The sequence below is a fragment of the Uloborus diversus genome, chromosome 2, assembly GCF_026930045.1.
Source record: "Uloborus diversus isolate 005 chromosome 2, Udiv.v.3.1, whole genome shotgun sequence".
NCBI classification, from domain to species: Eukaryota; Metazoa; Arthropoda; class Arachnida; order Araneae; family Uloboridae; genus Uloborus; species Uloborus diversus.
The window spans coordinates 124,606,947-124,675,876 of NC_072732.1; the positions used below are offsets into that span (position 1 = coordinate 124,606,947).

At 32.6% G+C, this 68,930-nt stretch overlaps 2 protein-coding genes across 5 annotated transcripts; both read right to left on the bottom strand.

Annotated features, from left to right (window-relative positions):
- Positions 1-304: 304 nt before the first annotated feature.
- On the bottom strand, positions 305-11,411 carry LOC129217312 (uncharacterized). 3 transcript variants are annotated; one of them, XM_054851589.1, is made up of 6 exons: positions 11,346-11,411; positions 11,026-11,226; positions 6,176-6,314; positions 3,945-4,090; positions 2,905-3,040; positions 305-634 (listed from the first exon to the last, which is right to left on the bottom strand). In XM_054851589.1, the coding sequence occupies exons 2-6, from the start codon at positions 11,063-11,065 to the stop codon at positions 388-390; spliced, it is 708 nt and encodes a 235-aa protein (XP_054707564.1). In that variant the 5' UTR covers positions 11,066-11,226; positions 11,346-11,411; the 3' UTR covers positions 305-387. The 3 variants fall into 3 exon arrangements, with proteins under 3 accessions (XP_054707564.1, XP_054707565.1, XP_054707566.1); XM_054851590.1 differs by lacking the exon at positions 11,346-11,411 and adding an exon at positions 11,306-11,335; XM_054851591.1 differs by lacking the exon at positions 2,905-3,040 and having other exon boundaries at positions 439-634; positions 11,026-11,374.
- Positions 11,412-19,991: 8,580 nt separating this feature from the next.
- LOC129216026 (uncharacterized) lies at positions 19,992-60,234 on the bottom strand. 2 transcript variants are annotated; one of them, XM_054850170.1, is made up of 6 exons: positions 60,130-60,234; positions 57,583-57,805; positions 33,543-33,684; positions 29,028-29,203; positions 26,010-26,142; positions 19,992-21,414 (listed from the first exon to the last, which is right to left on the bottom strand). In XM_054850170.1, exons 2-6 carry the CDS (start codon positions 57,614-57,616, stop codon positions 21,048-21,050), a joined length of 852 nt encoding a protein of 283 aa, XP_054706145.1. In that variant the 5' UTR covers positions 57,617-57,805; positions 60,130-60,234; the 3' UTR covers positions 19,992-21,047. The 2 variants fall into 2 exon arrangements, with proteins under 2 accessions (XP_054706145.1, XP_054706144.1); XM_054850169.1 differs by lacking the exons at positions 57,583-57,805; positions 60,130-60,234 and having other exon boundaries at positions 33,543-33,907.
- Positions 60,235-68,930: the final 8,696 nt, after the last annotated feature.

The following is a 68,930-nucleotide window of genomic DNA, read 5'->3' on the forward strand; positions in this document are numbered from 1 at the left end:
ACCCAAAAACTTACAAAATTGTAATATTTAAAGAAATTAAAATAAACCAAGATACGATTATTTTTGCCGCGTAGTCGGACAAAATTTCCCGAATAAGGAAATTTTTGGGAGTGCCTCTGCCTATGTCGTCACTTTAAGATACTACCTCGCACTAGTTTTAAAAATAATTTCGTCAATTGAATCCCAACCTTGATTGAAATTTTAATTTACCGCACAAAAATAATTCGCACAAAAAAATTACATAATTCCTGTTAGAAATATCAAGGACAACACAACTTTTATTAGAAGCAATTTTATTCAACAGAGTACGTAACAAAATGTAAATGGCCAACTAGATGCTACAGAATGAAATGATTAAACACATATTTCTAAGTTTAAGTTTTTGTGCTAATGTTGAAAACTCTTATGTGTCATAAGAAATAAAATTATCAACACTGTTTGATTAGGAACCAATACCACACTTTTCGAAATTAAAGAACAGCTACTGGAGTCGTAGTTGGAAAACAATGTGCAGCGCTCACTTAAGAATGTTCCACTAAGAAGTGTTAGAAGTTGCGTAACAAGATCAGCAGCTTCATTCCCACAGATCAAAGAAGATATATTTTCCGAACATCGAATGTTTTCAAAATAGATGCTGTAAAACAAAAGGAAAAATCACATAACCACTATCAAATAGAGATTTTTTAAAAGAAAAATGAGGATTTTGAGGTAGTTGTAAGCTTTGTTTTAAAATGTTTTATTAATGAATATATTCCCCTTTAATTTCAGCAAAAGGTAGCAATTACAAAATAATTTCATGTTTAAAAAAAATAAACAAAAATTTTTGTAGAAGCCTGAGCAGGAAACATAAACATTGTTTTTTAACTCTCCCATAGTTAGTGGCTAGGAAAGCTAATTTTCACCTATAGGCAACATGAGATCAATTCCTGATTTAAAGACCTTGCCGCTTATTTCACTTATTGTGCAATGCTGGGAGATCTTACACGCAAAATAGTGGGTAGTTTATTCATGCACAAATTTATTTATTTAGTTGCTGCTTATTTATATAAGATAAGTACATAATTGGTTGCTTGGTTGATTAATTTTTTTTTTTTTTTTTGGCGCAAGAGTCAGAATAGGTTATACCGCGCCAAACGATTGTTAAAAGTAGAAAAATGTGCCAGAAAAGAGTTTAAATAAAGTGTAAGGGACATAAAACTTCATGAATTTTAAAAAAATTGCCGAAATAAACACATGAAGTTTTAAATTTTGAGGCATAAAAACGTAGGTGGTGTTCTATTATTTATTTTGGCAGGTGAACATTTGTTTTAAAAAAACCGTGTTATATTTATTATTATTTACCTCTTCGTATGGCACTTTAAAATATTTTCAGGAAAGAAGCTGATTTGAAGCAAATAAAATATATTTTTTAAATTATTAACGACATTAATTTTCCCGTAGAATTTGAGCCAGGTGTTAAAAACTATAAATAGCGAGTATGAGAGTTGACGAAATATTTCACGTTGAAATGTCACATTAAAGTAGATGATTTGGGAAATGCCGTGCGAACAAAATTTGAGTTTTATTCGAAAATAACCTTAGTGCAACAAAGTAACTGTAGGAAATACAAAGTGCACAAAGCACAGATTAGAAATTATTGAAGACACATATTTCATGGTTTCAAGGAACCCCTTTTTAATTGCAGAAAGTTTGTGCTTTGGATTACGCGTCTGCAATCGATTGCTAATTTGCGCATAATGTAAGGTGTAATTCATACTGTTACTGAGGATTTTGTTACAAAACAATGAAGACCTCGGTTCAAGGAGGGAACAGCTCCATTTCAAAAACTTTCAAGAACAAAAAAAGAAAAGACAATAGCAAAAATTCTGTTTTACAACAGATTTTCTCCTTATATTCAGTATTTATATTAGACTTGATTTCTATGAAACTATTTTCAACGACGTTTTAATGAAATATTATACCGATGCATAATTCATTGTTACGTATTGGGGCTCTCTCGTCGTCAAAAAGTGCAGCTGTCTCGATCCTGCTCCCAAGTCATTAATTGTAAATAGTATACTTTTCATGTTCCTAGCTCTTACCGTTTTTCCGGGGGTTTTCCCCCTCGAATAAACATCTTCTTTTATTAAATGTACAGATAAATGTTTGTCACTTAGGGTATTGTTTCAGTAGTAATTAAGTAAATAAATACAAAATTATTGGAAATCCCCCCCCCCGCCCTTAGTGTGATAAATTTTGGGGGATGAACTAGAAACCTGTTTAGGGTTTACACACGCCTCCCCTCACCACTTAAGTTGCAAAATAATATCACCTCATCAGATAATGATTAAATTTGATATTGACTTTGTATAAATCAATGAGAAAAAAGTATTCAAAAACTACATACACGGATCCATAACATCTTGAGTAGTTTTTTGATAACATTCTGTATAAATATTAAACAAAAAAGAAAGAAAAAATGCATATGCAAACGATCTTATCACGAGAAAAGAGGAGGTTGAGAGATGAAATTTCATAAAACTTTAAATGCAAACCGTTTGACAGCTAAGGCATCTTTTGCAATTTGTGCTTTGATTACCTAACAGAACATTGCTTATTTGTAATTTCATCTATTTCTGCAGTTTTTATATTGAAGTTTTAAATAAAATTAATGTAATGTGTTTTCAAAAGTCTTCTTTAAGTATAATTTCAAATATACTACTGAGAAAAATCATTAACCCGTTTTAAGCTACTTCCGTACTCGAATTAACTCATATCCTTCACAGCACCGTCGACCAGTTTATTTCCGTTGAAGAAGGGTGGAGGTTGTTGCAAATATCACAATTTGCAATTACAATTAAAGTATCGTACGATTAAAATAATTGTGCTGTCAGAACAACGAAATTCGTTTCAAAAAAGACCTACCAGCAAGTCTTCTGAAGTAATAGGTCTCCTTCAAAGACTTCAGAATCGATCTTTTTCTGCATAGCTAGATACTTTTCTGTGCAGCTGTCCAATTCATTAGAGATGGATCTTAGACAAAGAGAGTGTTTCAGATATTCTGAAAATATATTACTTAAAAAATATTTTTTAAAAACAGTTTCACTTTTATCACATAAGTATTTTTAGCATTGTGAAACTACGACCACATATAACAGTTTCATGTTAAAGAAAAACAGACAAATAAATTTTTGCTATAAATCTTATATGCTTATTTTACCGCCACAATTCAAATTACAATATTATGTGCGAATGAGTGCGAGCCCTGGGTTTGACTATCAGTAAATTCATCTTGTAATTTCAAGTGTTTGCTCAAAGTTTCGAGAAAGTCAACCAAATATATAAATCATATGTAAATAATAATCTAATTAACATTCTAATATGTAACTCTAATATGTAACAATTCCCTACATGTTCTTAAAAGTTCTGTACAAAAAGCTACTTTTAAGCTGAGGAAGTCAGTTGCCAGTTTGATCGCTCCGCCTGGGTTAAATAAAACCTGTTTTCAGTTACTAAACGGTGCTCTCATTCTGCGTGACATTATCAACCCGAAATATCCATCTATAGTTTTAAGAAACCGATTTTTGATTGTATGGTTTTAAATTTGCAAAACAAATCTAGATGTTTGGTTGTTTTGGAAACTTTCGAGAACATGAACTTTCGATGCGTAATAACATTGAACATAACAACGGGCCCACATAAACCAACTTTGTGGACCACATTTGGGTCGTGGTTCGTAGGTTAGTAACCACTGCTTTAAACATTTAGAAACTATTTTCTTGATTTAACTTTTCGCTATTTTGATTGAAAAAAATCTTTTAGGTCACATTTCTCACTCTATACTATACAATTCCAAGTTATCCGATGCGGCCGAACAACTTTCAAGCAGGTTAATTTTCATTAAAAATGGTTTAGCAATTGCTATTTCGTAGATTCATAATTGTAAGTAAATTTCCTTCACTTACGTTTTCTCATCGAGCCGTTTTCAAAACAAAAATCATTGATAAATTTGTGTGCTCCTTGAATCATTAGTTCAAATTGGGCCCGTTCATCCTTCGGCAAGCATTCTTCAGCAAAGGAATTCACACATTTCACCGCAACAAATTGCTTCCTGGCAATGACGGAAAAAGTTCAGTTACGGCTTTTGAGATAACATAAAAGAAAAATAAAGAAAAAAATGTGTGTATATATATCCAATTCAAATTCTGACACTTTGAATTCAAATTATGTTTTTCGCAATCACGAATTGCGACAGACCGCACTCATTGGAGGCTATTGTTTCTAGAAACGGCTCATGTCCTCCCAAGCCTGCCACTCCTCCTGGGTGGTTACGTGTGTGTGTGTGTAAGGACTTGTTTGTGTGTAGACGTGTGCGTATGTAGGAGTGTGTGTATGCAGGACATGGATGCTACCGCCTAGGAGGAGGGGATTCCGGTTGACAGTGCTGCTAGAGGAGGCTAGGACCAGAGGAGCAGCTCCGTCCTCCGGTGGACGGCGGTGCTGCAGAGGCCCCTGGTTCATTCTGAAAAAGGGAAAAAAAAAAACCTGCTAAAACAAGGGTTGACTTATTTAAATCAAAACTAGAAAACAACTTCTAGAGATTTTAGCAACATTTTAATGCCTGTACTAATAACAACACCTTATGTACGCAAGCAGCACGGAGAACTGAAGTGCTTTGATGGAGAATATAGTTTAAAAATTACCCCTTCCTTTTGCAATTGAGAGTTTACAGCGCATATGATGTAGTTAAACGTCTAGAGCTTGCGGCATGAGCAAAATACTCACAACAAAAAAAATATGCGTCTTTCGTTAGTTTTGTTTCATCAAATGCTATCATTTTCTGTAACACATGGAGTTTAAAGTAAATAGTAGGGGATTGTGGAGCGAAGGGAAATAGTTAAGATGATAAATCTTTTTCAAAATTAACAAATTAGAAATTTGTTTTGAAAATTCATAAAAAAAGAACGATGCATTTTATAATAAAACTACCATTGGAACATTATTTTTAATTTTGGGCAGAAAATTTGAGTCTTCAAAAAAAGAGGAATGTTCCTTTTTTTTCAAAGGGCAAAGTGAAAAATAAAACGTTTTTCTAATGGAATATTTTCTGTTCGAATTTGACATTTTTTTAAAATCAAATGAATCAGTTAATAAAAGATTTAGTGAATAAATAAAAAGATAATTAAACAATTAGGGAATAATTAAATTAATTAAAAATTATGAAAATAATAATAATGAGTGAGTAAAAGATTTAAAAGAATAAGAAAATAAGTGATTGAATGGATAAAAATTGAATTACGCGATGAAAGAATGTAAATGAATGAATTAATTAATAAATGAATAAGTAAGTAACTTTGTAAATGATTGAGTGAGTAAACGAAATAAAATATTTCACCTGAGCACATCCACTTTGCAACGCATGTACTTGACCAATTGGAAAACAATATTTAAAATACAAATAAGCTTAATATTAACTAAAGAAATACTGCACTGATTATTGGGAGGCCTTAATTAGTATTTAAAAAGTTAACAACAAGAATTTTATCATTTTATAGTAACAAAAATAGTTTTTGATTTACAACAAAATATTACAATACAAGTATACATTTTTTAAAAATTACCTGTAATATCATTTGCTTTAATATTCGTAGTATTTTTTTTTTTCCTGACTGGAATAGACTTCATATGATACTACATAGTTAATATATTACCGAAATATAGGTGGCACTAAAAGCAGAGTAAATATTTGAACATTTCAATGTGTCCCGCTATTTCATTTTGCCCCAAGTTCCCCTAAACGAAATACTTAGAACTAAATAACACTTTGATTTTTGGGGGGGGGGGGGGGAAATGGTGTAAGAAATATTATAACGTGCGAGTTCTCAGAGTACTCATTTTACAGCGAGGGTTTATTTCTACCAGGATGTTTCAGAAAAATTGTTAGAAATGTAGATCAACGCTAGTAAAACAAAAAATGGATCATAACAGAAAGAGTTATAAAGTTCACAGCAAATATTGGCGAGAGAAAAAGCCGAAATAAAATTAAACTTTTGTATTTTCATTTTGTTTTTATTGGAGAAGAGTTAACTACTAGTGCAGTGACAGGTGTGGGAAGTTTTACCTCCTCAGATGGTACTAATTTTAATGTAATGCATCGATAGAAATAAAATACGGCAGATTTCAAAGATAATTATACCTGCACATCTCAGTAAGCGTTTCATCATCGCTTGCGTAGTGATAACGGTAACTCTCGGACTTAAGATCTTGAATTTCTTTACCACAAGCTATAGATTCACTGGAAGAACATTCGTAAGCTTTGGTGTTTTGTATCAAATCTAAAAATATTATTACAAAAAATTAGTTAAATTTACACAACTAGTTTTAATGTCAAACAAAATATATTATAACAATCTAAGTACGGTCCAAAATATCGAATCACTAATTTTCTAGTACAATCGGACCTCCATATATCGAAGTAGCAAATTGCCGGGAAAAAATTCGACACATAGAAATTTCGATATACAGAAACGATTTTATTTTATCCTAAAAATCTCCTAAAACATTAAAATTAAAGTTAATTTTCGTGTATGAAACCTAATTTCTAACTTATACGAGCATTGGATTAAATGAAAGTTAATAATTAAAAAAATAACATAAATTACATTTTTACGCCATCATACATCTTCATTCTTTGGCAATTCAACTTGATCCGCAACATTAGGGGATTTTCGTTTTGACAAATCAGGAGGAAAGATTAATCTACTTAACTTGAATGATTTTTACTGCAGCTAAAACGACTAGGAACAATAATCAACAGACAAAAGGGATGACTTGAAACTGATTTTACAATGTTACTGGTTACAACAAGGGCTGTGGAGTCGGAGTGATTTTGGAGTGAAGGAGTTGGATTCGGAGTCGTTGGAAAACATGCAGACTCCGACTCCGGGCTTCTTTTTTTCTTTCCTTGTTACTGACTCTCTTTGTATTTTTTTTAAACTGAATACCAATTGGTTCGATTACATGTATAAAAAGATACTAATGAGAAAATAATTGCCGTTATGGCAAACAGCTAGCTTGAGCGCTTACCGAACTTTCTGTAGCCGTCCCCTAGTTTGCTTGCTTTTTAACTTAACTAATAGCAACTGTCAGCAAACAGTTTTGTTGCCTAACATTTTCAAGTAATCACTTTCAAATAAAAATAAAAATATAGTGTTTTGTTCGATCTCAGTTATAAAATAGTTTAAAAAAACGTAACAAATTAGTAAGTCGAGGCCCGTAGCTAAGGTTGAAACTTTTAAGGGTGGACGGCAAATTCAAAGAAGTTCTGGCGCGAAAGCACGAATCCAAAAGATCCGATGAAATAATCTAATGTTTTTTTTTTCTTTATTAAGACTATTTCTATAAGCTTGATTCTCACTAAAAAGTATGGAACAAAATTATGTAAATGATTTCTTGATTACAACACTCAATTATTGCAGTTAATCTTAAAATCTTCATATTAAGGTTAATTCTAAAGCAGCCAATAAAATTTAAATTAAAAATTAGGCGAAGAAAAAATAAGGGTATAGTAAAAGCTATTCGTACAAATTTGTATACCGTCGCATTTTGTGTAAAAATAGCTCCTGACGTATATGTGCCCTATTTTCGTTGACATTTTATTGATGAAATATAATTTAAAATATATTCGCGAAAATTTTCAGGATTAAAATATTTATATTTTTTATAAACTCTGAAATTAACTTTGGGTGACATCTACCAGATAGGTGTCAACCGGAGTAAACCACCCCCTCTCAAGAATCTGGATTTAGAAAAAAAGCTTTTTTTTTTTTTCTCTCAAGTTACAGCTTTCAAAAATTGAAAACGCACGATTTGATCAATATCTATTTGTTAAACATTAAAAAGGGGCAAATTACAGGTAATCCTTTTCAATTTTTTAAAAGGGGTTTTTAAGTGATCTCACTTTTTAACTCGTAACTATTGGAAAATTTGATTTTTAAATTGAATTTCTAACGTTGTATACGTCTTGGGTTTACAATAAAAAGCAAAATGTGAAATTTTCATAAAAAGGAATTAAGATTTCAATCTCTGTTTAGAGGTTTTCCCCCTTCCCCTGAAGGGAGAGAGGGAGTTGAAAAAATACAATTAAAAAAAAATCCGGAGTCGGAGTCGAGCGTTTCAAAATACAGGAGTCGGAGTCGGGGTCGGCCATTTTCCTTCCGACTCCGCAGCCCTGGTTACAACTAAGATATTTGAAATAAACTTGAGGGAATTTAAGAATTCTAGAACGAAGCAACGACCTATCTACACATCCCTCAACCCCAGATTTCTTATGAGTTTCGTAGCAACCTTTAGTGAACATAATTTTCTCCCCTAACCTTTATTTTTCATGAGACAGTCTAAAGAGAAAAAAAAAAATCTACGAATGTCTCGAAAAAAAAATTCGATATATAGAGATTTTTTCGATACATAGAAACAATTTTTCTATGTAATGAACAAGGAAATTTGCTGTGATTTCGATATATAGAAAATTTTGATATGTGGAAGTTCGATTTATGGAGGTTCGACTGTAATTTATTAATTACATACATTTTCGAGTTTGTTTGCTTGCATGGGAACCTTTTATAAACATTGCATTGACACAATAAACTTATCTAACATTGCAGGTAGTACAGGATAAATTTGCAGCAGAAAGAAAAGATCTCTAACCCTCTTTCACTATCAATGATGTACTAGAGTAACCGTTACCAATTGATTAGAGACTCCTTCAAAGATTTATTAGTAAGAAACTTGAGGTTACTTTTATAAAGGAAGAACGTTTGGGATATATTTTAGGGAAAGAATAATAATATTTACTAATAATAAAGCAGGAAGTTTGTGTCTCTAGATCTCGGTCTGGATGTCTGTTACGCGCATAGCACCTAGACCGTTCGGCCGATTTTCATGAAATTTGGCCAAATTAGTTCGTAGCATTGGGGCGAGTACTTCGAAGTGATTTTTCAAAATTCAATTTTGTTCTTTTTCTATTCAATCTTTAAGAATATTTTACTGAGCAAATTATCATAACGTGGATGAGTAAATTACCATAATGTGGACGGAAAATGAACATAGCAAATTGGTGAGAAATTCATCATCTATTATTTGTAAATATACAGGCGAAGCAAATGACCTTTTAATTTTTTTACTACGGTCAAAGCCGTGCGGGTTTTGCTAGTAATAATAATAAAGCAATGAGGGAGCAAAATAGAATTAACTGTATCAAAATAAACTGTCGTTCAAGCAGTAAGGAAGTTTATGAGCGGGAAGGTTTATGGTTTGTTTTATAGAATATTGGTCCCTCCTTTGGAAAGTATTCTTCTGGGAGTGGTACGTGATTTTTGATTGGTTTGCAGGCCCGTCACTTCATTTTTTTCCAGGGGGGGGGGGTGTAAATACTCAATGCAAATATTATCACAAAACATTAATATTTCAAAGCCGGGAGGGAGGGACAAAGTGATCCCATTGACCCCTCTAGGTGACGGGTCTGGGGGTGTGCCGCAGATGTTGAAGGAGGATTAGAGAACCATGGGAACTAGGACCAAAGATAACCAAAGATAATAGAACCATGTACTACATCTGGTGAATTCCGAAAATCGAAATAAAATTAGAAAAGCATGTACATTTTGAAGCACTAACACTAGTTGACTAGCTTTAATAACTGAAAATTATAAAGAAGTATGCTAGAAAAATTAGACCGCAGCCAACGTTAATAATTCAAGACTTCGATAACTGCATAAAAACTGCATTTTACTCATCAAATATACAAGGGTTTATGGTACTTAGCAAGGTTTTGTGCATTAATTTCGTGATGAAACATTGATGATGTTTTTCTTACTTTGTTGAAGATTAATACACAATAGTACATGATGCGGGTCGCAGCAGCAAAAGCAGATCTTTCAAATTCCAATTTTTTCGTTAATGCGTTTTTTTTTTAAAGCTTTTCTTTGCAATATTTAAGTACGTCAACAACCTGAGACAGAGAGTTTCAAAAGTGTCCCCTAAATGGTTTAAACAAAACTGGAAAACATATTGTAACTTATCTTTTTGTAGCAACATAAATACAACTACAGTACGAATGTACTACTTTTGCAGCCATATTGATCTACTTATATGTTATTCTAAGATAAAAATTTCTAAAAAAATGCAATGAGGATCCTCACAAAAAACCCGACAAAAGTTTTCGTTGACTCTGCAACATTTGAAGTCCACGGTACAAACAAACTAAAGCCATTCTACATTCAAATATTTTGCATAAGATGCTCATAAAGCTAGTTTTTGTCTTGAAAACTAAAAAATAAGTCGTTTAAGGAAAAATCAAATTTACACTTGCTCAGAAAACTGATTGATGCAATTATACAAATATTCATTTGTGTGATATTATAACTATTTACTTTACGAATACAGATTTTGCATGTGACAAACGAAATATTAAAAAAAATATTATAAAAACACATATAAGGTACAAATGTAAATTTCCTCTTATTTAAAATAAGATCAATTGACGCAATTATATAATCATTTACCGCAACGACGTTTCTTTCAGTGATATTAAAATTTAACATTGTTAAGTACAAATACTTTGCGTGCAACGTAAAAGCAAATTTATTCTAAAAATAATTTTAAAAAATAAATAAGGTAAACAATCCGGTTTCCACTTATTTAGAATAAGACAAAAATAATTGAAAAAAAAAAGGTAAACAATCCGATTTCCACTTATTTAGAATAAGACCAATTGACGCAATTGTATAAACATTCATCTCAGTGAGATCTATTTCAGTGATATTTATTTCAGTGATATATAAACTTAATTTATAAGTGCAAATACTTTGCGTGTAACGTACAACAAATTTCTTCTAAAAATAGTTTAAAAAAAAGGAGGTAAAAAATTTAATTTCCACTTTTTTTGCAATTATGTGAACATTCACTTCAGTGATATTAAAAACACATATACAATAATATTTCAAAAAAAAAAAAAAACACATACAATGTAAAAAATAAATGTTAACTTACTGAGTATAAGACCAATTGACGTAATTATATAAACATTCATCTCAGTGACATTTATTTCAGCAAATAAACGTGTTTTCAAAGCCGGTTGACTGGCAGCACGAAAAATTTGGCTTCTCACTATTTTTACGTCATCTTAAATCACGTGGTTACAATCTCGCTGGAGTAGAATGCAGACATTCGCCTTTTTCTTTTAACTAAAGACTGGAACGAGAGCACCATTAAAATTCATTCTTTTTTTTATTTTTGTAAATTCAAAGTGGAATTTATGCAAAAATGCAACCTGATAGAAGAAATAAGTTTCCCACATTTGAATTTCTCACCTGCCATTTTCCCTTTTGTGTTTACAGCTGAACGAATAAAGCACCATCAGACAGCGTGGAGTTATTTTTAAAGGTGTATCGTACGATTGTTGGGTTGATCTTTTTATAAGACAAGTGCGCGTGTCCTAATTGGCAACATTTAAGCATTCATGTCACTGAAGATTTTCTTTTTTTTACTTTCAGTATCTTTTTTTAATGTGTAATTCATCACTTTCGATGAATGAAGACTGATCGGTTGTGAATTTCTCACTCATTTGTGTCATTAATAAATGAACATAGGAATGATATTAAATTTTCATTAACGGTAGTAAACAAGGAAGATAAAGCACAAATTGGCAATAGATTGCAACACTTTGCGAATTTGATGTTATAAATTTTTATTAATGTAATAAACAATGTAGATGAGGCACAAATTAGCAAATTGATTGCAGCAATTTGATCATCTGCATCATACAAATTAGCTAATTGGTCACAACAATTCGATAATTTGTGCAACCAATTTGCTAATTTGAGTATATCATTTTTTATTAACAGGAGTAAACAAGGTATAATAAATATGCAGCAATTTGATCATCTGCATCATACAAATTAGCTAATTGGTCACAACAATTCGATAATTTGTGCAACCAATTTGCTAGTTTGAGTATATCATTTTTTATTAACAGGAGTAAACAAGGTATAATAAAGCGCAAATTAGCAAATTTAATGCAACAATTTTCTAATTTGTGGAATCAGTTTGCTAATTTGATGATGTAAATCTTTATTAACGGTAACAAACAATGTGGCAAGTTGATTGAAACAAATTGTTAACTTGTGTAACCAACTTGCTTGTTTGATGGTATTTTTTAAACGATCAAGCAACGTAGTTAAAAGCACAAATTTGCAAAATTGATTGCAACAATTTGATCATTTGAATCATACAAATTAGCCAATTGATAGCAAAAATTTGATCATTTCTGTACTTCAGAGCCAGAAGCACGTAAGTCCAAAAATTGCAATTTTCTGTTTATTAGTGCAATGTACGTAGAAGCCTACCCAAACATCGAGCCATGTGAACCTAATTCTTTATAAAATAATTATTTTCATTTTTTTTTTGGCAAGGTTAAAAGAGCGCGTGCTCCATCCTTTGCATGCACTAGGAAAACGTTTTTCCACTCTACTATAAAATTATCATTAGGTGGCTTACTCTAGCTCTGAGGTACAGATTTGTGCAACCAATTAGTTAATTTCATGTTATCATTTTTTATTAACAGGAGTAAACAACGTAGATAAAGCACAAATTACCAAATTGATTGCAACAATTTACTAATTCGTGGAATCAATTTGCTAATTTGATGATATAACATTTTAGTAACGGAAGTAAAGCGTGAGGCGTAGGTAAAGCACAAATTAGCAAATTGATTGCAACAATGTGCTAATGTGTACGATCAATTTGCAAATTTCCTGATATGAATTTTGAATAACGGTAATAAACATTGTAGAAAAAGCGCAAAGTAGCAAATTGGTTGCCATAATTTACAAATTTGTACAACCAATTTGTTAATTTCATGTTATCATTTTTTATTAACAGGAGTAAACAACGTAGATAAAGCACAAATTACCAAATTGATTGCAACAATTTACTAATTCATGGAATAAATTTGCTAGTTTGATGATATAAAATTTTATTAATGGTTATAAACAACGTAGATAAAGCACAAACTAGCAAACTGATTGCAACAATTTGATAATTTGTGTACCAATTTGCAAACTTCCTGAAATAAATTTTTACTAATTAGTCAACAACATAGATAAAGAGCAAATTAGCAAATTGGTTGCTAATTTTAAAATCAGTGTCCTAATTTGAACTATTCCGACGTTGTTTGCTACTGTTGATTTGTTGCCACAGTGTAAAAAAATCATTTCGATATCAATCTTTTTTTGGTATTCTGTTTCAGTTTTATTATCATTTACAATAAAATAAAGGGTCACCTACAAATAATGTCACATTTTGAACAGGAGAGGGTTCGTGAAATTGTGCCAGTTTGTGACGAAGGGTGATGGAGGATGTATCACGAAGTGGTGACAAGAGACATTTTGGTTGAAATTAAAAATATATTTTCCTGTGAAATGTTTATGTAAAACACGTAAAAATGGGAAAAGAGAATGCAAATTGAAGTGTGAGTAAGAGGGTTAAATCAACGCCTCCTATAAATAACCACCAATAATCATACACGCCTCGCTACAGCCATCTATTTATATTCGGTTCGATCCTCCGGTCAGAGGGCGCTGCTCAGCATACGCATGCACTACCAGTCTGCAATTTTATTCATTTGCATATCATGCCCTACTTTACATTTCCTGCAATTTTTAGCTCACTCGCATAAGTCCTTCGTAGTGTTGCAATTTTCAGGAGTGTATTACTAAAGACTGATTTCTTTATTACTGACAGCATTTTGCATAATTTTTTGTACAGAAGCCTAAGTTAAACATTTGTCATTCGTATAGTTTGAGGGAAAAAATGTTTTGCTTCGTGTGATTTAGATATTTTAGATACGTGGTAATTAAAACCAGAAAGATACGCACAACAGATAGAGACGCTATGAAAAATATTTTATATTTTCTGTGCATAAATGTTGTATTGTATTCTAACTTTAACCCAAATGCATGAAAAATGGAACACAATACGAATTTGGTTGTTTTATAAACATTAATGCAAAACATTAATGCGCGTTAACCCTTACAGGCGCGGGTCATTAAAATTTTAGAAATATAATAAAAAAACACAATGGACGGGATAAATTGGTTATCTGGACATAGATTTTACAGTCAAAATTTTTTTAAATTCACCCCCTCCATCTTGGGGTGGTGTCCCCGTTTGTGACCACCGCCCGCCTAGAGCAGAAATTATTTTCTGAAGTGGTTATGCTTACCACGTATGACAATTGGAGTAATTTCAAATATTTTAAGCTCTTAAGCATTTTTACTAATTATTTCAATAATTTATGCCATTAAGAATATTTAGAACACAAAATTCAATATTCTTACTATAAAAATTCCAAGATAAAGATGAAGTAAAATTCAAGAAAGTTCATATAGATTATATAAAATTATCTCAGTAAGCAATTTAAAATGTTAAAAATATTTTTGGCACATTGTTCTTGCTTTATGTGCATTCCTTTTGTGCTATAAAATATTAAATGAAAAAATACGACTGTATAATACCATTTACAGAAAAAATAATATCAAAGCTGATAATAAAAAAAGTATACAACTTTCTGGTAGGAAAAGCAGATCTCAAATGTGTGCAGGCATGGACCTTCAAATTCACCTGTTCTGGGTCAAGAACCCAAAATAAATAAACAAAAGCCCATTGTAGACAATTCTTTTGGTCCCCCTTTTCTGAAATGTATCAAATTACATCTTTCACCCACAACAGTGAGATCAATGCTCTAGACGGGCGGTGTCCACATTTGGTTACACCTGGAAAGAAACTTTGTTTATGCATTCAAAAATGAACTCGAATCTTTTACAAAATTATGATTGATTAGCTCAGGATTCCTGAGGGAAAATGGTTGACTCATTTAGTTTATGGTGTAAATTTTAAAATCTTGAAAAAAATATTGTATTTGAGCTTGAAAATCGAGGTATTTTGAACAAGAAATTAAGACAACAAAAAGAGTCATATTTAATTGTGCTGCCATCTCTGTGCATTACAGAGAAATAAAAGCAACTAATGCAGCGATTTTTGGAGTTTTAAAGAAAAAACTTTTTTTAAAGAAATTTTTAAAATTGGTGTCCCTTTTTGTGACCACCGCGCCGGAAAGGGTTATGCAAATTGTATTTGGATTTTGATGTTAAGCATATTTTATAAAACAAAAATAATTGACACTTAATACTATTGAAGGAGAGGACGATGTTTGTTAGTTAATCGAGCAAATTTTCGGTAGGAATCATCCAATATTTAAATAACAAGCAATATACTTAGAAATTCGTAATTAATGATTATGTTCAATTTTTTTTTATTGAATTAAGAGTTTTTTATTTTTGATATTCAGTCTTACGGATAGGACACTTCTAAACGCAATAAGATGTAAACAGTTCCTATACCCTCTCTATGCTATTGATAATAGCGTTTGATTTCATAAGTTTTGAAAGGATGTGTAAACTATTACAATTTTTATTTTTCTTCAATCAATTTATAAATTTATTAATGACTAGTGGTACACGCACGGCTTTGCCCGTAATAGAAAAATTAAAAGGTCTTTTGGTTCGCCTGTATATTTACAAATAATGTATGGTGAATTTTCTCGCCAACTGGCTTGTACCCATGTTACGGTTCCACGTTATAATAATTTCGTATCTCACCAATTGGCATGTGCCCATGTTACGGTTCCACGTTATGGTAATTTCGTAATTTATTCATCCATCTTATGATAATTTTGTTCTTAAAATTGGAATAGAAAAAGAACCACATTGAATTTTCGAAAAATCGCTTCGAGATGCACACCCCATGCTACAAAACCGATTTAACGATATCCTCATTTTAATGATACATATCACAGCTCCGTATTGGACTGCATTGCATGTCTATGCTTTTCGATTTAACGATATCCCTGATTTAATGTAACTTTTTCCAATCCATCGCCAATCGCTAAATTGGGGTTATACTGTATTATTGCTTGTTTTTCAGTTATTTAAATAGTCGGTCATTAATTTAGAATTATACAGTTACTAAAAATAAAAAGGCACATTTTCCTTCAATTTAAGTAAAAACTGAAGTTTAAAACAATTTAAAAATACATTATCAGACCCTGTATGAATCTTAAAAGTAATATAGAATAAGAAATGTCCTTGTATAATAAATGTTCTTTGTACTGTGTAGTCTTCTGTTAAGTCTATCTACTCTGATAAGAATGTGCTACGAAACTTGAAAATTGAAGTGTGAGCAAGGTTTTATAGCATTTTTGGAAAAATATATTTTTTCATTTGGCAATTTAAATTGACACAGTATAAGATAAAAATCAGTAGAATTATAGTTTAAATATTGTAATTGGTATTTAAGTGAATGTTTCTCATTCAAGAGTTTTTCCTTATAACATGATTGAACTGTTTTTTTTTAAATCTTGTTCATAGGTGCCCCTGGCTTGTTTTTAACTTCAGCCCCCCCCCTTCAGGAGCGCTCGTGAACAACTGAAGAGATTAAAAAAACTATAAAATAAAGAAATAATTTTATGAAATTTTTTAAAAAATCTATGACACAAACAAAAGGTTAATCAAGGGGCTTTTTTTTTTCTCTTAGAAATCAATAACATTTTTTTGAAGACAAAAAAATAAAATTAAATAAGTTCACAAAATGTTCACGTATGCCCCTTTCCTTCTATTTTATTGCGAAAAGAAAATTTTTACTAACAAAAGGAAAAATATTTTATTAAAACTAACAATTAAAAACATCTGAATTGATATTTGTTTTAGGGAAAAACTGTGTTCAGAGGACAAATAATAATAATTATTTTTTTGGAAACATTCGTAATAGGCTCAATTGACCAATTAATGTTGTTTTACAAAATATAAGAATTGTTAAAAATTTAATATTGGAATGGTTAATGATAGAAGAAGAGTACAATAATTTAAAGACAATATTTCATATTTTTATTTATACTTATACATAAAACATATACATGTTTTACAATTGATACACAAAAAATACTTTTTTTTTTGGTTATTAAGTTTGTTACTCGTGTACAAAGCAGAATGATACGCATTTAAATATTTGTAATTACTTTAGAAAGAAAATACTTTAAACGTGTCAATATTGTACACCAAGAGGTATTTGGTTTTACCTAATACTCGCAATGGACTGTATCACATTAAGGAAAAAATATTGGTCTGAGTTAATTCTTAGAAGAACAGCCAATACAAGTAATTTAAATTTTTAATTTGAAACATTGAAATTCAAATAAGAAACTCACAGCTTTATTTTTATTCTGAAATATTGAAGTTAGTCTTTGAATCTTCTGTCTGTGCTTGGAAAACTTCCTTCGTTAACGTCCTTAAAGTGGAGCTGATTTTTTAAACAGCCGCATTTACTAAAGGTAAAACTAAAGAGCAATGGATTTATTAATTAATTCGAAGCTATTTAAAAATACCAGCTCTTATAAAAAAAATGTTTGGTGTATGAAATAATTTAGATTGCTTTATGCAGTGGAGACCAACTTTTTTTTACTCGAGAGCCGGACCTCAGATTTAACTGATTGTCGCGGGCCAGAACACACATAAGGTTTTAAAACTGTCCTAGGTAACATGGAAAAACAAAGAAAAGAAAATTACAAACCAAAAATTTTTGTTATTACAAGATGCCTTTTTTAATAAAGTGAAGTTTATATTTGATTTTCAGAGGCCAGTATTTGAGTATTTCTGTACAAATTTGTAATATGGTGATTAATTTTGATTTTCTTTTGGTAAAGTTGAACAAAACAACGGGCCACACTGGTCAGCTTCGCGAGCCAGATGTGGCCCGCGTAGGATGGGCACCACTGTTCTATCCAAAACAAAAAACAAATGTTACGTTAGTGTTCCGTGTATATTATAAGCATAACAGTGACAAAAATATTCGATATGACATGAACCGACTTCAAAGAATGTTATTCACTCATTGAAATCTTGAATTCAAAGCACTGATATCACAGTATTCACTTTTTATATTTAAAAAATGCAGTATAAATATTTTGTTGAATTAATTACAGTAGTACATCCTTTAAGAGACGCCTCTGAATAAGGGACACCTCTACTTAAGCGACACTTTTTCTGGTCCCAGTCCCTTTGAATAGGGACCTCCACGCCTTTGCCTCTCATTAAGGGACAGTCACAGAGTAAAAATATGTAAAAAATACATTAGAAACACCGAATTTATAAGTATTCAAGGGTCTCTTTTTGTCCGAAAAACAACTGGTAAAAGTTAAGCAAATAAACAAATAAATGTTCCGAAATTCTTCATGAGGCTTACAGTGGCTCCCAAAAGTGTTCGTACACTTTGAAATTTTTTAGTAAAACCAAAATAACTCGAAACTGAATTCGAATATAAAGTCCAATATTTTTTCACATCATTCCTATGTCATTCTAAATACAACCCATTGGTTTTTTCAAAATATTGACGGATCTTCTTTTTGAACTGGGTCAGAAAACGAAGAGACAGAGAAATAACACGCCACAAAAGTCATCGTACACTCAAATATTTTCGAATAAATTCATGATTAAAATTATCATATGCCGATTTTATGGATATTTTTGCATTATGTTGACATTTATAAGTCATTTGGCTTTAATTTTTTGTTTATTTATTCCTTAATATTGTGCTTATTACTGTAAAATGGCTGGTATTCGTACAAAACCGCAAATACCATTCAAATTTTGAATTTTTTTTCCCACAGTAGTTTTAAATTGGTTTGAAATGTCTCTAAATTAGTTAATTTATTTGTTTGTATAGTAAAGTGCTTGATAAAATGCTTTAAAGAAAGGAATCGGACCGAAAAACAAGGTAAGAAAAGGTCAACCTGCAAAGTTGACAAAACGTGATCGTAGATTTAAAGTTAAAAAATTTATGAAAAATACACATTTGAGTACTAGAAAAGTTTCTGCCGAGTTAAATGAAACATTTTACATTCAATTTTCACCTAAAATTGTTCGCCAAGTTCTCTGATTAGCTGGATTAAATGCCGCAGAAATTTTCTTGGTCGTGCGAAAAACAGAAAGCTTACGCTTTTCGTCGCAAAATCAATGATAAATAAGCTAAAAACGTTTTGGAATCACGTCTTACTTACAGATAAAAGTTAATTCAACATTTTTGGTTAAATTGTTGTATAACTGTAAGTAGAAGAAAAAAATAGGAACTTAATCTTAAGAACTTAGTTGAATCAGTTAATCAGGACGATGGAGGTGTTATAGTGTGAGGGTGCATATCAGCATTAGGACTTGGTAGTTTGGAATTTTTTGGTGAAATAATGAATCATGCCGTTCCTTTAAATATTTTAAAACCCAATTTTGAACTCTTAGCCAAAAATTTGGTTATTGGAAACAACTTTGTTTTTTATCTAGATAACGATAAGAAGCACTCGGTTTTCAACGTTTGCGTCTAGTGCCTCGAAAATTGTCCTAAAGTTTAGAAAATACCCCCTCAAACTCCAGATTTTAACTTAATGTAATGTATTTAGAGACATCTGGAGGCTAGATTACAAAAATAGAGCTTTAAAACAAAAATAGAGCTAGAAACAGTAAGACTCGAAGTGTGGTAGAACACTTACTCAGAAATTACGCAAAAAAATGAAAGAAAAAGAATGAAATCTATTCCCAGACGTTTAAAAGGTGTTATGAATACTGTATGATATTCTATTAATTAATAACTTAATCAAAACTTAAATTATTCAATAATATAAAGACATTTTATAAAGTGTACGAAGATTTTTGTGAGATAAAATTTCCGGCACTTTTTGGTTTTTGATTTTTAAAAAATTAAGTTTTAATATTTTTTAAAAAAATTTCATGTAATTTTGTTAAAAATTGTTCACAGATCTTATAATTAAATACCTATTCCGAAATATTAATTCTAACCAATTGATTGGGGCCTATTTCATTGAAAGTCGTAGGTGTACGAAGACTTTTGGGAGCCACTGTATATTCTTGCGTTTCCCTCTCATCATTTTTTTTTCAAATGGGCTAAACCCCAACAGATAGTGTGCTCCCCATGACAAACTTTGTGAAGAAAACTTGAAATGTGATCACATTGTTTTTCACATTGTAAATTACATGACATCAGACAAATCCACTTAACAGATTAATTTCAAAATTTTAATTAATGAAAATCAGTTACAAAACTTTGATACTACAAAATTTATGATGCAATTTTAATGTTATTTTTTTCCAGTCTGAATAATTCTGAATTTTATTTATTATATATAAATGAGAAACATTTTCAAGAATTAATTTTAAATGTTATCAGTTTACGTTTATTATGAATTTAGACTGGGTTAACAGAACATGCATGAATTCATATACAGGTAGTTATCAAAATAATGGAAACACCTGTGAATGAAAGTGACATGTTTGAATGTGCTTCGTAAGTAATGAAGAACAAAACTAGGTATGTGTTTTTTTTTTATAAATAGCAATGTACATATTCTGGTTGTATATGGTGACTTAATTGAAGTTCTGGAAATCTTGGATTTTTTTCAAGCACGTAAAATGTCTGACCTCGCAAACTTTAAAACAGGCCAAATTATTGGAACGCGTGTAACTGGAAGCAAGTGTAACTAAAACATCTCAACTTATTGGCGTTTCTAGAGGTATCTAGAGTATCTAAAGTCATGACAGCACACACACAACGCGGTAAGACAAGCTCGGCAAAGCAAAATAGTGGAGGGAAAGAGAAGCTCAGGGAAAGAAACCAACGGGTATTGAAGCGGATTGTCAAGTCTAAAAATCGAACAACAGCAGAAAAAGCGACCACAGAACTCAATGACCATCTGGATTCACCAGTGTGAGTGATTGCAGTCAGAAGCACCTTTTTTAACAGAACATTTACGGCAGAGTAGTGATTCCCAACACACTTGTCACAGAGTGTTTCCATTATTTTGATTACTACCTGTATCTCCGAAGAAGGGACACCTCTATTTAAGGGACAAATTGTCCGTTCCTCTTAGTGTTCCTTACTGAGAGGTTCTACTGTAATTAAAATAAGTGCATATAAATTACAAAAGCAAAGTGAGCAAACGTTAAAACTTTTAGTGACCACCAGTGTGCTGAAGCAGATGCGTCCATTTCGCCGACTATTGAATTGTCTATATCGTCGTCTATTGAGTTGTCTATATCGTTTTCTGTGACGTCATGATGTTCGTCATCATATAGCTCGCCCGCAAGCCCTTCGTACCAATACGGTAGTGGTGCCTTGTCACAAAAGAGTCGTTTATTGTTGCAGAAATGAGCTTTCATGTGACCTTGAAGTTTGTGGAGGGTAAAGGACACGAAGAAAGTTGCATTAGTGCTGCAGCCATCCCTTGTGATGTTGGAGAAGCAATCCTGGTACCAAGAGAAGAAGCTGAAACAGATTAAAAGGTTAATTTCCCGTTTGAAGCAATACAAACAAAGGTTTTTTCTTTGTTTAAATAGTGAAATTTAATCACATATTTGCTTTTTAGAAACCAATGCTTTGCTAATAGTAAAAAGGTGCAGAGTTTAGCTTTAAAGATTTTTTCGTCTAATCGTAAGTGTCAGCATATTAGAACAAATTTTCGCAATTGAACATTTTTTATTTATATTTCAACCAGTTAGAAAAATCTGATCATCACCTTTTTTAGATTACTTTGAACTTTAAACTAGTATTTTTTCTATAAATAAGAAAACCTTTTCTGTTTCATTTTTGTAGCCGAAGGATGACTGCGTATATGGCTAAACAGCTTGAAATATTTTCCAGTAGATTAGAACAGTAATTGACAGTGATAAAAAAAAATTTCCTGTAGGTAACGTGCATCAAAACTTGATGCGTATCTCGTCAAGTTCTATGCAATAAATTAAATCATTTTAGGTACTTCTTCAACAAAGTTCAAATTAGTTTTACTCTGTTTTCCAACTTTCGATTCTATGAACTATGTTTGAATCGAATAATTCCCTCTTAAGTTTTGAGTTTTTGTTTTAAGGACTTACCTACTTTTAAAATTTTTACTTATATTTTATTTATTTGAATAATTTTTATTTTTTTATTTGTTTTATTTGTTCATTTGGTGTTTTTCTTTTTTTTTAAATTTTATTTAGTCAATTTCCAATATCTTATTTATTTCATTAGTACTTTTATCTTTAATAGATCTTCCCTCAGCCTATTTTTAAAAATATAAAATAGTAAAAGAAAGGTTTGTAAACTCTTCATTAGTTTTTGATTTCTTTTTTCAGTGCATGAATTAATTTAGAGCTCAGGATTTTCTTTTTAGTTTTGGTACTTTGTCTGGTGTTTCGGCTGCTCGGTAACTACTGTAATGGTCATTTATACTGAGGCTAAGCATTGTGAATTATTGAGGGACCTACAAATTTAAGACAGAATCCGAACTACTATGATAGGATCTTTAAAAATACTTCATAGTTCAGTAACATTTAAAATAAGCTCATAAAATGTTCACGTGTACCGGGACTCGAACCCTGGTTCGTGGTACGAGGGTGTTGCGCTCTTCCTACATGTAACTGGAATGCTTTAGAGCATTGATTCATTGATTCAAGGGATGCAGAAATATTTTGTAACGGAGTTCATAAATCGATGTCAAAAATCGCTTTGTCGTAAAACTTTAAGTCCAAAAAAAAAAAAAAATCTTTGTTTACGTACAGTAATAAGCTCCTCCAACTTTTAAAATAAAAGTTCTATTTTTGAATACAAAAAATAAATAAATAAAAATAAAATAAAATAAAATAAAATAAAAAAATAAAAATTGATGGCGTGAAGAAATTGTCAATCAACTCCTGGCTGTAGAGTAAAAAATAAACAACGTCAGAAAAGCACAAATTTGCAGATTACTGCAAACACATGTTTCGGCGTTACAGGGTAAGCCTTTTTCAATGCAAAAAGTAATGAGCTTATGGATGATAAGACATCCGACAAAAGCTGTGTCTGCAGTAATCTGCGAATTTGTGCTTTTCTGACGTTGTTTATTCCTTACTCTACTGTTCAGCACAAAGATATTTATTGATCTGAAGTCCTGGCTGGTCAATGTTTTTTTATTTAAAAAAATATATTCATCTATATATTCTGCAAATGCCTACATAACAGTTAAAAAATTAATAAAATAAATTAAATTAAAAATAAATTTGGAGAACAAATGCATAAACGTTCCTGCAAGACTCAACGGCAGGCTTCAGAGAAACAACTGAATCGATTTCTTCCTCCAAATACGAACTAACATTTGTATTATCATGGCAACAAATCCGTGATGTACATTAGCGAACGGAAAAGGAAATGTCATAATTACATGTTCGGTGAGTGCGTTTAAAACAAAAGAGTTTCGCTGAATTGGGAAAACCTATTTTTTTTCCTATTTAGCAGTCATGCTTAGCTTTATCCGAATGTTTAAAATATTTTTTTATGCATCTTAATGTTGCATCGATTTTTTAATTGAATATTCTTTCATTGGATCCCCAGACGCCCTGAACTTAAATTTTTGGGAAGGCGGAAATTCTCAAGTCGTCAAATGGAACTTCAAAATTTGCCGAATGATAAAAAATGGGGAAAAGAGAACTTCTAATGAAAAGGGTTATTCGAGCATTCAAAAATTGCAATATTGTAATTGTGTCTTCAAATTTGCTGAATCGTCGGACATAGTTTGCCGACTGAGGAAATTTCGGGAGGTTCCAGTGACCTCCCGTGACCTCCCATATAAGCCGTGACCTCCTATGATTAGATCCTCTTCAATTTGATTTTTCGTTTAACTTTTTTGGAATAAAAATGAGATAAAAAAAGCTCCTAAAATATTTCTTTTAATGTCCATTTTAATTTTTATACAAACATTTTAATCATTTTTTCGATTCAATGCATTAGAAAAATTATTAACAAAATTTTAACGAGGAAAAAATGGGAAGGAAATGACTAACTCTTAGTTTAACTAACAAATAGTTAACATATGCATCACTTACTGAATATCTTTATTGCTTAAAAAGTAGTCGAAAACTTTGTACTGCAAAGTGAATAAAATATGACAACGTATAAAGTACAAATTGAGAATGGAAAAAGGTTAAAAAACCAGTAAACAGCTGTTTCGGCACTCTAAAAGTTTCATTTGTCCGTCACTTTTTCTCCTGTTAATAAATTAAAATTTTCACAGCTTAAACATCCTGTTCACAACCTTGACAAATAGGGCATTTACAGTGTTTCCTGCCAGTGCAAATTGGCCTACATTGGGCAGACTCGACGATCCCTCAAATTCCGGATAAAAGAACACGAAAATTACGTCAAAAAACAGGATCTCAAACGCTCCTCTATTGCTCAACATTGTTGGTCCTGCGGTCATAATTTTATTTTTTCTTCCGCCAAAGTTAGTCACGAGTGTTCGTCCATTCATGATTTAGATTTTTGGGAGTCATATTACATATGGAAAAATGCTAATTTAATCGTCAATGATTTGTTTAGCACTCCCCCTTTTCCTAATGTTTGGAAGTCTGTTATTTGATTTATTTTTTGTCCGTGATGTTTTCTCCTGAGTGCAACTGTCCTCCTGAGTTCTGACGTTACCTTGACGTCATCGTTTCCGGTACTGCTCTCATATCTTTTACAACTCGTCTCTCATTCCATTGTTCGCCTCGACTGTGTTTGGTCGGGTGAACCTGTCTTCGTTTTTAATGCACTGATGGTGGCACTTGTATTTTAGAGTGCCGAAACAGCTGTTTGTTGGTTTTTTAACCTTTTTCCATTCTCAATTTGTACTTTATATACGTTGTCATATTTTATTCATCTTTATTGCTGTTATCATTACGATTATTACTAATTATTGTTATATTTATTTATTAAACTTGATTATCATCATTCATATTTATTCTTTTGAATTTCATTAATATTAAATAATTAGGATCTCTTAAATTGGGTATTGTTAGAAAGCTGTAGGAAGGAGTTTCACAAGCGATGATTCTCTTAAGTTAGAAATTCTGCCGAATCACAATTCAGTAATCAGTTCACGAAATGAAAAACGCTTCGTTTGAATAGAACTATTTCCTTAGGAGAAGACGACTGACAGACGTACATTTTCTTATTTCGCACTCATACCTTCAATTTTCTTTAAAAGTTTTGAAATCTTGAAAATGTTTTTGATTTTTTAAATAAAGATTTGTAAGATACATAACGCTTCGTTCATGTTTTTCTTTAAAAAAAAAAAAAACTCACGGGAAACTAGGGTAATTGACTAGTTATGGGCAGCCGCCCGTTGATGGGCAGTTTTTTTTTTGTATTGTCAATATCAAATTTGTAACCGATATTCCAAGAACACCATCAATAGAATATTTAAATAACATTTTGCAAGAACCTACCATATTTTTTCTAAATATTAGTTTTTATATACAGTGTGATTTATTATGTTAGTGCTCCTCAATCATCATAGTGAATTTTCCTTGCATTTAATATTTTGAAGGGTTTTTTTCCCATAAGGACCTAATATCGCTGTTTTTAATCAGATCGCAGTTTTACTGGTACGTACTCATTCCTAAGCTTTTTTTTCTATCAAAAAGGAATAATCTCGCCATTAGTTAAGATATTTTAGACTCTTTCAAGCTAATGGGCTAATAAAATGTACTGGACAAAATTTATTGCAACAAATTTATGTTTTAACCTAAATTAATCAGTTCAAACTAAATTACATGTAGTAAAAGAGCTGATTTTTCCTTTTCTAGTGGTTGTGACAACTGGTTAACCTCTCATGACATTCTGTTAGATCTTACTTATCACAGAATTTTTCCTTGGCCGTCACAGTTTAAAAGCTATGCACATTACGGACATCCTTTGCATATTAAATTTTCACTTTATCTTAAGTAAAAATTCATTAAAGAATAGATGAACTTAAGAAGCATACTTTTTAAAGTTCTTACGTTTACTTAGATCATACAGATCAAAAGAGCTCTTTGGAATGTAAATAATAAAAAATGTTCTCTTTGCAATTTTGTTTTACTCACCAACACCTTGCAGCATTAGATTCTCTCGGATCTTGAATTGTTGCCATGAATTCTTGAGAAAGCTGTGAGTCATTATGGCATTTTGCGTAGAGCAAAGCATTATTTTCCAGACATCTACTGTTCTCCAAATAGGCTGAAATTATTAATGCGACGTGATGAAATTCACATTTAAACATAACCACATTATAACTTTATCTATTGCAATTAATATATTAGGAAATCGATTGCATTTATTTTTAATCTTATTTTCCTTTTATAAAGCAGCATAATTAATACAATTTAAAAACTCATTGATGAAAAGAAAAATAATAACAAAAGTTATATGAATGAGACTTTTCAACTTTCCATCACTTTAATCGCCATATTTAAAATTCCTGAAAAGCGTTACATTTAATTTTTTCAAGTTGTGTTTTGTCCCTCTTGTCATCACCTATATATAACTCCGGGTAAAAAACTGGAGAAGTAAAATAAGGGGGAAAAGACACATATTTTTGAAAATCATTTTCCGACAGCTTTTCTTTTTTAATATGAAATCCTCAGACACACCAAAACAAATTTCTGACGTCGTTATACAAAACTTAGCCGCTAAAACTTGAATTTTTTTTTTTTTGTCTTATACTGTCACTTTCATTATCAACACCTCTGGGTGTGCTGAACTTGGGATTGCTCGGTTTCAGGACTGGATCCCAAAAAAAAAAAGCTGCAAGGTCCCATCCAACCGATTAAAACACAATTAATAATAGATACGGGGGGGGGGGGGGGGGCTGGAGTGTGATCTGACAGTTTCATTACCGTCACTGTGACGTTGAAAACTCTCAATAAGGGTCACTAAGGGGACTAGAAACCCTTAAATAGGTGTGTCCTTTCTTTGGAGGTATTTGAGTTAATGTATTAAGTAAACCAGCTCAGTATATTTTATAATTAACGAAAACTATAAAAACTTAAGATTTAAAAATGAAAATGTTACATACAATTATGTTAATAAAACAGTTTCAGTGTTATTTAAGTTTCAAAAATCATACTTTAATAATTAAAACTTAATCAAAAATTTATCAAGGTTAGGTTATGAAACATGCAAAAAATATTTTCAAGTAATTAGTTACAGGAATTTCTTTGACTTCTCGTAATTTTCGAGAAAGTACAATGTAAACTAAAGTTTCAGTTAGTGTGCACATTTCATGTTTTCTACATAAAGTTTATTATGGGTGGTGCACAATCTGTTAAAGCGGAGTCTAAGTAAATAAACTGTTGAGATTGAAAAGCATGCATGTAAATTTCAGCAAGAATTTTACACTACGTAGTTGCTTCGTTGTACATGTTAAAGTAAAAAAAAAATAAATAAAAAAAAACAGTTAATTTTTAGACAAAAAGTGAACTTTGAATTCAAGTAAATTCAACACTTCTTACTCATTTATCAATGAATTTTTGTAATTTCTCTCTGAGACTGTCCCTTAAATGGAGTGTTCCTTAATCGGAGGTAAATACATGGAGGTCCCTATTCAAAGGGAATGGGACCAGAAAAAATGTCCCTTAAATAGAGGTGTCCCTTATTCCGAGATGCCCCGTACTACTGTATTCAAATTAGGGCATCAAAGTCGGAAGGAAGATGACCGATTCCAACTTCTGGAATTTCAAACCATCCGACTCCCTTACCCCAAAATCAGTCCGCTGCAGCAGCTTTGCCTTGAATGATTGGCCGGGCATGAAATTCGGACCGAAGAAAAATTTCATATTTATCTATCTTACATAATTAATAACTGAGCGTATGTACCTATCTATCTATGTCCGAGTTACTTCACCCGAACGCCAGTAAACTGATCATCGAATAAATTATCCGATGGATTCGTCATTTTACAGTCTTTAATTTTGGCTTATCCCTCCTATAATAGAGTAGATATCAATTAAAAACTACTAATTAGTATACTTAGATTTTGACAAAAAATCCCTATTTTTCGAAGGCTTTCCTCCATTCAAATTATTATTCGGTGCTTCATCTCAACTTTCCGCGACAATACTTTTATTAAAATTCGTAACGGTGAAGAAAATCATTGAGAAGAAAGATGTGTTGCCATTTTTTTCTCGAATATGAAGAAATAAAATTCTGATTTTTGTTTTGAGGTTTTCCTGTAATCGGGGGATTTAAAATGTTTCCTTTTTGGTTATTTTTCCGCAATTTGTCGCAAACTTTCACCGTTCCCCCCCCCCCCCCCAAGCCTGATTGTTGAACACGTATCACTTGATATAACTTTTATTTTCGAGGTGCACCGTGCAAAGCCGGGCGGCGGAGCTAGTTGGGTATTAAAGCTTGTTGATCTCTTTAAGCAAACTATAGTTGGGGCTTACCAAACCTGGCAGCACCACAATGTTCATATTAGGATCAGCGTAGCCATCACAATGCTGCCAGGTTAAGTTTGCCCTAACTATAGATACAGATTTCTTCATTGACAGGAACGTAAAGAGTCAAACTGGAGAAAAAAGAAAAGTGTAGAACGTGTGTCCGTTAAGTTGCTTAAAGGTTCCTTTTTGGAGAAATAGGCCTTTATGAAACATCTCCCACAATCCTCTCATTGTAGAGCCACTTCTAACTATAATAGTAAAGATGATTTTTGAAAAATAAATGTAAATAATTTAATTTCAATCTTTAACTTTGTTTTACTTAAATTATATACGAACTGAAGTTTAAACAATGACATGGAAGGGATATGAACTTATTTTTCAACTCCACTGTTAAAAAACAAGATTGTGCGGCGCTGAAGTGCGATTAAAATAGCTAAAGTATGTCATCGTCAAAAGACCTAGTTTAGTTTAGTAAGCAGTGCTTGATAAATTTAAAAGTAAATAATGCTAATAATTATCGAATCAAAGTCAGTAATTACTTTCTTAATATGTGTGAAGTTAAACGTTTATAACCCCCCCCCCTTTTTTTAACGTTACAAAGATACCTTAAAACACATCATTTTAAATGTTTTTTTTTCCTGCTGTTTCAATGTGAATTTTACGAATAACTTAAAAACTTACTTTTTCGAAGGGGCTTGTTAGGAGTGCATATTTCGAATTCAAGATCTCTCAACCTCGTACTTTTAGAAAATCTATTGATGTCGTGCAACAAATCGACACATTCCTCATCGCATTCCGGATTCCCATTGCAACGATCGTCATATTCGTCTATGCAGTCGAATGAGTCGGCAATCAAACTAAAAAATGAAATTTTATTATAGTACGTAAAATTTTTTTGAAATACAAAATATGAAATCACATTAAATTCATCCGTAATGAAATCAGGTTGATATTGAGCTATTGAAATTGTATGAAATAGTTTTTAAACATCTTTAAAAGAATCACAGAAAGGTAGGAAATAACAATCATTCTTGAGAACTAGAAAATCGCTCTTCAAGATATGACGGGTGAAAATTGCTTCTACATTTGATCAAAACAATTGCCTCTTTGGTGAAATTTTGATAGTTGGAATTTCAACCCTAACTCCAGTGGATTAATTTCAAACTCCAGTAGATAGCATTCATTGTTGACCCCCTTTTTCATTTCTTCATTCTCCTGAAATGAGACAGTCTTACCAGAAAAACAGTTAAGTTACCGGATCCAGTTCAGCCTTGTCACAATAAAACCTTTCCCTGCATGTTAAACATTACGCAAATATCTTATCACGTTATCATGCCGTGGAGCGAGTTTCATTGTTGATGACGTCAGGAGCGTTACTCGATCATTCGCCATTATATATTATGAGGATGACTCATATTTCCTATCTGTACTCAGCAGTAACTCAGTTTCAAACACCCCAGAGGAAAGAAATTTCTTTAATTTTATACCTTGGGGTAAAATTACTTTCTGCGGCATTCATATTAGTATTAGTAAGTTCCGTCTCTTTCTAGGCAGGGAATGAAATAAATTGTTCTATATTGATTATATCTTGACGTATCTGTGCATTTAAAAACAGTTGAACACACCCCTTATCCTTTGCAACATTTTAATAGCAATTAGGGTAAGGTAATCAGAGGCGTCCTGGTGGTAGGTCATGGGAGGTCACAGTGACCGTCCAAAAAATTCCTTATTCGACAAATTTTTCTGACGCTTAATTGCCATAAGTCGGCGAAATGTTGAGTCCTATTCGGCAAAACTATCATCATTCGGCCAAATTTGGAGTTCCATTTGGCAAATTGCAATTTTCTGTCTTTCCAAAATTTTAAGTTCGAGGAACCCCTTAAGGTAGTAAATAGCAATCATTAATCTGAATGATACCAATTTCTTATTAAAATAACCCGAGTTTCAAACATTAGTAGAAAAAGGAAAACTCTTCCTTTTTGCCCATTTCCATAAAATTCTTCTTGGTGGCATTTCTATTTGGAATGCTGAACTCCATGCTGTCATCCTGGACAAGGAATAAATTTAACTCAAGCATAATGATAGTAATTTGATGTCCCTATGAATTTGCATGCAGCAATAAATCGCCTTTTTGATCCTCTTTAAAACGATTGGGAATGTGTAGGAAACAGCAATACTTCTTGAGAATAATTCCTACTTTCTATGCGTTTTGCAGCTAATTTAGTTTCAAATACCGGTGGAATGAAATAGTCTCTCTCTTTTAACTCTCTTGACATAACATTATTTTTGGTGGCAATTACTTGCAGAATGTTGAATTCCATGCTCTTGTCCCGGAACTGGTAAAATATTGTTTGCAAGACATGTTTCAGTTTTCATCTGTTGTAGTTTTATCATTTTTCAAGCAATTATTATTTTATCATAAACGTAAAAGCTTAGTCAAAAACAATTTTTGAAATTTAATTCTATCAACTCCGTTACTGCAATACAAAGAAATAATTAAAAAAAAAACATTACTTTTTTCAAATTCGTTGAACGTATTTTGAATTTTGAACTTCGATGTTTACAAGAAATAAATAGGTACCCATACGCTAAAAAGTAAATGTAAAATCAACAACTTAAAAACCAGGTAAATTTGTTAAAAAAATCGAGACACATGTTTTGGGGTTGCATTTCGTTGTTTTAAGTGCAAAAATGTGTCGAGTTAAGGATATAAGGACATTCGACCAAAAGCACACATCTTTTGTGTCAACAGAAAACCAAAAAAAAAAAAAAATGACGGTTTTACATTTCTGAAACAAGTGTTTGTCTTTTTTTTTTTTTTTTTTTTTGCAATTCGTGTTTTGTTAAAAAATTTTGACTTTAAGTTTATTTAATTTTCTTTACATTGTTTCGAACTTTGAAACGAGACATTTAATATAAACTGACTGTTTTGTAAAAAGGGAAAAAATAATGAAGCATTTATTTTCATGCTGCGTCTACATAGAAAGTTAATAGAGATAATTCAGTGATTGAAAAAGTTACAACCCGCTTAATTTTCTTGCAGGGATGCTTCGCAGTCAGAAATATTAATAAATCGCTTCGAAATGTAAAAATGATGAAATCGTTTCAAACAATGTTTCAAAACCATTTTATAAATCAAGGCGAATACTGAGCAGGTGAAGGGAAGTAATTGCAAATTTTTGTATTTTCTTTTTTTTTCTTTTGCGTTTTTGGCATCTATTGTGCATTAGCTTTATTATTCAATCTTGCTTTTAGGTTTCCGCTGAAAAAAAGGGCGAATAAAACGTCTAATTCAAAATTTCCCTATTGTTAGTATTGAATTCAAAACACGTTTCTTCAAATATCTGAAAAACTCATTTCTGCAGATACTGCCAAACGGCAGTATCTTACCACCTACCCACGGCAGAATACAGTAGAACCTCCCATTAAAGGGTTGGAAAGGAATAGATATTTTGTCTCTGAAACGCAGGAGTCACTTTCTCAAAGGTATAGGAGTTGCTGCATGCAAAATGTTGAGTGTTAACTTGGTATTTTATTTAATACTAGTGGGGTACCCGCACGGCTTTGCCCGTAAAAGAAAAATTAAAAGGTCTTTTGGTTCTCCTGTATATTTACAAATAATGTATGGTGAATTTTCTCGCCAATTGGCTTGTACACATGTTACGGTTCCACGTTATGATAATTTCGTATCTCGCCAATTGACTTGTGCCCAGGTTACGGTTCCACGTTATGATAATTTCGTAATTTACTCGTCCATCTTATGATAGTTTTGTTCTTAAAATTGGAATAGAAAAAGAACCACATCGTATTTTTGAAAAATCGCTTCGTTAGAGTCGAATATCTAAGAGTCGGAATTAGCCATTTTTCCTCCGTGCATAAATTTTTGCCAAAGCTACGAAATCAGATTCAAAGTCGGGAAGTCGGAGTCCGAGTAATTTTCGGGCACAGGAGTCGGAGTCCGAGTAATTTTCGGGCACAGGAGTCGGAGTCAGGAGCACCAAAATTATCGGAGTCGGGAGTAGGTCCTCAAGAGCAATTTCCAACAAAGTTTGTTTGAAGTAAATCCGCCTTTAAGTTCGGAACCTATATTGACTTTCAGTTTCCCGTAGCCGCTAATGTTAAGAGATTTGAACTGTTCAAAATTGAACGAAAAATTGTTCAGATCAAAAAATGAATTATGGGAATGAGATGTCCTTGCCGAGATCTTTCTAACAAAAAAAAAAAATTTGTTCGAATCGGATTATTCATTCAAAAGTTATTAAGGGGGGTGGGGAGAACAGATAGACCGACAGACATTTTTCCCCCATCTCAATACTTTCCAATTTTTAATTTTTCAATATTTATCTAACTATTTTATTTATTTTTAATTTTTTTTTTTTGTTTTTCGGGATATTTTTAAGATGCATTAAGCCTTCTTTCATGCTTTTTTCATCTTTCTCTGACATTTACTGGGAAAGTAGGTTAAAAAATGGAGTAGTGAAAATTTAAGAATCAAAATTGCTTCAAATAGCAATTTTTGAAAACAATTTGAAATGCATGATTTTCTTTTCCGTTGGTGATAAGGGAATACTATGAGAGAACTTGGGATGATTTTTATATCACTAAGTGCAACAAATTAGAAATGGCTTTTTAAAAAATCAATGGAAAGGAAATTATCTGCAGACTGGTAGAGAAAACGTGAATCGTTAGCCACCAGGTGGGAGTAGCGAGTGACTGTTTTCCGGTCTACTATAGCACTCGTAATATTTTTACCTGAGCAAAAAGTGAGTCTTCAAAAAATTTATTACTTTTGTTTAGTTTTTGATTTTTGTATATTTTTCGTTGTGAAATTTTCTTGCGTAGAGTAGCTCTTTATTAGAGGCAATTACGCTCAAGGCTCGATCAAGATACGGTGGTTCCCAGGTCCTGAAGTGAAATTTAGTGCCCCTGTCACAAGAAAATCTGCACATTTTCAAAGTAGTATTTTTTCAAAAAAAAAAAAAAAAGAGATAAAAGAAAGAAATATACTCTATTTTGATTCCCCTAAAGTTTTGCTGCCCACGGACTTGCAGGACCATGCGTAAATCTGACCCTGATTACACTGGGCCCAATATTCAAATAGACGGGGACCAGAAAAGCGTCCCTTAATAAGAGGATATTTTTGATGGTTTTCCTTTAAGTACTTACGTATTAAAAAAAAAAGAGGTATTCTCTTACCTGCACGTTTCATTCAACTCTTCTTCATTCCGACCATACAATGGGAACCCCAGTCCTTCATAATGAACCAAATCACTGTAACAATGATTGGCTAGTGTGGTCGCATTACAGTCAAATCCCGCAACGTATTTCACGCCCAGGGCTAAAGAAAAAGACAAAATCTTAATCACTCCGCTCGCAAGAAAATGATACATATTCCGCCTTATGCAACAAATAAACTGCCGAGGATCACGTAACGCGATAAAAATGAGTCACATCAATAATTCCTGCTTATGAATGGAATCTGGAACTGCAAAGAAGCTTCAGTTTGTGAATGAATTTGTGTAGGAAACGAGAGCATTGGATGAATCCCTTCTGACCGCTGAATTATTTCTGAAGGAATTGTGTAATTCTTCGGTTCCATGCTTCAGGGATTGCGCGATGGAGCGTTGGACAACAATTCCTCCTCGAGTTTCCTGAGTCACTGTGACGCTTTTCGAAAACAAGTTTCGCTTTCGCCGGGATTGCATATTGATGGAAGTGTTTCGGCGAAAGGCAGCTCCATTAGGACAAACACGTTCCCGATAAGTATCTGATGAGCAAGATTTATGTGTTCATATCTTTTCAATATACGATTCAAATAAACTCATAAAAAAACTAAATTTAGGTTTTAGTCTAGCTTTTTCTCTACTATTTTATGATTAAAATTGAGAGGAATTATTCTGTGGACTTTATTGTGTTACTAAAAAATCGCACGTCAATGTACGACGGGTGAAAAATGCTTCTACATTTGAACGAAGCAATTGCCTGTTTGGTAATATTTTAACAGTTGAAATTTTAACCCTAAACTCCAGTAGATAGCGTTCATTGTAAACTACTTTTTCGTTTCTTCATACTTCAAAAAAGGACAGCCTTACGAGTAAAACAGTTAAGATACCGGAACCAGTTCAGCCTCGTCAAAACAAAGCATTTCCCTGCATGTCAAACATTCCCAAAAATTATTATCAATTTATCATGCCGTGGAGCGAGTTTCATTGTCGATGGCGTCAGGAGAGTTACTCGATAATTCCTATTTATATATTAGGGTAGAGAACTTTCGCGTTGGTAATGTGTAGTTAATAAACATATTAACTATACTCACACGGCTGCACTCATGCTAGCTGTAGGTCTACGAAATTCTTTCGAGCTCATGTACATTTCCCTCTTCACCCTGAACTTTGAAACGTCGTTTTTGTTCACAAAAATGTGACCGATAATTTTGGTGTCTCCCCAGTTTCGCCAACACGAATCCCCTCCCCCCTGTTTTTCAGTTTTAATCATACCTTTTGATGTGTTAAAGAAGGAAGGAAATTTGAAATTCTGGTGAAACTGCGTATGAGCCATAATTTTACCTAAACTCCAAGTTTATTCCGCAAAGTAATGAAAACTCCTGATACAAGAATGACGACTATCGCTCAAAACTCTGACCTCCGAGGGCGAATGGATTTTAATTAAAATAAGCTTTAAAACTAGGACAAAAGGATAATCTAATTTCCTCAAAGAAAAATTTAGCAAAAAATGTACATCACAATTTCAAAATAAGAAACAAATTCCCTTCCTCTAAGAAAAAAAAAAAAGAATTACAATTCGCATCGCAATTAGAAGAAAACGAAAACCACCTCTCTCAAAGTAAAAACAATTAAAATATGCCTAAAAATTAGAAAAAATACCCTTTTCTATGAGGAAAAAAGAAATTATTAAAATACGCATTACAAACTAACACACAATGAAAGACAGTTCCTCCAAAAAAAAGGAAAGTTGATTAAGAAGCATAGTAAAAATCAATTTGAATTTCTTTCTGACAAATTGAAATTTTTGCATGCGTTTCTTAAAAACTAATTTTGTGTGCACTTCATTCAATCTTAATTTTTTTTTATTCACACTAAATATATTACAAAATTTACCTTAATGCTATACCACAATACATGTAGTTATCAAAAAAAAAAAAACATGCAGTAAAAAATGAACCCAGTCGTAATATTAAAAAAAAAAGATATTTTTAATGAAATGACACTATTAAAAACACCTAAAAAAGCTATTTATTTTGGAGGGGATTATTTTATTTTGATGGTGACAAAATAAAAAGCATATTGTAGATAAAATCATATACATCTCTTCGGTATTAAAAATTCTATAGTTATATATAATTTAAAGAATAATAAGAAGAGATCATTTAGAATTATATGGTTAGAGAATAATCATTTGTAATGAACGTAACTCAGCCTTTAAAGTTCCGTATTAAAATAATAACGTACATTCAATCGAAAACAAATCGACAGAACAAAAAACATAAATAAAAAAAGTAAGTGAATTGAGGTTTATTGTCTAAAAGTATTTATAATAAATTAAACAGAAAAAAAACCCATAAATACTATGTTTAAAATTGCTAAAAAAATATAAAAGAAAGAAAAGAAAACCGATTATTTTTGATTCCACCGATAGAATTTCATTGGTTGCAATCTCGATGGCGAAATTAAAACAAAGTGAAAATTGCTGTTTCTGGAAGAAAAAAAATTTTAATTAAAATACTGGTTGCAATATGAGAACAAAAAAAGAATTCGTCGTCTCCTGGAAGAAAAAGGCATTTAACTTCGATACGCATTACAGTTAGAACATGATAAAAAACTCCCTATTTGGAGAAAAAATAATGCAACTAAAATACGCAAAAAAAAAACACGATCCCATAAGGATTGCAGTCCTTACTACACCCAACACAGCTTGAACAATTTAAACATCATCTTGCCTACCCCCGAAAAGAAACCCCCTTTTTCTTTAATTTAAATGCACACACATAATTTAACATACAGTGAGCTCCAAGCGTTCTCAGTGTAGTAATAAAAAAATCCTTATACGATTAACCATAACTGTCCTTCAAAGCTCTCATACCCATTAAAAGAGAATGAAAATCTCCCTGCCTCGAAGAAAAAAGATTTTCTGTAAAATACACATCCCATTTGAATAATGATCAGGAAAAAACCACTCAAATATTGCTCCAAAAACAATCAGTTTTCGTTAACTAATTAATTTATGAAAAAACACTCTTTCACTGTGCCACCAACTTCTGAGAGCGAAAAGAAATTACTTTCCCTGTTATAATCAACACAGAAGGCCTGTAGTTCGCTATAAAATAAAATTATTCTAAACAAACTTCAAATAAAGTAATAAGAAAGAAAAAGTGCCAAGAAACACGTCCTAACTTTCTAACCAAAGATTTCACTTTTGCGTTTGGTTAGGATTTGAGGAATGAAACGTTTCTTTTTACGCAGTAGTGCCTAGCTGTATCGGAGGAAAAAAAAACTAGAAGAGGTGAAGGATTTCTGTACTGTCTACCGCTGAACTGATGCTCTAATTACTTATTTGTCGTTAAATGTAGTGCTAATACGACTTTTTGCAACAGTAATGTTTGATTCCAGAAAGATGGGATTTTAAGCTGGTCGAATAACTACAATGCGTGTAAATCATAAAAAATTGAAAAATAACAGAGGATTTCTAACTAATTTGGTGCAGATCACTTTCTGATATGAATTTAATTGGTTTTTTTGCGTTATTACTGAGGAACCCGTTCCAGAAATCTAGAAACGATGGAGATTTTCAGACTGTGAACTTGAACAGAAGCGGTGAAAGCTTCAAAAAAAGTTATTAATGCATTTAAATTTATTCCTTTCCTAGTATTTCCTCGTTTACCTTCAGTCACTTTAATGCATGGCATGTTAAAAAACTTCAGTTTTGGATACGCTGCTATTAGTTTTATTACTTTATGAATTAATCATTTTTCATGGATTTTCAATCATAGGTTATTTTTACTTCCTCGTACGAAGTAAAAAAGAAGTATTGTATTCAAGAAAAAAAAATCACTCATATTTGAGGCTTAATTTCCATTTTAATCTCTTCTGAAAGAATTATAATCCTTTTTCTTGACACGGTATTGGCCATCAAAAGAGTCTAGTTTCACCATCTCTTTGGCGTGACCCCGAGGTACTTTTCTTGGCATCTGAATGTATGTACGCATGTATGTCTGCAAACATCTATATGTATGCTGCCGTGGGCAGTAACTGCAATTTTTTTTTAATTTATTTGTATTTTTTCATCTATTGTACGTAACCGTAAATTATTGTACAACGTATGGTATGTAAAAAATCCAAACCCTGTGGCATCCCGACCCGTGAGGGCAAAGGACTACTGTGCTCAACTCAGTTTTCCAGACCAGCGGCTCTGGAGTGCAAGGTAGGTGTTCCGGTTAGGTGGTCAGCCTAACGCGGAACCCCCAGTGTTTGGTTCCGTGGTAAACTTGGTACTCATTTTATCGACCCACTGTAGGGATGAACGGCTGAGTCAACCATGCCCGACCCGTGAAGAGAACCCGGGCCAGTGGCGTGGGAGCGCAAAGCGCCACCCACTGAGCCACTGGTCTTCACGCATGGTATATATTGTACAATAAAGTACAATTTTGCTTAATTTGTCTCCCCTGAAAATAAAGCAAGAAAAAAGCCGGATTTCAAAATTTCTCTGTTGTTTGTTTTAAACCCAAAACGCGTTTTATTAAATAGCTTGAAAACTCATTTCAGCATATACTGTCGTTTACCTGCCCTTGGCAGTATGCATGTACAGTAAACTCCTGATTATCCGCGGATGAGGGTAGCACCAAAAGAACTTTCACTTCGAGACCGGTTTGTAAGCTCCGCAGAGAAAATAAATTACTAACGAAAACATGTTTTGGGACAAAAGCCGACATTTAGGAACAAATTCGTCGCCAACGGTGAACTGGCTTGGCGGAGGGTTGCCATTTCCTCGCGGGAGTCGGGGAGACACACCCCCCATGGAGATTCTAAAGCCTTTTGTATCTGAAGATTTGAAGAGTTCCAGATGTTCAATCGTTCTTCTCTTTTAACTAATGTACTCATTTGCTACTGTTGAAAAACCGCAACTGATACCGCGATTTTTCTCTTTGAGTGGGCCTGGAAGAAGTGTCATCGCGCCGTTCGACCCCTGAGCGTTGTGCGAACTAATGCATCTACTAATCAGAATGAATTCGCCCTAAATTTCCCCTTTTACTGATCATTGAGGGAAGAAACATTATTATTTATTTCCACTTTTGCTGATTTATATCATTGAGGTTGTAAAAACAAAATAACCTTTTTGGTCTGCTACGGGAGTTGTTTTAGGGGAGTATTCTTCTTTTTTTTTAATTTAAAGAAATGGTTTAAACGAAGAAATAAATTTAATAGTTTCTCTAGCAGCTCTAGTTTTTAGATAATTTCAGCTGCTTTACCAAAATTATGCAGTTTTAACTCCATTTTATGCATTTCTAAATCAAAGTGTAGACTTCTGAAACAAGGACTGCCTCCAGTATGTTTGCTCTGCTATAATCAGTTGGCAGTCTAATACATTCAGAAAAACTCACTACATGAAGTAAATATCTAGTAAGTTTAGTAACAAGGCTTCAACGAATTGCGGTCAACTTGTAAGTTCTTGCGATGCATATATTCGCTTTGCGTGATGTGTGACGAATTGGATCTTTGTATGTAATATTTTCAGGGTCCGACTAATGTAGACAATAAACAAAATTTTTTGGGGGTCCTCTACAGTCAAACCTTATAAACAAAAGCATTAATAAAGAATCAGGGGTGGTAGTTTCAGGGGTGTTCAGGTGTTAAATCACTTATTCAAAGCAACCCACACTTGTACACATGAAAAACTAGATAAATTCAGGAGAGTACCTTAATTTTCTTACATAGAAACTGCAGCAATTTTAGTATTTTTGGGGCTCTTAAAAATTGGGGACCCATGGCCAACAGCCTAATTGGTCTGGTTGGTAATTGAGCTCTGATTCTTTTGTATAATACACTTTGAATAAAAATTCCATTATTTGTTTTTCATTTGATCTATGGATGTAACTTAAACCCATGTCACAAATATTTCAATGTTATGTTTTAGAAATTTGAGCTCCTGCGCAAAAATTGATGCCCCGTAAGAAATGCTTTGGTGAAACGGATGCAACGTGAAAATGCAACTTCAGACCGTTTAGTTACATTCATTCCAATAAAAGATTAAACAAAAAATAAAATGTGTTAGCATCTCACCCCTTCCCCCCCCCCCCCGCACACACAACCGTACTCCGATTTCCCTGCTTTCCTTAACAAGGAGGAACAAGCGAAGTCTTAATTACATCGTATGCAATACTTCACACTTCACTGTGGCATTTTATGTAGAGGTCAAGTCCACCGAGAAGTTAATCGGGTCAACGAGAGAACATGAACCAACGGGACCCCACCTTACCCTAGCCTTGTCAAATAGAAACGCAGCTAAAAGGGAGCTAAGAAAATACGAACCTGTACAGCGAAATAAATGCGGTGTGCTGATCTTCTGACAACAAGCTTTAGCTATAAACTATCTGAATTCTATTTAACGTGTAAAAAAATCACCTAATAAAATAAGTACAGATTTTAGCTTCTGAGAATTCCTATGCAAACTAAGCTCTGACACGGGACATCTTGTGGCTGCATAAAGTTTAAAAATTTCATACGACTTATTCATACAAATGTATCGAAATTTATTTTGGATTTAAAAAAAAAATGTTGAAAACTCTCATAACTGTCTCTCTAGTGAAAGTCACTGGTTATTCTTTGTGCGGACTCGTCTCCAGATTAGAGGTGCTTTAAATGCAGTTTTACCTACACGGGTATGTACTAATTTGTGAGGTTTATTTTATTATTTTTTTTAAACTTTTAAATTACTCAAAAAATCATATATGTTTCTACAATCAACTCTCTTTAGAATACGCAACCAGTTTCGAAGAAGGCAATGCAAAATGATGGTAACAGTAAACGAAATGCTCTCGTAAATTATTTTAAAACAATTTTTTACTGTGTTGTGCCATTTTTGTTCATTTATTTTTTAACTCTTAACATGCATTTCAGCCCAAAGTATCCTATTCAACGTTTATCATATTTACGACGAGCCCTTTTTGTATGCATACATTACACAAATGAGTAACATGTATATAAGTATTGTGTTCTTGATAATATCGTGTATATCATGATGCATGCTATGGTATATGCATAAAACAGTATGTTATGCATTTAAGTTATTTTTAATAGACATTTACTCACTATTTTCAATGACTCAATATTTTCAATATTCTCAATAACTGTATTTTGTTTGTGGTCATTAATCATTAAGTTTAAATAATTTAAAAAAAAATTTCATGTAGTTTTGTTGAAAATTGATCATAGATTTTATAATTAAATACCTATTCCGAAATATTAATTCTAACCAGTGGATAGGGTCATATTTCATTGAAAGTCGTAGGTGTACGAACACTTTTGGGAGTCACTGTAATTATGCATCTCAGAATACCATAGATTGCAATGTTCTGTGTCAGAGCTGCTTGTTCTGCGATCTTACTAGTTAGTCGGCTCATTCTGACCTGTAGCTGATTCTGCTATTTAACCCAATGCAATGTTTTAAAATGAAATCTTTATTAGGAAATACTGTAGCAATGCGTATTTTCACAAATTATGACGTTTCTTTTTCATTAAATTCCGCATACATAGTAAAAAAGCTTTGACCAAGCTTCCAAGCAGCAACGCTTTAACTTAAGAATTATTCCACGTAAACATTATCAGCCGGTTCGATGGATGTCAACAGCTATGAAACGATTGTTAAAAACGTATTTTCATTACGTTAAAAATATGAAAATAAAAAATTTAGAAAGAAAACCATGACTTTCTTTTCTACTCAACTTCGAATCAAGATATTTTAGTATTTTAACCATGGAATATTTTCTTGTTCATTCCTGCTGTTTTTTTTTTTTTTTTTCATTTTGCAATTCCATTGTCGTAGAATGAAACAATATGGTTGACTGTCCCACGGACTATCTGTTTTAGGAATTGCTCAGAATGTGTTAGATATCGTAAAAGCAGCCTAAACCATAAATTGAACAAACAATATGAATCAAATTTTATTTTGGCGTCTATGTCCTTAGTATCTGCAAATATACCTTATACAGCGCAACCTGTCTGAGCAGCCACTCCTTCGTTCCGCAAAATTTCGGCCGTTCAAAATGGGTGGCCGCTTTAAAGGGTTTTCGTTACAGTTGCAATGTTATTCTATATTACGCAATATAAGTTAGTGTAATACATAGAATGAAATTTGAGACTGTTCTAAAATGGAAATAGTATATTATTTAATTATTGTTTACATTTTTTCGAAGAAAGGATACAATTTGGGAATAAAGTTTTCAATTTTCTCCTACAATTGTTCACAAAATCAAATTCAAAATGTTGCTTGTTGCAATTCAAATGTTTTTCAGTTCAAAATGACAAAAAAATTGCTCTAACCAATTTATTTATCATTGCATCTGAGCAGATTTCTAGTGAAATGTAGTGTTGTAATTAATTTGTTACCCTGACAACAATAAGAAATGTAGTGATATGGAAGCAAACTAATGAACTAATCATGTAAATATTCTTATTTTATGTAATAAAGTGTTTCAGTGTATTATGAATTTTATTGACTCAAATTTTTAATGCAATCTTTATTATTGATGCAAACAATACAATTGGGAAAATGAGAATACATACCAAACTGATTGAAGTCAAGGTAAATTTAATATAAAAGGAAATAACTAATGAAGTTGCCTATTGATCATTAGAATATTAGCTCTATATAGGCTGTAGTACACATTACGTAGCATAAAAAACATTGTTTTACGAAAAACATTGAATCATTTCACCAGAAATGAATTGAATTTGTGGGATCAAAGCTATTTTTTAAATTAGACATCTTTCATTACTTTTCATCATTGAAAGACTATCACTCATTATCATGTTACCGACCTTTGTAAAAAATTATTATTATTATTATTATTATTTTTTTTTTTTTGCACAATCTAAAACATTTTCACTTTTATTAGATTCTGTTGAATTTGTCAAAGTGAAGTTTCAGTACGAGTTCTCTCGAGTACATTTCGGGACGAAAATAGTTTTAAACATGAGTTTTTAATTGTTTCCATCCAGGTATAACTATTTTGAATAGTTTCGTACGGCGAAATGGATCAAGCTTATTCTCTTCCTACTTAATCATGGAAAATTATCGAACTTTATCGAATATCGGAGCAACTTGCACGCTTAATAAGGGGACCCACTAATGATTTTTGGAAAACTGCTGAATGATCCTAGTCGTTGTTACTTTTTAGGAAACTCTGTAAAGATACATTTACCGGGCTTTCCCCCTTCCCCATCTCTCTTATTAATTCTGTCTTCTCTTCCTTTCCTCCGAAAACACCAATCACTACCCATCACCCCCAGAGGCACGGAAGAAAAAGCTATGTCCGTAAGGTTAGTTCCCCCTCCCTCCCCCCCCCCCCGGAGATCATCAGTGAAATTGTTAATGAGGTCTAAGGATATCAATGGTGCAATACTGTACTGCCGTGTGCAGGGGAAAAGCAGTAACTGCAAATTTTTCATTTTTGATTTTTTTGCATTTTTGTCATCTATTGTGCGTTATCTTTACTGTACAAGCTCGCTTATTTGGTTTCCGCTGAAAATAACGCGCGAAAAAGACGTCTAATTCCAACACTTTCCTATTGTTAGCATTAAATCCAAAACGCGTTTCTTCAAATATCTTGAAAAATCATTTCTGCAGTTACTGCTGTTTACCTGCACAGGGCAGTATGATAAGGTTTAAGGCGAGCTGAACGATGGTTTTTCTTGATCGTAAGAGGTCTGTGATGAATTTCCCTACTGAATGGAAAACTGGTAGTCGGCCCCGCTTAAACGAATACCGTGAGTTCCAAGAAATATTATTCGAATCAGCGGGGAAATTTTATTTATTTTTCCTGATTGACAACGTTTGTCTTAAAACGTTATAATAAATCAATATCTAAGTAATAGAAGAAACATGTTTTTTATTAAAAAGCGTTTTAAATAAGCTAAGTAAATAAAAGTATTTATGAAAATTATATGTCACTTACAACTATGGGTAGTGAATCTTTGTTCCGACACCTTTTTTCAGTTAATATTTTTTGGAGACAGTCCATAATAGTGAATTCCTTGCTCAAGGTATTTTGGGAGCACCTTTCAAACTTCAATTACCGTGTTTTACGCAATTAATATCTATCAATTTCTTATCTTCTGCAATGTTTATATTTCGTTGTGTTTTTTAATTTAATTATCAACTGTCTGTTGGTAATGGCAACGATAAAAGAAAATAAATAGAATAGTGGATATGCTTTGATGGATTATGAATGTTTTTTCCCCCGCCGGTTGTTTGCCGAAAAATACAATTTTTAATTTTTGCTTCAGTAATTGCTCTTAATTGATTTTTTATGTATTCAAAAATTTTCTCAGCTAAAACATATGCGAAAGCTGATCACTATTATTCGATTAACCGGGGAAATTGTTCGATTAAGCGGGATCCCTAACATTGCGAAATGTCTAACATTGGGAAATATTCGGTTCCTGGAGATTTTATTCGTATAAGCGGGGTTTTCGTTTATCCGTTACGAGATAAGGCGGGGCTGACAACATTGTGTTTCCATTACGATCCAAGTGCGCAGAACAAAAATTGACTTATTTTGTAAACAAACAAATAACAGAATTTTTTAAAAAATACCAAGAACTTTTCATAATGAACTCAAAAAGTACAAAATAATTTTTCTGGGTCACAAAGGACAATTTAAGAATTCCTGTAGTTTTTGAAAATGACACCACAAACGAAGAAAAGTGCGGCTCATGTCATGAAGAGGATTTATTATTATCTAGCTTTCAATCATAACTTTGAGTGTTGAAACATGCATATTTTTATTATTGGGAAAGTTTGGTTTGAAATGACTGGAACCGCACTTTTCTTCATTTGTGGTGTCATTTTCGTAGAATTTTCGAAAAATACAAGAATTCTGATCTAGAAAAGCTATTTTGTCCTTTAGAGTGCATTATGAAAAGTGCTTGGTATTTTTAAAAACATTCTGTTCTTTTATTCTTTTTAGTGTAAATGTATTTCAGAAATAGAATAATTTTACCCTCACGTTTTTAATATAAATGCTCCCCACTAAAAGGGAGAAAACCTATGTACGTGTCTAAAACTTTAAGTAGTAGGCACTAAAATTTAATCCTTGTTCCTCTGTAGGATTTATGTTTGCTAATTTCATGATTGCTTCAGAGGAGCCTTGATTCAAAATTTTCATTATGATTGCTTTTAACATTAGTGTTGAAAGGCAACAAAATTTGTAACAATGGGTTTTATATTTAAACATTTAATGAGGAAATTACATGAAACTTGCGGTTTTCCATCTTAACTTAAATAATTATTTTATTTTAGAATTTTATTTTTTCAGCGCTAAGTTGTACCTTAAGATTAAGCAAATCATTTAGTGAAATCCCGAAGTCTCTAAGTAGTCTAATAGCAGAGATATAAGAGAAACCAGGCCTCAGATTTCTCCGAGACAATCAGGCCAAGTATAATAAAAGTGCTTAAATAACATAATTAAAAAAAAAAATACTAAGCACTTTTCATAACGCACTCAAAAGGACAAAATAACCTTTCTGGGTCAGAAAGGACAATTTAAGCATTCCTGTAGTTTTCGAAAATTCCAAGAAAATGACACCACAAACGAAAAGTGCGGCTCAAATCATGAAGAGAATTTCTTATCATTATATAGCTTTCAATCATAGCTTTGAGTGTTCAAACATGCATATTTTTCTTATTGGGGAAACGCTTTTTGTGTTCTCAAGAAGCATTATGATATTGAATGCAAAATAAACCTAATATTTACTCTTTATTAAGCTTTAGTAGTTCAAAAAAAAAAAAAAAAAACTCTTAAAAGTGTTACATGACGTTGTGTATTTATCTCTGTACTTTTTTAAAAAACCTTCTTCATATAAAAACGCTGTCCGAAAAGGTGATTTTCAGGAAAAAGTTATAAAGGTCACTATATATGTGTCGTGGAAACGGTCTGCGGACTGATTTCTAGTTGATAAGGATACAATGCGAACATTTATCGCTTGAAATCTGAAGACTTTTATTGTCTTAAAGTTAAAATTGCGGAATAAAACGCAAATGCGTATATTCACAAGGAACGATAAAATTAAAAATTTTAAAAACCTCCGATTGAGTCGCAACTGCAGAATCAAGAGGGAAAATTGAAAATACTTTTAAAAGTCTTATATTATTTAAAATCAAAGTCAAGTATTTTTTTTTTTTTTTTTGCTATTAAATTGAAACTGGCAACAGATAAAAACTTTAAATCACTGCTTTTAATTCCCTTGTTGGTCAACAATGAATGGGGTCGTTTCCAAAATTTTAAAAGTATTTTTTTCTGAAAGAGCATGCTTAAAAACACAGGATCTGACAATTTTTTAAATAATTTGTTTAAGTTTAATATTAAAAAAAAATGCTAAAATCTGCGCGCTTTCATTGTTTACATTTCTTGTCTATGACATCATAAATGATGAAATGCCATTCTGTGTTGCCATTCACAGAGCAAAATATTTAATTCGCATCTTTACTCACGTGTATTGGCAACGATATGGTTAATAGCAAGCGTAGAGCTCAATTTTAATTGACTTCTTGATTATCATAACGTGGAAACGCGGTACAAAGATGCGTCAAAGAGCATCATTTGTGACGTCACCAAGACCACGCTTTGTTTGAAAAATCGGACATATTAAAAAATTAATTAAAAAATAACTGTTGGAAAAATGAAAGAATTTTTTGGGTTATGTCATTTATTTATTTATTTATTTATTTTTGCTTATTCAATCAATTTTAGTGACTAAAAGTATTACTTTTGACTGAAGGAAACAACCCCATTCGGTTTTCAATCGCGTGAATAAATGTTTAGCGGTTATTAAAATCTGCATTAAAAAACATCATAATTCGAATTTTATGAAAGATAGAAGCTCCAAACACATTTTATCAGAAGGCGGAAAAAATTTCTCTTTATTTTGGTATTAAATTTTAAATTTTTTAACTATGTTCTCACTGCAAAAATCGCGAAAAACATTTCAGAGGTTTTTAACTAATATCTTCGTTAATTAATGTCATCCAAAAACACAACCTAGCTAAAAACACTCCCGATCAACTCCCCTTTCGATTTTTTTTAAAAATTTTTTTAAATAAAGCTGTCCGTCCATTTTGGCGCTAGAGTGCGACAGACAGATACACACACATAACGGGAGCTCAGATTTTAAGAAAATGCATATATCTTGAATAATTGCAAATTGCTTATCTCTACTATATCAGTGATATAATTGATTCACGTGCTTTAAGAAGTACTGCGGAACTTAGAATTGGATATGGAGAATGTCCATCCGTCTCAATTTTTCAGGCTGGCCAAATTGATTGAGAAGGTAATTCAATAAAAGATGAATTACTTTTTTTCGAAGATCTTCTAACAATTGTTTTACAACAACATGAGGGGTATTCAGCACGTTTGGGAACAAATAACAGACGTGTTTAGCGTTTATCAAAAGTCTAGAACATTTTGACTGCAAAAATCCACAGTGAAAAACACACGAACACAATGAAAAAGTATGTTTTGGTTTTTCCAGTAACTGAAATAAAATATTTAGATTTTGGATGTTTAGTTCTGATGTAAATTAGTATGCTAATTAATTAATATGTTGAAGTTTGCTGATCGTTTATTTAGTACTTTTGATATAAAGTTATCTTACCAACCCACTAGTACTCTCATTTTAGAATTAAGAGAGGGGGGGGATATGTAAGAGGTAAAAATGTCGCGTAAAAATGAATAAGTGAAAGGGAGGGGGGGGGGTTCACAAGCGGTTTCTTTATAATATCTGATACCAGGGTCCACCGACTGATGACAGGCCCTGGTGTTAAGCAAATTGTGATTTAAAAAAAGGACAAAAAGAAAAAAAAATCGAAGTGAAAAACAACGCATGTTTTTTTTTTTTTCCGGTAAAATTAATTTATTTTAAGGATTCAAAATTTTTACTCGTTTCATACTTTTGCGCCATTCTAATTTCGCCCCAATTCTTTTAAATCACGTATCGCTAACGTAATAACTTACGCTTGACGATTCTACAATGACTTTTTTACTACCCTTTAGCAATGAACCATCGTACAAATGAGGCTTAATTACCTCCCTTTCAGCGCTTCCGCAGAGGGGAGAGAAGAGAGAAAACATCTTCACCTCCGGATTCGCATTGCAAATGCAGCGACATCAGCATTGGCGATTTAGTGCCTTTTCGATCATTCAAGCACGCTTTTTCCCAAACTTGTCTCGCCAACCTGTTCCTTAATGTCGGCTTCTTGGTCGAACCACTTTTTCGTCAGGGGTCGAAAGGAAGGTTACATACGTTTCTACCGGAGTGGAACATCTTTGCGTGTGAACTATCTTTGGTAGCACGGTAACCACGGATAGGCGAAAACCGTGGATAATCCGAATAATATATCAAAAACGATACTAGTATACAGGGTGTTCCATTTTAACCTGCAAGTCCTCCATTTTCGCAACCGTTAGTCCTAGATGCATACTTCCATTTGCAAAAATGTTTAAAATCAGATGAATAGTTAAGATATTGGAAATTTGAAGTGAAAATATTATGAGTTAAAAAATACAAAATTTAACTTTTTACACGAGCCTCAGGTCCCCCAACTTATGTCTGAGGAAATAATCTTCATTAAAAAAATTTCCAACGCAAAAAGTTTGAAATTAGTGCGACCAATATTCACCGAGATATGAAGCGCAGCGTTTTGTGACTTACACCACTTTACACTCGCCGTCAATAACATCTTTTAGAGGAAAATATAACAGTTAACAAGTGTTTAAAATTATATGTGTGCATTCAGTGTGGTTTCTCAAATTGTTCGAGGATCTGAAGTCTTTCTTTGCGTATCACGACAAAACATTTCATTTATTTTTTAATAGCAATGAAAAATGCAAATACTTTTGTTTCTTTTACCTCGACAACCCGACATGCTCCTAAAGGGGTGATAAGTTCCAATCTCATCTTCTGTATGGTCCATTAAAACTTTGAACTGGAATATCTTCTTGAGTTTTGGTCGCACAAATGTCAAGTTTTTTGTGTCAGTAATAGTTTTCAATGGAAATAATTTCGCTAAATATAAGTTAGGGGACTTAGGGCTCGTATAAAAAGTTAAATTACAAATACATGACCGAAATGTAATTCAAATCGAAGGCTTTAAAAAAAGAAAGAGAGAACATTAAATTTTTTTGAAGAAAATTCATAGCAGTAACTCTCTGTGTTTAAACATAAAGACCAAAAGGGAAACAAAAATTTATCAAGACATTCAGGGCGTACGATATCTATACATAAAATAAGTTTTTATTCTACTGAAATGGAAAGAAAGGAATCACTAAAAAAAAAAACCCAGTCCAAAATGATAAAACTTATTTACTGGGACCGCTGAAAATGTCTATTTGAAACAAATAAAAAATTTAACGGATAAATCGAAAATTTGCTTGTGGAAAACAAAAACAGTCAAATGTTTATGAGAAAGAAAAGCTGGAGGGGCTTAACATAGTCAAGGGCCCATACTAGGGACACCACCCTAACTTGGGACATTTTGACGAATTTAGTTTTGAGGGCTGGTACACCTGTCGGCATTTCACCAGCAAGAAATAAATGGTGTTTGAGAATAAATGAATAGTTATCGTTTGAGGCTATGTGAGTTAAACTTTAATGCATCAGCTTTATGGGTTGGTTTAATAATTTTCAAAATTTTCGACAATATTTGCGATATTTTGTATGGAAATGACTTAGGTTACCTACGCTAACTGAGCAGCATTAGTTTCAATTTGTTTCACACTTCATTTCGGCTATGTACCTGCATCTTATTTGGACCTTTTCATTACCACATAACTAATTCAGTTTAACTAATTTATTCATAAATTTGAGAATTGCAAATTCGCTCGAAACTTGGGACAGTGTTTTAAGTTTTACTAAGGCATAAAAAGTGTCTATACGGAATATTGAGGAAATAAAGTGTATTATTGTATTAAGAAAAAAGTAAAAATACATTTTTTTTAATGATGACTATTCCAGGGCCTTGGAGTCGGAGTTAGGCTGATTTTGGAGTAAAGGAATCAGAATCGGAACTGTTAGAAAACATGCCGACTCTGACTCTGGGCTTCTTGTTTTCTTCAATTTTCGCTGACTCTCCTTGCATTTTTTAAAAAAATTGTCTTGTTCCACTTGATTCCGAAGGTATAAAGGCTTACTAATAAGAAAATTATTATCATTGGTAACTAAGCTGGTTTAAATGTTAAACGAAATTTCTGTGATACCTACCTACGCCGCGCCGTTTCCTAGTTTCTGTGTTTTTAACTTTCTTTAACTAATAGCAACTGTCAGCTAATGGTTTTGTTGCCTAACATTTTCTAAGGAATAACTTCCACAAAAAAAAAAAAAAAATAATAATAATAATAATAATATAATTTTTTTACTTAGTTATCGTTAGTTATATTTAGCACTTTTTATCTCAGTTATAAAAAACCGTAAAATGAATGTATCCCTTGAGCAAGTCTTGCCCCTTAGCTCGGGAGGAAACTTTTGAGGGTGTTCAGTAAATTCAAATAAGTGTTGGTATGAAAACGCGAATACAAAATATCTGTTTTATAAACCTACAGACTATATCCATATGCTTGGTTCTCACTAAAAATTTTAAAATTAAATAAGTAGATGATTTCTTGTTTACAACACTAAATAAGAGCAGTTAATCGTAAAATCTTCATATTAAGGTTAATTCTAAAGCAGCCAATAAAATTAAAACTAAAAATTGAGCGAAGAAGAAATACAGATATAGTAAAAGCTATTCGTACAAAGCTGTATACCGCCTCATTTTGTGAAAAATTTGCTCCAGACGTACAGTACCCGGCCTCTCCCCGCAATATAGTGCCATAATTTCGTTGAAATTTAAAAGTTGAAATATAATTTAAGATTTATTGGGGAGATTTTTCAGAATTAAAGTACAGTAAACCCCTCCTAACAGACACCTCTCTTATGCGGACAATTTTTAATGCCCCAGTTCCAATGCAATTAGCATTATTAAACCCCTGTCCTGCGGACACCTCTCTATTGCGGACAAAACAATTTTTCTCGTTAGTGTCCGCATTAGAGGGATTTTACTGTATTTATATTTCTTATAAACTTGGGATGTCACCCAGTAGATGGGTGTCACCCAGGGCGGATCGCCTTCTCTAAAGAAAGATTTTTTAACTCAGCAAAAAAGCTTTTTTCCCCCTTAATTTACAGCTTTCAAAAATTAAAAGCATACGATTTGATCAACATCTATTTGTTAAACATTAAACGGGAGCAAATTAACCCTTTTCACTTTTTTTTTTTAAAGATGTGATTTTTGAGTAATTTCAAATTTAAAATGGTAACTATTGGAAATTTTCGATTTTCAAATTGAATTTCTAATGTTTTATGCATTACAGCAAAATACAACGCGAAAGTTTTATAAAAAAAGAATTACTATTTCTATCTCTGTTTAGAAGTTTTAATCCTTCCCCTGAAGGAACGGGGGAAATAGAAAGAATAAAATGAAATAAATACATTAAAAAAATGCCGGAGTCGGAGTCGCCCATTTTCCTTCCAACTCACAACTGTACCTAATATATTTCGTCTATTCGCCCAAGATGTTAGCTTAATCTTTACTAATAATAAAGTTGAAAAAGTCTGTGTGACTGGATCTCTGGATCTCTGTTACGGGCATAGCGCCTACACCGTTCTGTCTATTTTCATGAAATTTGGCACATAATTAGTTCGTAGCATATGGGTGAGCACCTCGAAGCGATTTTTCGAAAATTCGATTTTTTCTTTTTCTATTCCAATTTCAAGAACATTTTTCCGAGCAAATTACCATAGCGTGGACGAGTAATTACCATAATGTGGACTAGCCAATCACCATAACGTGGACGAACAAACTGCCATATGCAACCATGGGTGAGCAAATGACCATAACATATCGGTGAGAAATTCATCATCATTATTTGTAAACGAAATGACCTTTTAATTTTCTATTACTGGCAATGCCGCGCGGGTACCACTAGTTTAAAATAAATACTCAGCTCAGGGGTGCCAAGACTGCGTCAACTCCTGCAGGTCGCACAGGTTCGAAGGCACAGGAAATTAAAGCACACAGATTTACAGCGTTAAAAAAATAAAATAAAATAAAAATAAGAACAGAAGTTACACAGGTTCGAGGGCGCACAAGCGGAAAGGCGCACGCGGGCCGCTACGCTAATATTTCATGAAAATAAATACATAAATACTTTTAGAAATGTGGGCATAACGGTTTGAAATACATAACGTTTGAAAATTTGATTAAATTGATTACAAACAAATAAATCTTTTAGTAAAATGTTCTGTAATTTCCTTATTATGCTCACATCAATCTTCAATCTAACATATGCATTGATTTGTTCTGCGTAATTGAGGCTCTAAAATAGCCCAAGCAAGCAGATGAATGCTGCAGAACTGAGAGAAAAAGGTTTGGAATCGGTTGCTTGATTCATTGCCAGTAAACGACTGGGGTGCACTGTACCGATTCGACAAGGAAGAAGAGGTATGTTTCAATGCAATGGTTTGTTCCAGAAGGACACCTGCTGTGTGATGTTTCGTTGTTTATGACTTTTTAGTTGAGCGATGTTGTCCGAAAATTTTAAATTTTTGTAGAACCGATTGATTTTTATGAGATGTAACTGAAAGGCTTTGTCAGTGATTGCGCATTTGTTTGCGTAGTTGTTTGACGTTTCTTGTCGTATTTTAAATTTAAGCACGACATAAAATTTGGATAGGTTGAGAAATTCTCTTGAGATATTTCCTATTTTATTATTAGCGATTATTTTAGAAAGGAAAAAGCTCAGTTTAAATTACACCATGTACACGTGTGACTACAACAAGCTTCAATGGAATAAATGTATGATCTTAAACTTTTAAGGAAAGAAGTTGCTTGAAAAATAAGCAGGAATAAATGATATATGTAGTACAGGGTCTTTATAAAGTCTTGCACCAATAAAGAACATTCATTGAAAAGAAAAAAAACAACTCAGATTTAAAGATATTTTTATTTGATTTCTATTTTAATGTTAGAGCTACCTACATCACTTTTGAACAATGTATGTGCTTATTGTAACAATGAGGGGGGGGGGGAAGGGGAGGAGATTGATGAGACAAAGTTTAAATTAAAGGAAACATTATGAATAAATTTTAAATAGTTATTTTAATAATTTTTTTAAATTAGTTCAAGATTTCCTGAACACCCTGTATTTGTTTGAGCATAAAACTGAAATGTGTGAGGCTTCATTTTACAGTATTTGGGGCTAAATGCCTTATCTACAGTAATTTTTATTTTTGAACAGGGTAGTTTTGCTTTTTAAAACTTTTACCACCTGAATGACAGAATAGGGACTTTTTTATGCACTATTCAGCAGTTTTTTTTTTTTTTCGCTTTGAGCGTTAAGCATAGCTTGTTGCCTATAATCACATATAACAGAGCCCGTTGATGAAGAAATATAAAAAAATCGTAATGGCACCTTATGTCCGATAAAGTTGCATATCGATAAAGAAAACTGACGTTTATCCTTCAGTTCCTCTTACACAAACACTAGCACTGATAAAATGTGCCCAATCATCGCAGTCTTGCTATGAATCAGACTAAAACTAATTTATTAGACACTTGAAAAAGCATCTAAAACAACCGAACAACAGCACAGAAAACAAAATGTGTCGTCCTGTCTGATTCAACGTCCGCTCTGCGGAAGTTAACTTCCATTTCTTTGTAAAACGATATTTTTATGCACATGGAAAGTTAAATGAGCAGCACAATAGACATAACGTGTAAGCGTAGGACTTGTAGATTGAAATAGAAAATAGAAACTAGGCATCAGACAAAAATTTGTGTGATTTGTGTTTTTATAAATAAATGTTCAGGTTCATGAAAAAAAATTAAATGTTGAACCCTCCATGTATACGTAATTTTAAGACAATATAGTTCTTAAATGTTACTTAGAATGATTGTTCATTATAAGCTTTATTCTGACGTCATGTTTTGTGGCGAATCTATACAGTAATCCATTATTAGATGCAAAAAATGTAAAAGCAATTAGAGGGGACCTAAATAAGCATATTTCATCCGAAGCACATGATGGCAAACCTAATGATGACGCACTACATGCTTATGAAGTCAGAAGTCGGCAGATGTGAAACAGGTCAAACATTTATAACACAAACACGATATTATACATCATTTGAGATTTTAAGAAAAGTTTAAAGCGGCTGTTTAAAGTTGAAGCTATTATACACGTGACGCAACGGCTATGTAGCTATCGACTAAAGTTTGTCAGAGTGACTCGTCAATGAAGCGTGCGTTGACATTCCGACGCATGTATTACAGGTAGAGTGTGCAAATTTCAAAAACTGCTTTTTCAACGTTTGCCAAAATCTTCAATGTTGTGTAACTAAATCGTAGTATAATATAGTTGTGACGTGCTTCGCATCCGTCAGACTTTTTATTTATGTAGTACGCCAGCATAGCGTTTGCGACGATTATGTTCCTGTATGAAATATACCTATTTTATTCTTTACCTGCTTTTACAATTTTGACTTATAATTTAGAACTGCTCCGTTTTTCTCTATAGCTATATTAGTTTCAACGATTAATAATAGACACTGACCTGTTTAAGTGTAAAACTGATGCGCACTCCAGCAATAGTAACTACACTTTCATTGGGTTTAGTACAAATGCTTAAAATATGATTGAAAAATAATAAATACTAACCCATAACATTTAAATACCATTTTATTTACAAAAAAATTTTTTTTTGATTAAAGCAAAATGTTTCAGATAATAGAATATTAATTTATAATGGAAATGCTATAAATAAGCACCAGCGCAATGAATATGCTTCTAGTTGTACGTAGGTACAAGGCATTTGTACGTTCCTAATTTTGTTATGTTTTCACCCTAAGGTTCTCCACTTATGGTCCTAGACTAGGTAATTTCACGGAAAATTACTCCTATTGAAGAACCTGGAAGCAAATGTGACTCATTAAATTATTATTCAGTACCCAATGTTGCAAAAAAAGAGAGAAAAATGTAACATTGTTTTATTTTTCCCCTCTCTGTTTTACAACGGCAGAGCAAAAAAGCGAAATATTACTTCAAAATATGCAAAAACGTTTTCTACCTATATCATGCTACAACTTCATCCTCCATAATTTCAAAATGACTACCAAAATACCAAATTGGGTTGACATTCACCGAATGTTGCTATTAGTATTCAGTACATTACTTATGAAAGGAAAGAAGTAATAATAATATTTCAGCCTTGATAAATAAAGTTATTAAAGAATGAAGTTGTTAAGATAATTTTTTTTTGCATGCCAGATTTTAAACATTGTCCTCAAAACAAGCTTAGAGAAGAATTAAAAAAACCTCATTGATATTGTACAAGTAGCAAAAAAAAAAAAATGGCAAGCACATGTATACAAAAAGCAATTGCATATATGTGCGTGTGTGTTGCAAGGTGCCTAAATACAAAAGAAAAAGAGAGAGGAGGGGATTTAAAGGCAGAAAGATATCCGTTAAAACGAAGTCGATTATCTTTTTATCCACCAACTCATTTGTTCGTGCTGAAGAAAATATTTTTTGCTACTCCGAAACACATACATGTGGTTCTTCTTGCTATTTCGGCAATTTTAAAGTCGCCTTTTTGCCTATCGCGGAAAAATAAAACCTTAAATTTAAACTTTTTAGCATGAAAAACTTTCCATGTAAAAATGCAGTATTGATCACTTGTAATGATGAGAAATGTAAGAAGTGCCAAATTATAGCTCTTGTCAATTATATTTTAATTCCAAAGTTTTGTTTGCATTGCTGTCTTAGATTACAAAAGAAATGGGTTGTGTGTGAATTCCTCCCCGGTAAAACTGGTGCCCGAAAAAATGATGAGATGTGACGGCACAGTAATGGGACGAGCTTAAAACGAACAACTTGGCAACCTCGACCTACTGACAGAACTCTGACCTGCATCACGCCTTAGTCTTGAGCAAGAAAATAGGGCCGAAGCCATAATAGCCGCTTTTTTTAAACAAAAAGGCTAATTTTGCATAAGAATTCTGTGAGAAAGGCAAAGCTACGTTAGAGATGTTAATCGCAAAACATATCTAATAAAACGGTGAAATTTGAACATCATGGGATTTTTTTTTTCTGAAAATGACAGAACTTGAAGGAAAAAGTAAATTTTTACATTAATTTCGTCTTTAATTTTACCAATGAATGTTAATAAAGTCACGAAAAAATCGAAGATGTTGGGATTATGTAAAATATTTTTAAAAAATCCCGAGATGCGGATTTTTTTTTTTAAAGTACTGGTGTATTGAAATAATTATTATACTAGTGAAATACAAAAGGAAGCGTTTTTTATATTTTGATAAACTTGAATTGATAGACTCAATTGACATCAGAATTTTGCAATAATTAGAAATTTCTTTTTTAAAAAGCCTTACTTTTTATAATCGGTTATAAATGATTTTCTGAAATAAAAAGGAATTCTGGCAATCATGAATAAAAACAATGGGAAAAGTTCAAGTGATTATGATTTTTTTTTTTTTTGATTTAGGAGGATTTAACTCCAATTTAGTACTAGGCAGAGTTTTCATTATTGAACAACATACACATCAATCTAAAACTTAAGAGGACCTTTTTAAATGGGAGTAATTAATTTTTGAATTTCTAGGAATATTATAACAAGGGAAGATAATGCATGAAAGTCAACTATAGATACAGTTTCTATGTCAGATCAGAACTGTCACAACAAAGACGTAGGAAATACTTAATCCACTCACTCAAGCCCACATAAAATATTGTTATAGCTTATGCCACTCAGTATACAATTAGCTCCCCCCTCCCTGAGTAATAGAGGATGCCAAGTGAATTAAAAATAATTTGATGGAAAAGTTTTCCTTGGCAGTTATGAACGAATTGAAAATACTTATTTAGATTAATTTTTGCTATTTTACGCACTTCGTGAAGAGTAATTAATTTGAACTAATACTAAATGTTTCCGTGAACAAAAGCAAACAGGTTAAGCGAACAAATGCAACAAAGCAGAGCTATCTCTTAACAGTAAGCGAAATAATTTAAAATGTCGCATGCGGTTTCTCATTTTTTCTCTTTTCTTTGTTTTTCTTTCTTTTATTTATTTATTTTTTTGCCATGCAAAAAGGGAGCCTTGCTTAGAGTGGGATAAAACGAGACCGAAACATGCTTCCGATGTAGGGTCCTAAAAAGTTGTAATTGCCTTAGACTTCAAAGTGTTTGCAGGTTATTCGAAAACATGAATAATTGTTTGAAATACATCACAACGAAGCATGAATTATTTTAGATTAAAAATAACATAGTATTATCTTTCATGTGAGTTTTAACTACGTTTACAGTGAAAAATAAATAATATAAAATAAAGAACCGTTTGGCGCAGTATAGCACCTAAGGGCACTTGCGCCATTAGAACCAACCGACCCAAAATAAATCGCACTATATCCTGCCCTCGACGAAAGTTTTCAAATCATTGCAGCTCACCAGTAGAGAACAAGTTTTAATAGCAAGTCTTCGAATTGGTCATACCAGGTTCACCCATAAATACCTCTTTTGCATTCGTGCCTCCGTTGAAATTCATTTACGCCCCCAGGTTGGAACCCCTTTTCTAGACTATCACAAAAAGCAACACACCGAACCTACACAATGACGTTCTCAACAGAAAAAAAGCGTCATACAGGTGGCTACGCCCCAAACCAAAAAAGTAAAACTTTCCCTCTTGTTCACATAATTTGCACAGAGGTGTAATATCTAAGAAAAATATCAACATTTTACATCACTTTTCTCATCTGAGAATGCCCTTACCGTAAATTAGGTATGGATAACTTTACTCATCAAAAATTGATTTTAACAGGATTTTGGTTCGCACCAAGCAATTAAAATAACTTAAACAAAAGTATATTGAATGCTAAGTTTGAAAAAAGGTGATACATACCAGTAACGACCAAAAGAAAAGAAGCAACTCCCATACTTCTTCTCTCAAATCTCAAATTAACTGCGACTGTAATGTCAAGTTCACAATGACCTACGTTTTGTCCGACATACACACTTCCGAAAAGCCCACTCGATTAGAAATGAGTGGGAAGGAAATTTTTCGGTAAGGCAAGTGACGTTTTATTTCATTTCCTAGATGTTCTTCCGGTTCAAATCCTGTAGATCTGTAACAGTAAACATGACGAATAAAAGCATTAACCTTAGGAACGAAATGATATAAGATAAATAATGAAATTTGTAGAAGTATCTGGAAAAATAAGCCTTTTTGTTTTCTTTTTTTGGTAAAACTATCTACCTTTGGTTGTACTCGTATTTACGTGAGTGTTCGTAATTTCGATATGAATGCAACTTCAGATCAGAATGCATCATACAAATGTTTTACTTACTGTACAATTTCCCTATTTTTTGTATTTAACAACGTTTTTCTGAAGAAATGTTGTAACTCAAATAATTTAAATAAAATAAGAATGCATTCGGTTTTAAATTTGAAGGATAAAATGGTAAATATAATCATTTTTAGTTCAAAGTTAAATATCGTGCTAAAAATGTAACATTTATTTGCACAGAAAAATGTTGCAAACTAATACTGAATTTATGAATCAGTCGAATATTTTCCTCTGGTTGCATAAAGTTTTAGATTCTGCAATCCAATACCATGAGTTAATCTCTGTTTACTTTGCTAACGTGACTTGTGATTTTTTCATGGAAACTTTTTATTAAAATTAGTGGATTTATTATGTACGTACTATAAAGAGCGAATTCTGAATTTTGTATTGCATTGTGGGTTTTAGTTATATCACTAACTTGCTGGAGTACATCTTTCCCTAGCCTTTGCAACCAGACTTTGTAATAGTGATTGTATATTTCTTTAGAAAATCATGTTTAGTTAACTTTCACCAATTTTTCATTCAATTTATGTGTTATTACTTACTTTGCTCAGCCATCAGCTTACTTGTGTACTTTAATATTAGTACTTCTCTGGGCTCAGTCGTGAATTATTTCTTAACTTTCCGCCGAATGAGTAACACAAGAAAAAATACAATTCGTCTGACTTAATACCAACAGTTTAAAGCATGTATAAATGCTTTTTTAACCGCTTACTACGCAGCAATAACTTAAAATAGCTATGATTACTGATTAGAACAAAAATTATACTTCTGTGCTTTTTTGAAGACTCATGTATAATTTTTGCATTTAAACTTTGAAAAGGTATTTTATTGCCAGTTTATTCCGATTTGTGCTTTTTTTTTTCTTTGGCCCATTTGCTCATAATTTTCGATACGAAACTTATTACGCAAGAGGTTAATGTAAAAATAACTTCTTATTGCACTTAAACTTGTTCACAGAACTGGTCCGATTTTTTTTATGTCTTTTTTTTCTACAGGAGCGCTTTATAAATCTAAAGTTCTGTAAATACTGTGAAAATTCTTGCATAAATGATTCCTCTGTTTTCATATTGTCTATTTTAATTATGAGTAAAATGTTTTACTTATTTTTTTTTTTTACCTATCGGGTATTTTAGCTTTGAGCAATATTGCAGACAGATCTGACCTCGCATTGCCTGGAAACGTTAAATTAAATGAACTTTGTATGCAATATTATTTATTCAGGAACATCATATCTTCACAATAGGGGCATTGGCAGTCCACAAATGATGTTACTGTTTGAGGAGGAGGGGGAATTCATGAAATTGGGAGTTTGGGGGGTGGGCAGAGTATCAAGACATGTAACTGAAGGCATTTTTTAAAAATAAGAATATATTTGTGAAAAACAGCATTACGTATGAGAAAGGGACGAAGGGGTCAAATATATCGAAAAAAGTATATCATTTATGAACAGCCCCTTAGACCTGAAAAAATCACTCGCGACTTTGTGACTTAATGAAATACTCAGCAGGCCACTTTCCAAAAGCACTATTTGTCACAAATTAAAAAAAATCATTGATTTTTAAAAATAATTATCTTTTATACAGGCTTAGTTTGTAATGTAAAAAAGATCTCAAGCTCTTTCATTCCCAGAGCCGCCAAAAGCCACGAAGGGCACCATGTCAGTTTAGCCCACCCTCCGCCCATAAAACTTATAAAATTTATAATACAACGGTTCCGAACCGGGTCCCCTAAAGGGCCGGGTCCCTAGTTTCTGATTTAAGAGAGACGTGGCCTGTCGTCGGCTCTGTTCATACCGCTGATGGGTAAGAAACTCATATGCACTCCAATGTTTTTAACAAACGCGTAATATTAATTCTTAACTTTCCATTATTCCATTTTTTAAACAGATATTCAAATGTGTAATGTTACAGAAAGAGCTTCTTTTACAATGTTAACATTAAAAAAAAAAAAAAAATCCTGAATAAAGTAGCTACAAATGACAGAAAAATGGCTACTAAACTAAAACCGTTCACTGACCAATGGTAACTAACTAAATATTTTAATTTTCTCAGATCTATTTCGCACATACACTACTATTTAAAACTAAAACAGTAACTTACTTCAAACTTAGTGCTCTCCGGAGGAGAAAAAGATTATGTCCAACTCCAAGTTCTCTTTAAACGTGCTTAAAACCTCAGTGTCTTAATCGAAATTCCCTCCACTTCTGGTTTCAGACCTTACTGGTTTTGATAGCAGCAATTTCAAGGTCACGCTACCTGGCTGCGTCATGCATGACGTCATCTTTTGCCTCGAACACCTTATTATGGCTCTGATGCTTGGGAGGAGTAACCTTAGGATATTAATTGTTCTACTATCTTCGGCGAAAAGAAAAGAAATGTAACAATCTATTCATCTGAATGTTCATCACGTTGCAAAGAATGACCGCTTCTCGGAAAATGGAAGGAGATTTTTTTTTTCGATAAGGGATTTTTCTGTGACGTTATGTGGAGCAGAATTTTAATAAGAGTCACATTTCACCTATATGTGTATGTTTTTGAAGAAAGAACCCAACAATCTTCTATTTCAAAACATTCTCTTTTTTATCTTATTAATCACAGGGTTTCTTAAAAACGGTTACTTTTTAGAAATCCTTAGTTCAAAGGGTAAACTGATTGATCAGCATGGCGAAGACTTTTCAAATTTCAATTGGTAAAAACCAAATTAGTATAACACATTTTCTGGCTGCAGAATTGAGCACAAATGCTTAATAGATTATGTCCTAAACTAAGAAACGTTCGTATAAAAAATCAAAAAAATATAGCCATTTTAGTTTTGAATAAAAATAAACCCTTATGAATGAAAACTAATTGTTGATACAAAAGGAAACAATCAACGTTTTGTAGCACAAAACTGTAAATTACTGCAGACACGTGATTCGGGGTAAAAAGGAACCCCTTTTTCAATGCAAAATAGTAAGCTTTTGGATGAAAAGATAACACAAGCTGGCTATTTTGCATTGAAAAAGGGATTCCTTGAAACTCCAAAACACAGTGTCTGCAGTATTGTGTAATTCTGTGCTACAGAACGTTGGTTATTTCATTCTACTTCTCTGACCAATGGTATTTATTTATTAAATGTTGATTACTCTAATTTCCGCAAAACCTATATATTACCCCTCATATCCTCATATCAAAATAGTTGAGCCTAAAACTAGCGGATAAAAATTCGGAATTTTCAGACATCTGCTCTTTTGCAAAAAAGGAATTTTTCATGTTCGAAATAAAAATTGCAAGAGACGGATTTGTCACCTTTCGATCAAAGCGTCATACTTTACCATTTAATAAACTAGGCGTTCGGTTAAAGTCATCTGAAAGATATAGAAAATACCAAAATACGAGGTTTTCGGAAAAGTGGTTTATTTACAAGAGAAATGATCTATAAAAAGCGCTCCTTTTTATAGATCATTTCTCTTGTAACATAGTATGTTACTTTCGAATTTTGAAATGAATTGACAGCAAGATGTTAATGCTCTATTAATTTAAATTAGTGACAGTATCATTATTTAAATCCAAATTGTGTTTTTACTTCCTTTTACAAAAAAGGAAGTATTGTACAGAGAACAAAGAAAACAACAGTACAAAATGAAAATGTTGTTCGAAGTGAACCAAAAATTTATGAATATAGAATTCAACATCGTGAAAATGGCTGCTTCAGAATAACTTACTCTGTGCTTTGCATTAAGTTCTTACTTTCGTGATATTTTTTGATGTCTCATCTATTTCTACATGGGTCAGAATAACCAAGAGACATTAAACAATATTTTCAAAAGAATGAAGAACAAAAAAAATCATACAAAAGAACAAACATTTTTGTCATTTACTAAGCTTAGAAGCATTTTATACATTACGGCGTACGTCCGTTTTACCTTTTTCATCCGCCATTAGACAGCGGCTGCAGCGACCCCTATAGTTTGATGGAATTGCGAGTAAACACATTTACAATATTCTTTCTAAAAGGTAAAATTTCGGAAAAATTTATCATTTTACTTTTCAAGCTAGAAAAACTACAACTTTTCCAAATCTTCTGCTTAGTTATGCAAGCAAACAATTTTGTTTTTTCTTTTGTCTTACTTTTATACATTTAACTAGTGGCATCCGCACGGCTTCGCCCGTAATAGAAAAATTAAAGGTCTTTTGGTTCGCTTGTATATTTACAAATAACGTATGGTGAATTTTCTCGCCAATTGGCTTGTACCGACGTTACAGTTCCACGTTATGATAATTTCGTATCTCGCCAATTGGCTTGTGCCCATGTTACGGTTCCACGTTATGATAATTTCGTAATTTATGAGAGTTTTTTTTCTTAAAATTGGAATAAAAAAAGAACCACATCGAATTTTCGAAAAATCGCTTCAAGGTGCACAACTCCATGCTACATACTAACTTTGTGCCAAATTTCATGAAAATCGGCCGAACGGTTTAGGCGCTATGCGCGTCACAGACATCCTACAGACATCCTACAGACATCCAGACATCCTCCGGACAGAGAGACTTTCTGCTTTATTATTAGTAAAGATGAAGTATTGTTGAATTATATCTAAACCTGGAAATTCTTTGATTGTGTGGTATAGGTTTATTTCTGTTGATTCTAATTTATTGCGTTTATATTTGTTTTCAAATAGTAGAACATTTTTTAAGTTAATTTAATTCCAGGAACAAATGTTCACCTTGCCTTTCGTTTAAAATTTATATAGTTCGTGCTTCGGTGCTTGATTTATTATTAATTGAATGTATTAACATCAAATATTATATTTTCTCATATTTGAACTGTTATAATGAATTTAAATTACGCAAAGCATTACCCTTTTCAAAATTCTCAAATCAAAAAATTATACTCAATTTGGCCCGAGTAAGGTAAAATTTCTATACTTTCATTGGTAGTAAACTCGCGGAAGTAATAGGACGGAAATGACATCGTGAATGGAGAGCATTTGACGACATATTAGATATATCTTGAAAATTTTGAAGCCAAAAATGGCGTGTCATCAAATTCAGTGACAAGTGTACTGGAGTATATATGATCATGATTTTGTTTCCTTTTGAATTTTTCTCCATAAAATTAAGATGTTGACGAAATAAGGGCCTAATTAACTCGTAGTCGTAGGTGTTAAGTTTTTAAGTACACTGAATATATAAAGAGTTCTTGAAAAACATATTACTGAACTTATAATAGAAGTTACCTATAAATAAACAAGCGAACCAAATGACTTTTTAATTTCTACAGCTGCAAGGCCGTGCTTGTACTGCTAGTCGAGTAATAAAAGAGCCGTTGCAAACAGTAAATTTCGAATGGTTTGCTGCAATGTTGCTTTTATTGTCCAGATAGTATTATTTCCTTTTTACTTCCTTTTACAAAAAAATAAGTATTGTATTCGCGGAAAAAATTTCACTTAAAAGTCGGCCTTAATTTCCATTTTGCTTGCCTCTTAATGAGTATTAAGTTTTTTTTCAACATGACCAACGTGGATATATGCCTAAGAACGTATAGGCACCCTTTGTATCCATTTCGACGATCCCCGAGTTAATTACAACGAGTTTTCTCGAGACGCCCATATGTACGTGTGTATGTGCGTATGTATCTCGCATAACTCAGAATCGGTATGTCCTAGAACGTTAAAATTTGGTACGTAGACTCCTAGTGGGGTCTAGTTGTGCATTCGAATGCTCCAAAAGGTTTTTTTTTAAACCTTTTTGGGGTAAAATCATTGTTAATTTCAATGCAAAACTCAAGTGTTGTTATGATTTGGCAAACACTTGGCAGTATATCGGCAAGCTTTTGGTAGCCAAGTTTTATCGCCAACTTGGAGACAATTTTGAGTTTTTTTTTTTTTAAATCCGGTTTCAATTTGGCCATATTTAGAAGTTGACCACTGAATCACTGAAAAATTAAAACTGCCAATATTGGGAAAATTTATCTGTATAAAACGTTTTCTTTTTTTCGGTTCGCTAGAACTTGGGGTGAAAATATTTAAATTGTGTATTTGTTTACTCCGAGGCACTATTATCATAAAATTTGCGTAAAAGGAAGTCATGTGATGCACACATCAGCTCGTTTAATAAAATTTCATATCGCCAAAATGTCGCTAACTCGTAAATATAGCACATGTGTTTTCTTTATTCTACGCCTATTACAAGGAATGGACTCGTTTTCTCAAATGACTGACAAGTACCATTTGTTCGCGGTCAAACTATACCATTTGATGGATTTTTGTTTACGAATTCTATCAATAAAATGCAATTTCAATAAGAATAATCTTCCAAAATCAGTTTTTTTCACCTGGAAGTGTCATTCTGTTTGAAATTTTGTATTATGCAATGAGTGATGAACGAAACTGTCTTTTTTTAACATGAAAGAAAATGTTGAAGATAATCATTGACCAAATAATTGAAAAATGAAAGAAAAAGAAAATGTCAAGACACTTGTTATGACAGAAAGCCTCTTTTTCAACGTTTTCAATGCCCCGGGTAAATTCAATGTAACTGATACTATGGATATTTAATTCACAACTTTTCTAAGGAGAAATAAAGCAAAACGGCTTTTTATTTTAAATGACCCCCGAAATAATGACCACAGATTTCTGGGTGCTTAGGGTAAGACCCTAAGCAAAACGCACTTGGATTTTGAGATTAGGTTTCCCCTTTAAGAATCTAAAAATTCTTATTCAACATAATTTTGGTTTCTTTCCCCACTTCATAGAAAATATTTCACTCTGAAAGAAGTTTTAGTTCAGCAATTTTAAAATGCAACAGGAAGCAAAAAACTTGAGGTATTTTGCATTTGTGTTGAAACTAGTTGGTATTACTCTCTTTGATCAGGATAAGTATTCACGGTTGTGTTTAATTGTATCTAAAATTTATGTAGTTTCGATGCATGTCTCAGTTTCGATATATTGCACCAGTCTTCTTCACTATGCATTTGGAAGTACGTTTAGATTAGCTAAGAGCTATTATGCTTGGGTAATTTTTAACATATTGAGTATTTGTTTATGGTATTCATTTTATTTTAAAAGAAATGAAGAAAAGTATGCTTTTCAACAACTTATGCAACTGCTATCTCGATGCTATAAGCTCAACGCAATAGTGAATGGATCAAAACCCCCTCATTCTTTAAGTCTTCATTTTCTTTTATGCTGTATGACACCTATTTCGATAGGTATTGCATATAGTTCGTATTATGTGCTGTTTAATTTAGATGATGACAATATATTCGTTTTCGAAGCATTACTTAAAGAACCAAGTTATGCTAGAACATTTACAGTATTTCGGTCCATGGGTTATTTTGTTTTTATTTACATAATGCCAAATATTTCAGTATTTTTCAACATCAGCATCTTCACTACTTTACGAACTGTTATTTCAAGTTGTGAAATTTTAGTTATGAAATGTGCTCATAACGACCATGCAATGTCTGTTATTATCAAAATTTGTAAAGATGGATTTAAATGCAAATCGCTTTTGGAAAAAGGATTTGGATTACCAACGCTAACACTCTCCGTCTTTAACTTCGTTGGACTTATTTCTGCTTTTTTTCTGCATCTAGGATTTGTGCGAGAAAATTTTGACCAATTTAAACTATTGACTTTTACGTTTCCTGTTTATTTTCACTTTATTTTATACATTTTTATGGTGTACAAGGCATCACAGATACAAACAAAAAGTGAAAGTCTTATTTGGACACTACGGATGTGCCTGGAAGAGTATCAAGTTTCGTCGATAGAGAAAAATTGTTGGTTTTTAACAGAAAAGGATATAATGGCCTTTTCAGTGTGTGGATGTTTCACTCTTACGAGAAAATTTATTTTGTCTACCTTCGGAATTATTGTTCCTTACACACTTCTCATGCTGCAGTTTGAACCGGACTTCAAAGAACCAACTTTTTGCAATTAATGAACTCCTTAAAATACGTATTTAAGAGCAATACATTAAGCGATATTTTCTTTCGTATTTGTAGAAAGTACTGAAAAATTACAAAGTTTATGGAGTTTCGTTACATTAGTTTGCTTATGACAGATAGCACCGTCCCTTCATGAGAGAAAGACACGTTGAACACTTGTTAGGAGTAGATTTCTCCAGTTTAATGTTGCAAGACTGATGTACCCATCTTTATATTCAGCTGGTGCCATTTAATTACACAAAATATTGACAGCATCATTCCACTGATAAAATGAACGTTAAATAATAGCCCAATGTAAGATTAATAAACCAGTCTGTAAGCTTTTCGAATAGTTTAGAAACAATCAACACACAAGGCATATATTTTAGTGGTGTCTAACTATGCTGACATACATGCAATATACTAGATAGTCCAGTTTTCACATCCAGAGACTGCTGTTTCGTTTTGCATGGTGCGGTTGGACTTGAAACTCTGCCTTCAATTTATGGCTCGAAATGCACAATGTTGTGGACACTCACTGGTGAGATAAATTCCTTTTATCTACCAGTTTGTTGGCGCTCTTAACTTCAATGAGCTGACATCAGCCTTTAGCTCGGTTATTTACTATTCCAGACCAATGAGGTCTAATACAAACGAAACTACACTCTCTGGATGTGATAAATGGGCTGTCTGATGTATTGGATGTAGGTCTGCCTCAGCCCTGGATTAGCGACTGTTACTTACTGCTATGATGACATAGTTAATTTTCGTATACCATATTGAATATCAACTTCTTTTCTATAATACTGTTATAATGATATACTTTATAATACTGTTCAGAGTACATCAACCTGAATTTTAAGAAGTTTGGTCAAGCCGGAAAAATAAAAACGGAAAATAAATTGTTATCATTTTACTGTTTCACTTGTCTCACGTAACCACTGCTCCCCTTTTTTGCACTACTTGGCAAGTTAATTAGGACAAAGTAATTTTTCACAAATCCTTAAGTTGATTGCTTTGTAGGGGTTCGGTTAAGCAGTTACATTTACCGTAATATTGCATAGAGATGCCTGCTTTCAGCAACTCTTATCAAGTCTAAACGAGAAAGTTACGAAAATTGAACTGCTTTTTTTTTGCTACTCTTTTATACTTTGCAATGCGTTTTGCTTTCTTTTTTCTGATGGGATCGAAAATGCACACGTCTAAAAAGGGAAACACTTTTACACACTCCTTAGTCACACTTTTATAGCTGTAGAAAAATTAAAACAAAAATGTATCCCTGAAAGTATTTATGGTTACGCATCTAACGTTGCTTATACCACGTAAAAGGGGAGCAGTAAGACTGTAGTACAGCTAACAACCAAAAGCAAACACTTTAGGGTTTTTTTCACTGCCAGATTGCATTAGAAGTCGAATAAAAAATCATTGAAGTATTTATTTTTGTTTTAGATTATACTTTTAATGCGATATAAATTAAGGAATGGATTTACGAATTAAAAGTAAAGAAAACTAAGAAAAAGTTGCACATTGACTTTTTTGCATATTTACAAATGTAACACTCAAAATTTCTCAAAATAAATGACTTTGTTTCATGAACTTCTGCATTCAAACAAACATGCATATCTTGCCATTTCCAAAAAATGCCAACCTTCACCCGTGAAAAATTTAAAGGTTTGGGATGCAAAATAACACATTTCTGGAAAATTGCTCATATATACTCGTATAAATAGTATTTGTATTGTACGAGGCGTGTTTTTAAAATAAGTTCCTTTTTGATATAAAAAAAAAGAACGAGTACAGATAGAGCAAAGAAATTTATTGCACAAAAATCTACCATCCTTACGCTATTTTTTGACATTACTCCCGTGATTTTCTAAGCATTTGTCATAGCGAGGTACAGGTTTTTGTATACCTATTCATAGAAAATTGCCGCTTGTGTAGTCAGCCATGGGATAACATGTTCTCTGAGCTCATTATTGCTGTTGTGCCACAGACCACCTAGGGAGGACTTTAGATGCCGAAACAAATGAAAAATGCTGCGAGCGAGGTGAGGGTAGACCAGAGGATGTTCAAAAACGCCCCAGCCAAAGCCCTGTAAGAGTCCTCATGGTTGACTAAACGGGCGGTAACTTTTTACGAATAGGTATACAAAAACCTGCACCACGCTATGACAAATGCTTGGAAAATCACGGGAGCAATGTCGAAAAATAGCGTAAGGGTGGTAGATTTTTGTGCACTAAATTACTTAGCTCTATCTGTACTCGTTCTTTTTTTATATAAAAACGGAACTTACTTTAAAAACACGCCTCGTATATACACACGAGCAAAGTTAAAATCTAATAATCAAATTTTATTGCGAAAGGATTTTGAAAAATATGAGCATTAGGAAAATTAGATTGAGTGACATTTTGTCTCCTACACTAAAATTATACAAATCAAATAGAGAAACGATATAACTGTGTGTGTGTGTGTGTGTTTTTTTACCTTCTACCACTCCCCTTTTTGTGCTCTCGCATGTTAAGTGTTTTTCATTCAAGAAGAAAGATTATTTTCTGCGAAATCTACTCTCTTCTGCATAAATTATTCAAACACTTGACCTTTTGCTGCTAGTCATGTATTGATTCCTATTACATAAGAGAAAACGATTAATGACTTCATACATTAGCAGCATTGTAAAACGACCTTGTTGAAACTTTCATCTTACAAATTACAATATCGATTAAGGGAATTATTCGATAAAGCAGTACCACTTAACAGATTTTGGCATACGAGCTCTGTGAATAAAGTACAATTTCATTACGGTAAAAATCTATTGTAAATCAATGTTTTTCTACACACAATTGGTTTGAAGCTTTGCGTCATACAAGTAGTAAAGTACAACACTTTATTTTTGGCAGTAAAAAAACCGTTCAAAAAGATAAATATCCTTCAAGTAAATTAAAAATGAAAGAATGTCAAAACATTTGTTGTGCTGTTGTGCACCTCTTTT

Excerpts from the sequence above, each read along its gene's own strand:
- LOC129217312 (XM_054851589.1), bottom strand. The coding sequence starts at position 11,065 with ATGAATGTTTATATAATTACGTCAATTGGTCTTATACTCA. Across the intron at positions 4,091-6,175 it reads ACGCTTACTGAGATGTGCAG|GAAGCAATTTGTTGCGGTGA; the intron begins GTATAATTATCT and ends CGTCATTGCCAG. Across the intron at positions 635-2,904 it reads TTACTTCAGAAGACTTGCTG|CATCTATTTTGAAAACATTC; the intron begins GTAGGTCTTTTT and ends TTTGTTTTACAG.
- LOC129216026 (XM_054850169.1), bottom strand. The coding sequence starts at position 33,736 with ATGTATCATTTTCTTGCGAGCGGAGTGATTAAGATTTTGTCTTTTTCT. Across the intron at positions 29,204-33,542 it reads GAGTTGAATGAAACGTGCAG|TTTGATTGCCGACTCATTCG; the intron begins GTAAGAGAATAC and ends TTCATTTTTTAG. Across the intron at positions 21,415-26,009 it reads TCTAATGCTGCAAGGTGTTG|CTTCTTCTCTTGGTACCAGG; the intron begins GTGAGTAAAACA and ends AATCTGTTTCAG.